This window comes from Megalobrama amblycephala, linkage group LG6 (assembly GCF_018812025.1).
Source record: "Megalobrama amblycephala isolate DHTTF-2021 linkage group LG6, ASM1881202v1, whole genome shotgun sequence".
Taxonomy (NCBI): domain Eukaryota; kingdom Metazoa; phylum Chordata; class Actinopteri; order Cypriniformes; family Xenocyprididae; genus Megalobrama; species Megalobrama amblycephala.
In genome coordinates this window covers 32,933,024-33,002,272 of record NC_063049.1, presented here as the reverse complement: position 1 = coordinate 33,002,272, position 69,249 = coordinate 32,933,024, and the positions used below count along the sequence as shown (strand labels likewise).

At 37.5% G+C, this 69,249-nt stretch overlaps 12 protein-coding genes across 13 annotated transcripts; 2 read left to right on the top strand and 10 right to left on the bottom strand.

Moving 5' to 3' along the window:
- Window positions 1-1,404: 1,404 nt before the first annotated feature.
- Window positions 1,405-2,436, bottom strand: LOC125270485 (gamma-crystallin M2-like). Its single transcript, XM_048194136.1, has 3 exons — window positions 2,355-2,436; window positions 2,012-2,254; window positions 1,405-1,713 (listed from the first exon to the last, which is right to left on the bottom strand). The coding sequence occupies exons 1-3, from the start codon at window positions 2,364-2,366 to the stop codon at window positions 1,441-1,443; spliced, it is 528 nt and encodes a 175-aa protein (XP_048050093.1). The 5' UTR covers window positions 2,367-2,436; the 3' UTR covers window positions 1,405-1,440.
- A 10,973-nt stretch (window positions 2,437-13,409) lies between these two features.
- Window positions 13,410-14,401, bottom strand: LOC125270494 (gamma-crystallin M2-like). The gene is made up of 3 exons (XM_048194147.1): window positions 14,250-14,401; window positions 13,901-14,143; window positions 13,410-13,718 (listed from the first exon to the last, which is right to left on the bottom strand). The coding sequence occupies exons 1-3, from the start codon at window positions 14,253-14,255 to the stop codon at window positions 13,446-13,448; spliced, it is 522 nt and encodes a 173-aa protein (XP_048050104.1). The 5' UTR covers window positions 14,256-14,401; the 3' UTR covers window positions 13,410-13,445.
- A 2,818-nt stretch (window positions 14,402-17,219) lies between these two features.
- LOC125270488 (gamma-crystallin M2-like) lies at window positions 17,220-18,042 on the bottom strand. The gene is made up of 3 exons (XM_048194140.1): window positions 17,963-18,042; window positions 17,626-17,868; window positions 17,220-17,530 (listed from the first exon to the last, which is right to left on the bottom strand). Exons 1-3 carry the CDS (start codon window positions 17,972-17,974, stop codon window positions 17,258-17,260), a joined length of 528 nt encoding a protein of 175 aa, XP_048050097.1. The 5' UTR covers window positions 17,975-18,042; the 3' UTR covers window positions 17,220-17,257.
- Window positions 18,043-21,976: 3,934 nt separating this feature from the next.
- On the bottom strand, window positions 21,977-22,913 carry LOC125270496 (gamma-crystallin M2-like). The gene is made up of 3 exons (XM_048194149.1): window positions 22,843-22,913; window positions 22,499-22,741; window positions 21,977-22,295 (listed from the first exon to the last, which is right to left on the bottom strand). The coding sequence occupies exons 1-3, from the start codon at window positions 22,846-22,848 to the stop codon at window positions 22,023-22,025; spliced, it is 522 nt and encodes a 173-aa protein (XP_048050106.1). The 5' UTR covers window positions 22,849-22,913; the 3' UTR covers window positions 21,977-22,022.
- A 4,189-nt stretch (window positions 22,914-27,102) lies between these two features.
- Window positions 27,103-27,947, bottom strand: LOC125270495 (gamma-crystallin M2). Its single transcript, XM_048194148.1, has 3 exons — window positions 27,860-27,947; window positions 27,515-27,757; window positions 27,103-27,417 (listed from the first exon to the last, which is right to left on the bottom strand). The coding sequence occupies exons 1-3, from the start codon at window positions 27,863-27,865 to the stop codon at window positions 27,145-27,147; spliced, it is 522 nt and encodes a 173-aa protein (XP_048050105.1). The 5' UTR covers window positions 27,866-27,947; the 3' UTR covers window positions 27,103-27,144.
- A 2,127-nt stretch (window positions 27,948-30,074) lies between these two features.
- On the bottom strand, window positions 30,075-31,025 carry LOC125270487 (gamma-crystallin M2-like). The gene is made up of 3 exons (XM_048194139.1): window positions 30,932-31,025; window positions 30,583-30,825; window positions 30,075-30,389 (listed from the first exon to the last, which is right to left on the bottom strand). Exons 1-3 carry the CDS (start codon window positions 30,941-30,943, stop codon window positions 30,117-30,119), a joined length of 528 nt encoding a protein of 175 aa, XP_048050096.1. The 5' UTR covers window positions 30,944-31,025; the 3' UTR covers window positions 30,075-30,116.
- Window positions 31,026-33,915: 2,890 nt separating this feature from the next.
- LOC125270483 (gamma-crystallin M2-like) lies at window positions 33,916-34,744 on the bottom strand. Of its 2 annotated transcripts, XM_048194134.1 has the most exons (3): window positions 34,668-34,744; window positions 34,322-34,564; window positions 33,916-34,224 (listed from the first exon to the last, which is right to left on the bottom strand). In XM_048194134.1, the coding sequence occupies exons 1-3, from the start codon at window positions 34,677-34,679 to the stop codon at window positions 33,952-33,954; spliced, it is 528 nt and encodes a 175-aa protein (XP_048050091.1). In that variant the 5' UTR covers window positions 34,680-34,744; the 3' UTR covers window positions 33,916-33,951. The 2 variants fall into 2 exon arrangements, with proteins under 2 accessions (XP_048050091.1, XP_048050090.1); XM_048194133.1 differs by lacking the exon at window positions 34,668-34,744 and having other exon boundaries at window positions 34,322-34,594.
- Window positions 34,745-41,318: 6,574 nt separating this feature from the next.
- On the bottom strand, window positions 41,319-42,311 carry LOC125270492 (gamma-crystallin M2-like). Its single transcript, XM_048194145.1, has 3 exons — window positions 42,288-42,311; window positions 41,778-42,020; window positions 41,319-41,626 (listed from the first exon to the last, which is right to left on the bottom strand). Exons 1-3 carry the CDS (start codon window positions 42,294-42,296, stop codon window positions 41,354-41,356), a joined length of 525 nt encoding a protein of 174 aa, XP_048050102.1. The 5' UTR covers window positions 42,297-42,311; the 3' UTR covers window positions 41,319-41,353.
- Window positions 42,312-47,515: 5,204 nt separating this feature from the next.
- On the bottom strand, window positions 47,516-48,518 carry crygm5 (crystallin, gamma M5). Its single transcript, XM_048192555.1, has 3 exons — window positions 48,510-48,518; window positions 48,034-48,309; window positions 47,516-47,937 (listed from the first exon to the last, which is right to left on the bottom strand). Exons 1-3 carry the CDS (start codon window positions 48,516-48,518, stop codon window positions 47,662-47,664), a joined length of 561 nt encoding a protein of 186 aa, XP_048048512.1. The 3' UTR covers window positions 47,516-47,661.
- A 1,584-nt stretch (window positions 48,519-50,102) lies between these two features.
- crygm3 (crystallin, gamma M3) lies at window positions 50,103-52,171 on the bottom strand. The gene is made up of 3 exons (XM_048194146.1): window positions 51,724-52,171; window positions 51,294-51,533; window positions 50,103-50,474 (listed from the first exon to the last, which is right to left on the bottom strand). Exons 1-3 carry the CDS (start codon window positions 51,730-51,732, stop codon window positions 50,199-50,201), a joined length of 525 nt encoding a protein of 174 aa, XP_048050103.1. The 5' UTR covers window positions 51,733-52,171; the 3' UTR covers window positions 50,103-50,198.
- A 2,116-nt stretch (window positions 52,172-54,287) lies between these two features.
- crygs4 (crystallin, gamma S4) lies at window positions 54,288-57,801 on the top strand. Its single transcript, XM_048194131.1, has 4 exons — window positions 54,288-54,704; window positions 56,963-57,032; window positions 57,124-57,366; window positions 57,468-57,801. The coding sequence occupies exons 1-4, from the start codon at window positions 54,619-54,621 to the stop codon at window positions 57,735-57,737; spliced, it is 669 nt and encodes a 222-aa protein (XP_048050088.1). The 5' UTR covers window positions 54,288-54,618; the 3' UTR covers window positions 57,738-57,801.
- Window positions 57,802-64,608: 6,807 nt separating this feature from the next.
- Window positions 64,609-66,280, top strand: crygs3 (crystallin, gamma S3). The gene is made up of 3 exons (XM_048194130.1): window positions 64,609-65,219; window positions 65,302-65,544; window positions 65,943-66,280. The coding sequence occupies exons 1-3, from the start codon at window positions 65,007-65,009 to the stop codon at window positions 66,213-66,215; spliced, it is 729 nt and encodes a 242-aa protein (XP_048050087.1). The 5' UTR covers window positions 64,609-65,006; the 3' UTR covers window positions 66,216-66,280.
- Window positions 66,281-69,249: the final 2,969 nt, after the last annotated feature.

Sequence of the window (69,249 nt, the reverse complement as noted above, 5' to 3'; positions counted from 1 at the left end):
ATATTTATATTAAGAGCTGTCTGGTTTGAATTGGCAGGAAATTTCGGACTTACATAATTAGTCCTTATATGCTTCTGTTCATTAAAAAAAGAAAAGGAGGTCTGGCTATGGCAGTAGATATGGTACTTGCTCAGATTATATTTTTTCAAATATGTGTTTTGTGGGCATTATTTTTTAATATAAGTTACTCTTGTTGTTTCTAGCTGCTAGACTGGGTAAACCCAGCCCGATCTGCCGGCGATTTGATTTCGCCTGGCAACTCAGTGTGGAAACCCGTACATTCATTTCTACTGCTTCTGTTACACTTTTGCGGGAACCAATCACAGACTGGCTTATCCACCTTGCTCACTATTGGTGGGTATAACACGATGACGATAGAGAAGCGACGACAAGCACGACTGTCAGTCCAATTCCTTTTAACCTCTCGACGATGCTGAATGACTTCTTTAGTTTAGCAAACAAATCACTCGAGTGGGTGTAAATACCACTCACTTTCATGATTTTTTTTTTTTTTGCACAACCTGCAAAAATAGCTCGATGCCATTGCTGCTTCTGCAAACCGCTGATCAATGTGTCAAAAGAGTTTTCGCGTCGCTTTACAAAGTACGTCACACCCAGATAGTTGATCTGATTGGTTGAAGGACTATCCAATTGCGTGAATAATGCTCGTTGATCACGCCTCTTGTGCAGTAGAAAATACATACAGACTCCCCAGACCAATGTTCAATTTTAAATTGAGCTTGGTCTGGTGATAGCCAGACGAGCTAGCTACATCATTGATATGGAAATCACAAGCAACCATTACCTCACAAGCAACTTTCAGCTACAGGTGTCGATAGAAACCCAGAATTCTGTAGTTTACCTTTAAATGTAAATACTGTACTTTTTTTTAATCTAGGTACTTGGACCTAAAGTAATACAACATTTGGATTCTAATGAATTTCATTGTATGGAAAACAAATACTGGGATTTTTTTTTCTAAATATAATCTTTTGTGTTCCACAAGAAAAACATAAATATTTCAAATAACATGAGGATGAGTAAATTATTTTTTGGTGAACTATCCCATTAATTCTGACATATGGACATTTAAGGACTGCATTTTGAGTATTATATTTCTGATAAATTGTAATAAAACATAAGCATTTGTATTTCACCGGCTATGAGGAACAAGCTATTTTAATGCAATATGTGTTTCACAGTTATGAACAGGGTTTCATGTTTGACTGGACCTTGTCATTTGAGAGCTTGCATCCCTCATATTTACAGTACATAAGTTAGATTGCTATCTTACTATATTATAACAGAATTCAGTCATTTCTTTACAGTTCTGTTTATGAGGTGTTGTTTGTGGGATACTAATGCAAACATTATTGACATCAATGATTTTCAAGACAGAATGTGTAGTGTTGTAGAGAAAATATTTTATTAATATAAACTCTAGTACCAGGAGTCCATGATACGCCTCATGCTCATGAATCTCATGCCACCCATATTGCTGAAGCTCCTGTACTCTCCAGGCCTGAAGTACCACATCCTGCCTCTGTAGTTGGGCTGCTCATACATGAGCCAGTGGCCGTCCATCACATGACAGGACTGGCAGTGAGACATGCGGTAACGGTCCATGATGTTGTCACAGTCATCCATCATCTCGTACATCTGACCCATGAAGTTCTCCCTCTCGTAGATCCTCATTCTGTAGGATCCCCTGTACTGTAGTGGAAGAGGAGTCCATTATTTTCAAGTTTAGCAGGTAGAAAAAACATCTAATGTAAACAACTAACAAGAACTGTGTAGTGTGTGCCTTATAAATCACTGTTCTGAAAGGATCATTTTTTGCTTTGAGTTGATGGATTTTAGCATCTTCCTCTATGTCCTACAAATTTAGATCAGGTTTCTGCTTTATGATTCTAGATAAATGTAAATTATATATTTAATTAAGAAATGTTCTAAATGAAAGGATGTGGCTTTGGGTGTATATATTACAAAACAATACATTCATAGAGCTCACCATGGGGATCATACGGCAGGACCTGATGCAGTTGCTCATTCCAAACATAGACATGTAATCAGCGTACTCGCCCCTCCTGAAGAAATACCCATTTCCCATGTAGTTGGGATGATCATACATCATCCAGCATCCACTGTGCACTCTGCAAGAGTGACAGCGGCTCATATAGGAGGAGAAGTCACCACAGTCACCCATACACTCATAAGAGCGACCCTGGAAGTTCCTGTCCTCGTAGAAGGTGACCTGAAAATTCAAAAGTTTCAGTTTCAGTGGTTTTATTTTCCCTCTACTGTAATTTTCAGTTGAATTCAACTTTGAAAATGTTAGCAGGAATGAAGTTTACCTTGCCCATCATGGTTGCGCTAGCTGATCCTCAGTAGTTCCACAAAGGAGAAGCTGAAGCTGATTCTGCTTGTTGACTGACTGCTGTCACCTGTGCTTTTATACAAGACCAAGACTAAAGACTACACAGCACCTATTGTTAGTCAATTCCTGACTGTGCAAGTTGGCATAGAGGCTGCTGGTAAGCGTAGTATCTAGAACTTAGTACTTTGTTATGATTTTCTTCTGAAGTTAATATTTCTTCAAATTGAAGACTAGAAGCTCACAATTGTGGATAAATTAAGAATTATTATTTTAATTAACCCTCAGGGGTCTGAGGATTTTTGGGGCCCTGGAGAAGTTTTGACATGCCCTGACATTTGTGCTTTTTTTCAGTTGTTCATAAACATATTAATGGAAAAAGTGTCATTACACTGTATTCAGCACAAACTAGGCTACATTAATATGTGAGGAATATATATGTATATGTTTGTGTTTTTGAAGGAATAACGTTTATGCGTGGTTATTGAAAAAACAAAAAACTGAAGTCACTGAAATAAAGCCAAAAAATATATAAATGAGGTAAAAATTATGCTGCCTGCTTGTTCATATAAAACAATAGAGAGATTTAAATTTTCTAAAACATCTTTGGTCAAGAAACACAGTATGCGTGGAGGCGTGAATCATCGTGAATAATGGGTCATTCTCACCTGAGAAGACAAAAGAATCGCATAAAGAGCTCTAATGACCTGCATAAATAATGAGCTCTTTCAGACAGGTAGGCTGTGAAAAAACCCTCTGTGATCATATCTCAAGCTCATCATGGTGTAAATCAAACATACAGAAAAAACAGCAATACTGTGAAATATTATTACTAGTGGTGGGCCGTTATCGGCGTTAATGTGCTGCGTTAACGTGAGACTCTTATCGGGCGATAAAAAAAATATCACCGTTAATTTATTCTCAAAGTTGGGTTGGGAGCTGGGTCTATACTACGCAAGCTATGATGACTTTCACCTTGATATTTTAGCGCGGAGGTATACCTAACCGAATTGATCCTTCGCAAAGACCCCCCCCTTAGTTACTGTTGCTTTGTCCGACAAGCCGTGGCGCTGTCACGCCACACAGAGGGAAAAATACATCGCGGAGCAAAGAGGACACTGACAACATGTCGACAGATAAGACAGAGCAGGTTACATTTGATATTAAACAAAGTCCCAGCTTTCAAACTGTGTAGTTTTTTAAGAAATTCAAACAATAAAAAACGTTTTGTTGCTCTTTAATGTGTCGTGACCATGGTCGTGACAGCTCAAGAGGCTCGTAAACCGATCATCTCTTCTTACCATTTATAGCATCAAATAAACATGAATGAACATGAGAATCAATGTTGTTTCAAACGCGGAAAGATGTCAGTATACACAATTTTTCAAGTTTAACTCCACCGAGGTTAATCTTCTAACTCCTGACTGCTTTGTCGAACAAAATGGCGGATTCGGTGTTCTGATTGGTTAGATCGCTTGTCAATCAAACTCCCGGCGAAGGATCAATTGCACTGTAGGGGGCGAGAACGAGTCTTCGAACCTGTGTGTATGCCTACTGTGAAATTACCACATCAAACGTGACGTGCTAACATGGATGCAGCTATGAAGCCGCCGGGTTTGCTTCAGGGAAAATTTATTTTTAAGAAGCTTCCCAATGGAAACCTCGACAAGACTAAGGTAAAGCTGTTACTCTACTGACTATAAACAGTTCATCACGACCTCTTGTGTAGGCCTACAGTTCAAAATTCATGTTTAACTGAATAAACAGTTAGTAAACACAAGTACATCTTATTGAACATAATTTATTTTTATCACCCATTATCATAGTAGAACAGCTTTCTCAAGCAGTTTGTGATGCATTTTGGAAACAGGAGATGAGCCCCTGGTCTAATGTGCCACCTGGCTTGAGAAACACGTTCTCAAAGACTTACTTTTAGTCACTATTTGGGTAGCACACATATTCTGAATGCCTTCGGCAGAATTCAAATTAGCCATTTTAATCTAGATTAATTCCAAGATTACAGTGAGATTAATCTAGATAAAAAAAATTAATCTATGCCCACCACTAATTATTATGATTTAAAATAATGGTATTCTATTATATACTTTAAAATATAATGTATATCTGTGATGCAAAGTGTCTGAACAATTATGTTACCTCTGTGGCATTTCATATAGGCTTTTAGCTTAAAAGCATGCACATTTGGAGAAATATTGATGGATTCTCATATGTTTATGCCAATTTTCACAGAGGAGTAATATTTATTCAATATTTATTGTCATCACTGTGAACGCTGGATACTGTTTTCAATTCATACTTGCAGCCGGAGGGCGCTCTGTACACATTTAGTCCACAAATTAATCTAAAGAAGAACAGGAACCAGGAACTAACGGCTAACGTCTTCTAGAGGTCGCTAACCATGGCTTTAACATCCAGATAAACACTTTTCAAGACAATAAATACACGATTGAGATGATGCATACAAGTATTGCCTCAGAATTTGCCTCTGAATAGCGCTGGCTCCGTGGGCGTGGCCGCATTAGCAGATAATGAGCTGAATCACGGACTTTTGACATGGCTCTCTTTTCATACAGATTACATAAACACAGAATTTTTGCTTTCGATTTGACTTACACAATTTAAAACCTGACATTTCAATGTTTTTTTTAGACATGCATCTCATTTTTTTGTGATTAGTATTCACTAAGTTACAGTTCATTTTCTGAGAACTATCAGATTGGAGTTCGTTCAGAGCACTAGATTTTGTTTTTACTCTGAGTGTACACAAATAAAAGAAGATATTCAACAGATTAAAATGGTGTATAGCTCTTAATTGTATGTGCAACATTGACAGAGTATTTTGAGTTTCCCACTGGTAAGAAAAAAACCACGGTGGTATCTCCGGCGAGACCGCTGACCCGAGGGAGTTAATTAATAGAATAGAGATAGTAAAAATAGAGAGAGTAAAAATCTATGAAACAAAAACGAAACATTAATAATAAAGAGTTTTCATCTTTCAGTGTATTCATTTTCCATATTCCCACCTTTCCTGCATAGATTTGGTTTATGTTTTTTGATGGGTATGCATTTTGGAATAGTGTATATGTTGTGTGCTTTCTGATTTCCCAAGTGAAGCACTGATACAAAAGACAGAACAATTTCTTGTGACGCAAAGAAAGGGAACAAGACGCCACATCAGTTGACACTTTGGGGACGCGTCCCACAGAACCTGGTGTCTGAGGCATGTGTACCAATACGGCATTCATGGCCGACGATGACGTTGTAAGGTGTGCCCCAGCTTATAAGAAGGGCACCCGAAAACATGGCATCAGCTTTAAATTTTCTGAAGGAAGACTTGCAGGAATGCCTGAAGAATGGCAATGTGACGCGGCATCTCGTTCCCTTCTCAGGGAACCATGGTTAGAGTCGTAACCTAGATGTTCCCTTTCAAACAAACTCACTGCCACATCAGCTGATGCTATGGGGGTGTCAATACCAATTACGTCATGCTGACCAGTGCCTGCTTGAAGTTAACACTCTGAGGTCTGAAAACGCGCCCGCGTGTTTTGCAGGGTTTTTTTCACATTGCAGCAAAACAGACTTAAAATACTCTGTCATTTTTTGTCATAGAGACATAAGTAATATATCAATTGAAACTATAGAATATCTTCTTTTATTTGTATACACTCAGAGTAAAAACAAAATGTTGTGCTTTTTGTAAAATAAAGAAAACTAACATGATGCGTGATTTCTCCTCTCCCTCTGAACGAAGTCCAATCTGATAGTTCTCAGAAAATGAACTGTAACTTAGTGAATACTAATCACAGAAAAATTAAACTTATGTCTAAAAAAAATGTTAAGATGTCAATTTTTAAATCATGTAAGTCAAATCAAAAACAAACCTTCTGTGTTTATGTAATCTGTATGAAAAGAGAGCCATGTCAGAAGTCTGTGATTCAGCTCATTATCTGCTAATGCGGCCATGCCCACGGAGCCAGCGCTATTCAGACGCAAATTCAGAGGCAACACATGCATTCATCGTCTCAATCGTGTATTTATTGTCTTGAAAAGTGTTTATCTGGATGTAAAAGTCATGGTTAGCGAGCTCTAGAAGACATGCAGTTAGTTCCTGTTTTCTTTTCTTCTATAGATGAATTTTAGATGAGTTTTTGTTTCTTTAGCGCCCTCTGGCTGCAGTATGAATTGGAAACTCCATTCATGGAATAGCCTCTTCTTCTTTTAGATGAATTTGTGGACTAAAAATGCACAGAGAGCGCCCTCCGACTTCAAGTATGAATTGAAAACACCAGCGCTCATAGTAATGACAATAAATATTAAATAAATATAACTCCTCTGTATAGAAAATTGACATAAGCATATGAGAATCCAATATTTCTCCAAATGTGCATGCTTTTAAACTAAAAGCCTATATTCAGACTCTTTGCATCACAGAAATACATTATATTTTAAAGTATAATATAAAATCATTACTTTATATTGTAATAATATTTTTCTGTATGTTTCATATATCATGATGAGCTTGAGGCATCACAGAAGGTTTTTTTCACAGCCTACCTGACTGAAATGCCTCATTAATATGCAAGTCATTTCAGCTCATTACTATGCAATTGTTTTGTCTTCTCAGGTGAGAATGGCCCATTATTCAGTGGTGATTCACGCCTCCACGCATACTGTGTTTCTTGGCAAAAAGTGTCTTACAAAAACTAAATCAATATATTGTTTTATATGAAGGAGTAGGCAGCATAATTTTTACATAATTTTGAAGCAAAAACTCCAGTTTACAACCTCCAATACCCTAAAGTATTGTAAACACAGATTTACTATACTTTTTTGGGCCTTATTTCAGTGACTTTTTTGTTTTTTCAATAACCACGCATAAATGTTATTCCTTCAAAAACACAAACATGTACATACATGTTCCTCACATATTATTGTAGCCTAGTTTGTGCTGAATACAGTGTAATGACACTTTTTACATTAACACTCTGAGGTCTGAGGGTATCGCCAGCGATACCACCGTGGTTTTTTTCTTATCAGTGTGAAAGAGACTCAAAATACTCCGTCAATGTGGCACATACAATTAAGAGTTATGCACCATTTTAATCTGTGGAATATCTTCTTCCATTTGTGTACACTCAGAGTAAAAACAAAATGTTGTGCTTTTTGTAAAATAAAGAAAACTAACATGATGCGTGATCTCTCGTCTCCCTCTGAACGAAGTCCAATCTGATAGTTCTTAGAAAATGAACTGTAACTTAATGAATACTAATGACAAAAAAATTACACTTATGTCTAAAAAAACGTTAAGATGTCAGGTTTTAAAACATATAAGTCAAATCGAAAACAAACCTTCTGTGTTTATGTAATCTGTATGAAAAGAGAGCCATGTCAGAAGTCTGTGATTCAGCTCATTATCCACTAATGCGGCCACGCCCACGGAGCCAGCGCTATTCAAACGCAAATTCAGTCAATACATGCATTCGTCATCTCAATCGTGTATTTATTGTCTTCAAAAGTGTTTTGAATAGCCATATTTAGCGATGTCTTGCCTCTGTTAGTTCCTTGATTGTCACATGATATGCCTCTTCTTTTACTGAGGCATTTGTGGACAAAAGGGGCAGAGCGCCCTCCGGCTCAAGTATGAATTAAAAACACAGCATCCAGCTCTCATAATGATGACAATAAATATAGAATAATAAATATTACTCCTCTGTATAGAAAATTGATATAAACATATGAGAATCCATCAATATTTCTCCAAATGTGTATGCTTTTAAGCATATTAAAAAATTATGGTCAATATAAGATTTTAAGAGTCAAAATGTGAAGCTTGAGTCTTAGATCTTTTTAATGATGTATAGTTTGTCAACTGCACATTAACAGGCTATATAATATAACAAATATAGTAGCCTATATGAAATGCCCTAGAGGTAGGAATGTTCAGACGCTTTGCATCACAGAAATACATTATATTTTAAAGTATATTAAAATAGAAAACCATTATTTGATTAGAGACTTGAGACTTCTTTTAAAAACATTATAATGGCAATGTGTTCAATCTTTTGACTGGTAGTGTAATTTAACATAGGCCTATACAAAATTTTCTTCATATCATGTGCAATAATACGTGCATGCATGAGATCACAAAAATCATGTTTTTTTTTTGTCCTGAGTGGACTTTAATCCTGTTATCAGCATGATCACAGAGGGTTTTTTCACAGCCTACTTGACTGAAAGGCCTCATTAATATGCAAGTCATTTCAGGTCATTATTATTCAATTCTTTTGTCTTCTCAGGTGAGAATCACCCATTATACATGAGGATTCACGCCTCCATGCATACTGTGTTTCTTGACCAAAAGTGTCTTAGAAAATTTAAATCTCTCTATTGTTTTATATGAAGGAGTAGGAAGGATAATTTTTACTTCATTCTGAAGCAAAAACTCTAGTCTACAACCTCCAATACCCAGAATCCTTGTGAACACAGTTTTAATATATTTTTTTTGGCCTTATTTCAGTGACTTAAGTTTTTTGTTTTTTCAATAACCATGCATAAACGTTATTCCTTCAAAAACACAAACATGTACATACATGTTCCTCACATATTATTGTAGCCTAGTTTGTGCTGAATACAGTGTAATGACACTTTTGTCATTAATATGTTTATGAACAACTGAAAAAAGCACAAATGTCAGGGCATGTCAAAACTTCTCCAGGGCCCCAAAAATCCTCAGACCCCTGAGGGTTAATATGTTTATGAACAACTGAAAAAAGCACAAATGTCAGGGCATGTCAAAACCTCTCCAGGCCCCAAATCAGCCTCAGACTCCAGAGGGTTAAAAGTAATCTAAAACCTTAGGCAACAAAACTCCAAGGCCTCAGCCCTGAGCCAATTGTGTGTCAGCTTTCGAGCAGTACATACATTGCACAAAATTGCTCCCAGTAATCTAAGTGATGTTAGGAAAGGCCCTGGAGCTTCTATACCCAATTTGGAGTCCCAACTAGTCTGAGCCACACTTCAGGAAAATCAAGACCCTTTAGAGAAGAGCTACCAGAAATTCGACATAACCCACATCTAACGATTCCACCATAATTTGGGCAATGGAAAAGAGCATAACCTTACTTAATACCCAGTTACCTGGAGAAGGTGACAGAGAAGAAAGTATAACTATCATAGTTTAGTCATCTCAGACATCTCTCCAGCTCTACTTCTGAATATATGTAATCAGCGAGCCAAACACCACAGTGTGGGCTCGACCTGATGCCAGTTATCCCTAGTTATTCTCCTCTAACAACAACCTTCTGTACCCCAGTGTCCTCCTTGGTGGTGGAGGGAGGAAATTTCCATTCTCCTTTAAACACAGAATTTTTGTACCTCCACACCCTCCTCAGAGTGGAAGGTAGGAGACTTTTTTTAATCTCTAAAAACAAGCTGTTTACTCTCCTCTAAAAACAACTTCCTGTACCCCAACACATTCCTTGGAGGGGGAGGGAGGACATTTTTATTTTTTGAAAGAGAATTTTTGTACTCCAACACACACCTCAGAGGGGGAGGGAATAGATTTTTATTCTCCTGTAAAAACAAGCTCTTGTAGCCCACACCCTCTTCAGAGGGGGAGGGAGGATGCGTTTAGTCTAGCAGAAAGGAATAATAAGAAGAAAGAATAAAATTAATGAAAATAGGGGGCGAAAGCTTAGGCAGCAGCCCCACTCAATCATTCTCTTATTTTGACGCACTCAAAGCCCTCGGATCATAGTTTGGCTACTACGCCGCCTCCGCTCACTCCTCCTCAGAGGGGGGCTCAGGCAGCTACACTCGTCTACTCTTCTCTCTAGGAACTTGTCCCTGGTGAGGGCCTGCACTCGGTGAGGGTTAAACTTCCCAAAGGTGGCTGACTGTGTTCTCACCTCTCTAAACCTGTCTACCTCCATCTCAACAGCAGTGCCAAACAGTCCAGAGGGCAAGTCAGGGACATCCACGAGGACAGCTTTGTCACACTCCTTAATGCCTGACAAATTAAGCCACGGATTCCTCTATGTCATCACCATAGAAGCCATAAACCGGCCAAGGGAGGGGGCTGCCTGCCTGGTGGCACAAAGAGCTAGATCTGTGGTTATACGCTGTTCAGAGACTACCTTTGGGGGATAAACCCTCCCCTTGATCCAGGTCTTTGAGCAGATCTGCCTGCTAAGCTTGCAGTATTGCCATGGTGTACAAAGCTCCGCCATCTGACCAGCCGCTGCATAAGCTTTGACCACCAACCTCGATTGCCCGCTAAACCATTGATGAAGATGTCCCTGGGGAAAGGTAATATACCAAATTCCTCTCCACCGAGGCGTCCTCTCATAACCCTCCTGCTCAGCCCCTCTACGTTAATTTAGTTGATTGAGCCACGTGAGTCGAGTGTGGATGTCTCCATGAACCTGACACCTCCATGTGCAGGTCTAGAAGAAATGGAAGGCTCACCGGAGCTGTGCACATATGACTACTCAGATAACACTCATCTAAGCCACTATCTGTGGTCTTGCGCTTCAAGCCGGACCATCCCAAACTCAGTTGGGTTGTGGCACGAGTCTTTAGTTCCACTAGCTCGTCGTATTCAGTGCCCTGCTGCATGGAGCAGGAAACAGGTTTTCTATCCATTTCATCTGACACCACGTCTAAATTATCAGAGTCACCAGCGAGCAGTAAGTCCTTGCTTTCTGTGGAAGAAGCGACTGAGTGGGCTTCGGCTTCTGGCCTAAGGACAATGGAGCTAGTTGGAGCTCCATCTAAGATCCCCACGGCTGCATCCTGCGCACTGCCTTGGCAAGCGCGGGGCTTGAGCCACAAGGCTCAGTGGCTTGACTCTCTTCACTCATGAAGAGCGCCAGCCGAGAGTGCAGATTTCTCAAACCATCACAATGAAAGCATCCAGCCCCCTTGAGGGCTGAACATGCATGCTCCACTCCCAGACAGATAACACAAAGCTCCTGACCATCGCCAGGGGTTATAAAACGAAGGCATGGAGGGAGATGCTCTTACCTTCTCTTCCTTTAATACACTCTTACCTTCTCTTCCTTTAATACACTCTTACCTTCTCTTCCTTTAATACATATGGCTATCTTCATGCAGTACACAGACAAGTGGCTTCCTGAAGACAATGAAGCTGATGACGTGTTTTCTGAAGCTGATGACTGATTAGGTGCTTTATTAAGAGTTAAAAGAATTCATTGTAAGTTTTAATATCATTTTGCATGAATGTTACAGCCATACTGAGAGCAGCAATGGATAATTCACTTCAGATCTTGAAAATAAATTGAAAGAAATAAGTAGAGCTCAACCGATTTATGGGTTTTGCTCATTCATTGGCACCGATTAACGTTTTCTGGAACTATCAGTTATAAGCGATAATCCATACCGATAGTTTCTCCCAATTATTTCTATTGTGAGAGTGGCTGAGAAGGCTCCGCTGCCATTACACAGTACAAGAGCAGTCTCTAGAGGCAAAAAAAAAACTATCACGTCTCGTGGTATTTAATATGCTTCTGTTAATTAGAAAAGGGGAAAAAAAGGAGTAGGAAGTCTGGCTATGGCAGTAGATATGGTAATTGCTCAGATTATATTTTTTCAAATATATGTCTTGTGAACTTTATTTTTTAATGTTAGTGACTCTTGTTGTAGCTAGCTGCACCGCTGATATGGATATCACAAGCAACCATTACATCTCAAGCTACAGGTGTCAATAGAAACCCAGAATTATGTAGTTTACCTTTTAAATATATAAATACTGTACTTTTTTTTAAATCTAGATACTTGGACCAACAGTAATACAACATTGGACTCTACTGAATTTCATTGTATGAAAAACAAATACTGGGTTTTTTAAAATTAATTAATTTATTTATTTTGTTAATGGGTCAAAGACGTACAAGGTTTTCAAAGTAGCAAAAAATAAAACAGCAATTACAATTCCATGAAAGGCTTTTTTATGTTCATTAGAGTGACACGTATGCCCTTATATTAGATATATTCAAGAATAAAGCCAATCATTAATTTTTATTGTGATTGAAATGAATGTACCCTAAAATGTCATTCAGTATAACACTATGGAAAATGGGCATAAAATGATTATTTTTTAACATACACTTAATCGCAAGGTTATATGTCGACGCTTAGGCTTGTAGAAATATAGCTACCCGGAAAAAAATGACATTATTTTATTTTGAATACATATTTGATGCGTCACAGGTACAAAATTAATTTTTTTCTTCCTGTCTTACACTGAAAAAATGCTAAAATCTATTAAAAGTATCTTTCACTTCATCCTTTGAGATTTATTTCATCTCTCAGTCAATAAAACAAAATGATTGTATTTTAATATGAAATACTGCTGTTGTACTGTATGACAATATTTTGTTACCCTGAATGACACGTATCTATGGCCTAAAATATTGATTAAATGTGAATATTTCTGAGTCAAAAGAAGAGTAAGAGTTAAGTGATTTAATATTATATTTACATCTATTTATCTTTTTATGTTAAATTGATGGCCTTCGGATAACAAATTTAGACGTCTCATCTTTGACCCAAATATAGATTTTTTTTTTTTTCTTTTTTTCTTTTGTGTTCCACAGAAGAAAATCATAAACGTTTTGAATAACATGAGGATGAGTAAATGATTTTGGGTAACATTTAAGGACTGCATTTTGAATAATTTATTTCTGATAAATTGTAATAAAACATAAGCATTTTAATAATGCATTAACATAATGTATAATGCATTATGTTAATGCATTATTATTTTAATGCAATTGTGTCTATTTTTACAGTTATAGGGTTTCATGTTTGACTGGACCTTGTCCTTTGAGAGCTTGCATCCTTCATATTTACAGTATATAGGTTAGATTGCTATCTTACTATACTATAATAGAATTCAGTCATTTCTTTACAGTTCTGTTTAATTTATGAAGTGTTGTTTGTGGGATACTAATGCAAATATTATTGACATCAATGATTTTCAAGACAGAATGTGTAGTGTTGTAGAGAAAATATTTTATTAATATAAACCCTAGTACCAGGAGTCCATGATACGCCTCATGCTCATGAATCTCATGCCACCCATATTGCTGAAGCTCCTGTACTCTCCAGGCCTGAAGTACCACATCCTGCCTCTGTAGTGGGGCTGCTCATACATGAGCCAGTGGCCGTCCATCACATGACAGGACTGGCAGTGAGACATGTGGTAACGGTCCATGATGCTGTCACAGTCATCCATCATCTCGTACATCTGACCCATGAAGTTCTCCCTCTCGTAGATCCTCATTCTGTAGGATCCCCTGTGCTGTAGTGGAAGAGAAGTCCATTATTTTCAAGTTTAGCAGGTAGAAAAAAACTATTTAGATCAGGTTTCTGCTTCATGATTCTAGATAAATATAAATTAAATATTTCATTAAGAAATATTCTAAGTTAAAGGATGTTGCTTTGGATGTATATATTACAAAACAATACATTCATAGAGCTCACCATGGGGATCATACGGCAGGACCTGATGCAGTTGCTCATTCCAAACATAGACATGTAATCAGCGTACTCGCCCCTCCTGAAGAAATACCCATTTCCCATGTAGTTGGGATGATCATACATCATCCAGCATCCGCTGTGCACTCTGCAAGAGTGACAGCGGCTCATGTAGGAGGAGAAGTCACCACAGTCACCCGAACACTCATAAGAGCGACCCTGGAAATTCCTGTCCTCATAGAAGGTGACCTGAAAATTCAAAGTTGATATTTTAAGTGGTTTAAAGTGAAAATTAACAAATCAAATACATTTTGGAGTTAAAGTTAGTGTAAATGTTAGCTGGAATGAGGTTTACCTTCATGGTTGCACTGGCTGGTCCTCAGTAGTTCCACAAATGAGAAGCTGAAGCTGATTCTGCTTGTTGACTGACTGCTGTCACCTGTGCTTTTATACTAGACCAAGACTAAAGACTACACAGCACCTATTGTTAGTCAATTCCTGACTGTGCAAGTTGGAATAGAGGCCTTTCTAGCTAAAGCTTGGTATGTAGATCTTAGTGTTCACATTGTTAGGCCTGTATCATTTCTGAAGTTTATGTTGCTTAAGTAAAAGAGTTTTCATTCTTACAAATTGTCTGTTTTTCCAGATTCTTGCATTCTGATTTGTGGATTTGGTTTGTTTTTGGCTTTTAGAATATAAAAACTCTAACCATTAAACAGCGAAATACTTTCATTCTTACAGATTGATTGTCCTTTCAGACTCCCACATTCTGTTCATTTGGATTTGGTTTGTTTTTGTTTTTTATTGGTGTTCAATTAAAAAATAATGCTTTATAGGTCCTGTTTTGATTACACCCTCTACATGAAATATTGGGGATCAAGGACACAATGAAAGCACTTATATCCTTGTGAAGCTGGCTGTATCATACAGTATATTGAAATTGTGCAGACTGATTGTGAGGACTAATTGTGGGATAACTAGTCTTACTGTATGTATATTATATATAAAACCAGAAAGCACTTTCTTGATCTGGCAAGCTCTCTTCTAATTGGCTGGTTTTACACAATGTCTGTGAGATAAAGGACAGAAATTTAATTAGCCTCAAAATCAAGGGATTAAATGGAACCAGACTGATACAATAAGTGTTTTTGAAGATTGTTTAACCCTTATAAAGCCTACTGTATCATATTTGATACTTGACTTTCTAAGGCCTCTAAATTACATGAGCAAATCAAAATCTCATTGATTTACATTACAAGCTATCAGAATTTATCTTACTTTTAGACCATATAAATAACAACATCTGCAGCAAATTGTATATTTTGGCTCATTTTATGCCTCTAAATAAAACTGAGGTGTTTGAGCTCCATATTCTCACTATATTATAATAAATGGGCCATAAAAGCCTGATGATTGAATCAAAAAGGTTTAAAAAACAAAACGCATAAGCAAATCGTTTTTGTCTAATTTTTGTCCAGATTTCTTTGTTCAATAACCTGTTCAATAAAAACATTCTGACAAATGTGTCAGGCTTTAAAGGGTTAAATAATTCTTTATTTACACCAATCTGATATTATGGTACAGTAAGTACGGGATGGTCTAATATAGTATGCATTCCTTATATTATGAAAAGATGAATTGTTATCTTACCATAGTACAAAAAACACAATAATTAATTACCTTGTACTTTGACAAAAAATGATTTGAAAATCTGTATTTGTGCCATTTTTTCAAACTGCTGGTGACCCAGAGAAAACAACTACTTCTTTCAGCCACATAGTATTTTTATATCACAGAAGTACTAGGATAAAAATTGTAGTTTGTATAAATCATAGTAAATACTGATGTGTAAAAATAATCTACATTACCTATTTGGAAATAATTTGACGTTTCTCACAAAGATTGTATTTCATAACTAGATAGTCCACTCCTCCTAAAGACCTTCTACAAGTTTGTCAGCAATAGGGGTGGGAGAAAAAAATTGATTCTCCAATGCTTCACAATTCTTTAACAATTCTGAACATCGTTTTTTTTCTGAATATGTGATGGAACTTGTGTGCACAATAAACAACCATATTCTTCATGCTGTTAGTTACGCACACACACACACACACAAAACCATTGGAACAAGTATATAAATTTGCATAAGGTTTTATGGTTGAAGTGAAAGAGAAGGGCAGCTGCTTCACTGCACAGGACACGCACTGTGAGAAATGCGCACTTTGCTTGACAATGTGCAGTTTCTCTGGTATTGCATTTTTTTTCTCTTTTAAATAGTCTACAAAGGCAAAATGCAGTTTGGAATGCAGTATAAATTTGATGCACAAAACTCACTTAATGACAGATGTCTGCTTTCAAATTTTCATGTGCTCTTTGAATGTTCGTTTTGAAGGGTGTTTGTGGCATACAGCTGTCTGTGACTCGTGTAAGCGGTTAAATGCACTTGCATATCCAAATGCTTTCATGATGCACATTTAAGATAAACAGTTATGTCTTAAAGATAGGACTAAACATCTGATATGTTAAAATAGGTCTGTGCTTTAGTGTGAATTAAGCATATTAAGACCTGTTGCTGTCTATGTCATCAGTAATAAACCGCAATAATGCAGAAGAAAAGAGAACTTAATAAATAATAATAATAGTAAGTCATTTAATAAAATTCAACATGTAAATTTGATATTCTATGTCAGTAAACTCTTTGTTTAATTGTTTTTAGAATTGGATTGCGATTTTCCATAATCCGGTTCGGTTTCTAGAAATACCCACCCCTAGGCAGTAACTAATTTTCTTCCCTTCCAGGACATAAAGTGCTTCAAAGCCACAGAAAAAGCCTTTCAAACACTGCATTGCAAAGCAAATAAACAGCTATGATAATTTGATAATTATAAAAGCATTAATGTCATACCTTTATTAAAATATATTTAAGGACCTGGATATTAGATATTTCTTAGAGAATCTAGAGAAAAAAGATTGAGTCCAAGTTATTCATATCAAGTTATTTTTAACAATTTAATTTTGATGTTTATACTTTTATTTGCCACCAGTGATCCCTAAGTAGATTTGGGAAGTTGTGAATTAAAAATAAAAGTAAACATGTAGGTCAACTAAACTGCAAACTTACATGCTGTCACCCAGCACATCAACTGTGAAGTGTCATGTGATATTCTTTAATAATGTGTGACACACACACTGAAAAGAATCAGTCAGAGGATTTTAAAGTTAAATGTGAAACTCTTAATTAGTTTTTTTTATTGACAACATTGTGGAGGGTTTTTGTAGAGTACTTGAGCAAATATTAATGGCATTAATGATGTTCAAGACAATGTTTAATGTTGTAGAGAAATTATTTTATTAATAGAAACACTAGTACCAAGAGTCCATGATACGCCTCATGCTCATGAATCTCATGCCACCCATATTGCTGAAGCTCCTGTACTCTCCAGGCCTGAAGTACCACATCCTGCCTCTGTAGTGGGGCTGCTCATACATGAGCCAGTGGCCGTCCATCACATGACAGGACTGGCAGTGAGACATGCGGTAACGGTCCATGATGCTGTCACAGTCATCCATCATCTCGTACATCTGACCCATGAAGTTCTCTCTCTCGTAGATCCTCATTCTATAGGATCCCCTGTACTGTAGTGGAAAGAGAAGTCAGTTTAATTTCAGTTTATCATCCAGAAAAAAAGTTAAAATAAAAACATAGATATACAAGCTTTAATTGAGCTCACCATGGGGATCATACGGCAGGACCTGATGCAGTTGCTCATTCCAAACATAGACATGTAATCAGCGTACTCGCCCCTCCTGAAGAAATACTGATTTCCCATATAGTTGGGATGATCATACATCATCCAGCATCCGCTCTCCACTCTGCAAGAGTGACAACGGCTCATGTAGGAGGAGAAGTCACCACAGTCACCCATACACTCATAAGAGCGACCCTGGAAGTTCCTGTCCTCGTAGAAGATGACCTGAAAATTCAAAAGTTTAAATGATTTTATTTTTTTCCCTACTTTATTTTCAGTTGAATTCAACTTTGAAAATGTTAGCTGGAATGAAGTTTACCTTGCCCATCATGGTTGCGCTGGCTGATCCTTAGTAGTTCCACAAAGGAGAAGCTGAAGCTGACTCTGGTTGTTGACTGACTGCTGTCACCTGTGCTTTTATACAAGACCAAGGCTAAAGACTGCACAGCCTCTATTGTTAGTCAATTCCTGACTGTGCAAGTTGGCACAGAGGCTGCTGGTAAGCGTAGTATCTAGATCTTAGTACTTAGTCATGATTTTCTTCTGAAGTTAATATTTGTTCAAATTAAAGACTACAGACTCACAATTGTGAATATATTGAGAATTATTTTTTTAATTAAATAATTTCTTTCCTAGAATAGTGTCTGAGGATTTTTGGCTTTTTGATATAGTCATAAGTTCCATTTGAGCTGACATTTGTGTTTTTTTTCAGTTGCTTATGAACATATTAATGGTAAAAGTGTCATTACACTGAATTCAGCATGAACTAGGCTACCATAATATGTGAGCAACATGTATGTATATGTTTGTGTTTTTGAGAGAATAACGTTTAGATATGGTTATTGAAAAAACAAACAAAAAAATAAGTCACTGAAATAAGGCCACAAAACAAATACTAAATATGTGTCCACAAGACTTCTGGGTACTGAATGTAGAAGCCTAGAATTTTTGCTTCAAATGATGTGAAAATCATCCTGCCTACTTATTCACATTAAACAATATTGATTTAAATTTTGTAAGACACTTTTTGTTTAGAACAAACAGTATGCGTGGAGGTGTGGATAATCCTGAATAATGCTGTGATTCACACCTGAGGAGACAAAGACCCTCATAATGAGCCACATAATGAGCCTTTCAGTCAGGTAGGCTATGTGAGAGAGAACTAAAGAATCTGAGGACAAAGTCATTTATTTTGTAGTTTATTTAGAATATAGTTAATGATATAAATGAGAGTCAAGGGCACATTTTGAATACACAGTTTTACCTGGAAATAAATCCTGTTCAAAGATATAAGTGAACATTATTTACCTGGTATTCCATGGTGTTTGGTGTTTGTATGCACTGGAGAAAAAAAAAAAAAAACATTTCCTGCTTCCAGTCAGTGATCTCACTATCATGTTCATACATTCCAATGTGGGCCAATATCTGGTCACTATGATTCTCAAATCTGTGAGATAAAAGAAAAAAACAACAACTGTGAGCATTCCGATAACAGGATTATATCAATTATTGTATTAACGTTAATATAATGTCCACTCTTAACAGAGAACATGATTGAGAACATGATTAACAGAGAACATGATATCATGCTTGCACGTATTATTTTGTATGGGCCTATTATCTTTTAAATTATATACAGTACTGGTCAAAAGATTAAATTAATGAAGTAAACACTGTCTAAAACAGGCCAAAAAAACTTTGTGTTAGCACTCATATTACCTCTATGAAATTTTATGTATTTATATTTGTTATATTATAGAGCCTATAAATGTTAATGTGCAGTTTAACGTTGCTAACACATTTTATTTCAGTATTTATTACGTATTTCAGTTGATTTCACTCATCTCAGGATAGCAATATAGTTTGGAAAAAGCCAATAAGTCATGTTTACTTATGTAAATTATGTGTAGTGAAGGAAACCGCGCATCTGCCCCATTCATTCACACAGAGACACACAGAACAGAGGTAATTCCTCACCGCATCTCAAAACGATGAAAAGCACATGAATCTGAGTTTCTCTAAGTTACAGTTCATTTTCTGAGGAGTATCAGAATGGACTTCATTCAGAGAGAGACAACAGATCGCACGTCATGTTAGTTTTCTTTATTGTGCAAAAAGCACAACATTTTTTTTTTACTGTGAGTGTACACAGTATAACTCTTATTTGTATGTCCAAAATTGAATATTTTGGGTCTCTTTCGCACTAGTAAGAAAAAAACTGAGGTGGTATCGCCTGTGTTACCGGAGACCCCTGAGTGTTAAAAGTCTATAAAACAAACAAACAAAAAAAAATTAAACATTATTAATGGAGTTTTCATCTTTAAACTTTTTATTTTTCCATATTCCCACCTTTACCGAATAGATTTGGTTTGTTTATTTTTTGATGGGTATGCATTTTGGAAAGGTGTATATGTTGTGTGCTTTCTGATTTTCCTAGTGAAGCACTGATACAAAAGAACAATTTCTTGTGAGGAAAAGTCTATTTCTATGTTTAGAAAACGTCTAGGTTACAGCTGTAAACATGGTTCCCTAAGAAAGGGAATAAGACGCCACGTTCCACAGAACCTGGTGTCTGAGGCTCGTCTACCAACACGGCATTCACGGTGTGCCCCAGCATATAAGAAGGGCACCTAAAAACATGCCATCAGCTTCAAATTTTCTAAAGGAAGACTTACAGGCATGCCCGAAGAATGGCAATGTGCCACAGCATCTTGTTCCCTTCTCAGGGAACCATGGTTACAGTGGTGACCTAGATATTCCCTTTCAAGCGAACTCATCGCCGCATCAGCTGATGATATGGGGGCATCAATATCAAGTACGTCATGCTGACCAGTGTCTGCTTGAAGTTAAAAGTAATCTAAAACCCTAGGCACCCACACTCCAAGTCCTCAGCCCCAAGCCTGTTGTGTGTCAGCTGGCAAGCAGTACACACCTTGCACAACATTGCTCCCAGTAATGTAAGTGATGTTAGGAAAGGCCCTGAAGCTTCTATGCCAAATTTGGAGTCCCAACTACTCTGAACCACACTCCAGGAAAATCAAGACCCCTTAAAAAAGAGAAACCAGAAATTCAACATAACCCATATATAACGATTCCACCATAATTTGGGCAATGGGAAGGAGCATAACCTTACTTAATACACAGTTACCTGGAGAAGGTGACAGAGAAGAAAGTATAAACCCTCCCCTTGATCCAGGTCTTTGAGCAGATCTGCCTGATAAGCTTGCAGTATTGCCATAGTGTGCAAAGCTCTGACCAGCCACTGCATACACTTTGACTTTCAACCTCAATGTCATCTGACATGGTTTAGAAGGGAAAATGGGGGCCTTCATTGATGAAGCATCCTCTCATAACCCTGTTCGCTCAGCCCCTCTACGTTCGAATAATTAGAAGCTGAATGAGCCACACGAGTCAAGTATGGATGTCTCCATGAACCTGACACCTCCGTGTGCAGGTCTGGAAGAAACAATAGGCTCACCAGAGCTGTGAACTTATCACTACACAGATAACGCTCAGCCACTGTCATAAGTTCAACTAGCTCGTCGTATTCAGTGACCTGCTGCATGGTTTTCTGTCCATTTCATCTGACACTATGTCTAAATTATCAGTCACCGACGAGGAGTGAGTCCTCACTTTTTGCGGAAGAAACCACTGAGAGGGCTCCTGCTTCTGGCCTAAGGACAATGGAGCTAGCCGAAGAAGTGAGGGGACATTTGGCAGACATTTTGGGGGGCAGGAGCTTAAATGGAAAAAAGGGCGCTTCTCATAATTATTTATTTAAAAAAAATAATAAACAAAATGTCAAATATATTAACACAACTATGACTTCCTTACCAATTTATTTTAATTCCCCTCACACTCACGCAGTTGTTTCATACTCCACAGATTTCTACAAAATAATCAGTTCACACAGAGACCATTGTCTTCTTTAGTATTCACTAGGTTTATCACAAGAGCAGGCAACAGCAAAGAAAACTGTGCCACAATGTGCGTTTTCTACAATACTATTTTCAAGTAGCTATATATATGTAGAATAAATGACTGCACCAAGGAGAGGGACATAGTTTCACTAATAATTTGTTTGTTTTGCACAAATCAATAAATTGTTTTTATTATTTTGGTGTTATTGGAATACTTCTTTCATGTAGTGGACAATTTTAAGATTTTGGTCTATTTTTGCTTCCATGTCATCTTTTACTCTAATGGAAAGAAAACTTCCAAAATACACTTTTAGATGGAGTTTTCGCATTTCTGTTTATTTCATTAGAAATTTATTTGTTTGTGCATTACTCAAGCAAATATTTGTGGCATTAATGATTTTCAAGACACAATATTTAGTGTTCTCATGAAATTGTTTTATTATTAGATACACTAGGACACTAGTACCAAGAGTCCATGATACGCCTCATGCTCATGAATCTCATGCCACCCATATTGCTGAAGCTCCTGTACTCTCCAGGCCTGAAGTACCACATCCTGCCTCTGTAGTTGGGCTGCTCATACATGAGCCAGTGGCCATCCATCACATGACAGGACTGGCAGTGAGACATGCGGTAACGGTCCATGATGTTGTCACAGTCATCCATCATCTCGTACATCTGACCCATGAAGTTCTCCCTCTCGTAGATCCTCATTCTGTAGGATCCCCTGTGCTGTAGTGGAAGAGAAGTCCATTATTTTCAAGTTTGTCAGTCAGAATTAACATAAAATGTATATATCTATACTTTTGTCTAATGTACTTTTCAAAAAAATTCTCGAACCCCAGAAAAACCAGACTGAGTTCTCTGCTTCATGTTTTGAAATAAATATAAATTAAATATTTCAGTTCATACAAATACTTCAATGTGGAGCTCACCATGGGGATCATACGGCAGGACCTGATGCAGTTGCTCATTCCAAACATAGACATGTAATCAGCGTACTCGCCCCTCCTGAAGAAATACCCATTTCCCATGTAGTTGGGATGATCATACATCATCCAGCATCCGCTCTCCACTCTGCAAGAGTGACAGCGGCTCATGTAGGAGTGCATATCAGCACAGTCGCCCATACAGTCGTAGGAGCGACCCTGGAAATTCCTGTCCTCAAAAAAGGTGACCTGAAAATTCAAAGGTAATATTTTAGTGATTTCAGTGAAATGAACAAATCAAATAATTTTGGAGTTTAGCTGTATAGAATGGGAGCTGGAATGAGGTTTACCTTCATGGTTGCGCTGGCTGGTCCTCAGTAGTTCCACAAAGGAGAAGCTGAAGCTGATTCTGCTTGTTGACTGACTGCTGTCACCTGTGCTTTTATACTAGACCAAGACTAAAGACTACACAGCACCTATTGTTAGTCAGTTCCTGACTGTGCAAGTTGGAATAGAGGCCTTTCTAGGTAAAGCTTGGTATGTAGATCTTAGTGTTCACATTTATTTTAGGACAAATGATTATATTTTTCTAAGATTTACAATAGTTAAAAAGAATGTGAATCTAGAAACACTTATAATAATGTTCAGTTTGTTATGATTAAGTTATGCTTTAGGTATCATGAACTAACAGTGAATAATTTTTATGGTATTTAATCTAATTAAATTTAATGTTAATTTCTGCATATATTAATACTTAAATTTTAACTAAGTTGAATAAATCAAGTTAAATATGAATGTTATCAATAATTATCATCAACAAACATTAATAGTTTATTGAACGAACTACTGTATATTCATAAATTAGCACTGATATGGATTAGTGGATGCTGAAAGTTTGTCAGTTTGTGATATCTCACATATTTTTCTTATCAAATTTAATCTAATTATAATGTTGTCATCATTCTTAATGCATCAACTAAAAATAAAAATGTAAAGTGTTACTGAAATACTAATAATCATGAGATTCAATGATTGTGTCACGTCCTGTCTTCTGAGATACTAGTGAGTTGGTCTTCGGTTTGTGTATAAATGTATGTTTATGACCACATTTTTCAGCTTTTGATTTAAATTCTAGCAAGAAATGAGTATTGGAGAAATTAGATATTCAGTTATGTCCAAAACTCTTTCTGTTGTAGATTATTAGACCATTATGCTGCCTCAGAAGCATGTGTGAAATCAGTTTTAGCTGTGTATGCAAACACAGCCTGCGAAATCATTACCTGATAGGGCAGCTAGGCAATAGGGGTGAGAATCAGAGGCCCCATGATACAATATTATCATGACTCTTAAGCCACAATAATATAGTATTGTGATTTTTAAATGTTTTGCGATATTACAATATAATTTATTGTGGTATACTTACTTAACTGCTTAACTGCAAACATCCCCAAAGGAAAACTTTGTCCACATATGTTTTTAACTAATAAGATATAGTTCTCAGTTTTCATTTCACATCTTCATATCCATCTCCTTCATCTCTTCCTTGTTCACTACTTCCTGGTATTTTACATATTTTTTTTTTTAATAGAAATGTTACATGTATATGTTATGTACTTATATAGTAATTGCAGTAACTGGGTAATAAGTAGGTACTAACCCTGAACCTACCCGTAAACCTAACTTTAAACCAATTAGTTGCCTTATATTACCCAGTACTTTCTTAGGTAAGTACACTTTAAATTCATGTACTGTAAAATAAAGTGCAACCCCACTTTATATTGTTTCTTTAACCACTATGTACTAACATTTAAATTAATAATTTAATAGAATGCACCCACCGCAGTTATTTTCATATATAAGTACAATCTAAAAACATGTATGTAACTACAACTGTAAATAATTTATGCAATTACATCTATAATTAACTGTTGACTCTTGTGTTACACCTTAACACACCCTTAAACCTAACCATACCACGAAATCTGTCCCTAACCTTTCCTCTCTCACACAACAATAGCAGCAAAAGTGTTTTGCAGTACATGAACACAATAAGTACATTGTAACTAAATTTTTTTTGATGAAAGTACATAGTACAGTAGTTAAAGACACTTAATATAAAGTGTGACCCAGTTGTCAAATAAAAATGTTTGCACATTTCAATGTTTGACACTCAGTTCAATGTAGTTCCTTTTTACAATAAATATTGTTTTAAGAGGTTTTGCAAAGAACAACCTTACTAGCACCCTAATGAACAAGTTAAAGGTTACACTATTCTTTATGCTCCTTTTCAGTTATGAAGTATGTGATAAATCATATTTAAATATGTTGTTTTAGGAAGATACATAAATTTGCCATTAACAGATACTTAAAAGCATACAACTTAGACTATATTTTAGTTCTAATATAACCTTCACAATAATGCAAGACAGTTTGATTTCAAAATAGTATATCTAGTAACCAACATTATGTAACAATAATGGATCATGTAATGATGATGCAAGATGTTTTAATTATCCTTCCTCAGCCTCTCATATCGAACCGTTCGGTTCTCCACCCATGGTTCGTAATGCGCTTTCACCACGGTTCATGCCAAAACCTAATGACGCATCTATAATATGGTTTATTGATAACAACAACGTGTAAAACAGACAGACGGATTCAGCTAATGTATGTTTCAGTCGATGGATATGCATTCTGGTTTAACAATATGTTACAACAGCAATGATCAAAAGAACATGGACAAAACAGTCACTGTAAACAAATGTTCAATGACGTGCTGAATGCTCTATGACCAGTCATTTACTTAGCTCTCATGTATTTATTTGTGCTGTTTCTTTATTCGTTTTATTTTCATTTGACAATTGTCCTATTATACGAAACATAGCTCATACCAAACCGTGCCGAAACCGCGACTCTAAAACCGTGATACAAACCGTTGCACCCCTAATTTTTACCATAAGTTTGGAGCTTATTGTAAAATTATGCGCAATACTCACAATAACGAGCCAGAATTCAGGCCCTAAAAAGTTTGGTGGCTGTGTATCGATACAATGTCCCCATGCAAAATATCGCAATACTTTTCTGTATCGATTTCCCCCTCCCAACTGCATATAGTGGCATAGTTGACATAGTTGATGCCAATTTTTTTGTGGTTAGTGGTGAATACAGCAGTTCTTTAATATACAGAAGCTGTTCCACATTTTACTCCATATGAATTAAAATGTTATCCATGACAGCAGAAGAGTATGCCTAATACACCTATAGGAAATTATGTAAATGAAGAAATCTGGGCAGTTAAATTTAAAAAAAAAAAAAAAAAAAATCTGTTCTGTTGTGCTGCATTCAAAAAGTTATCAGGGATGCTCAGGAGTTCTGTGCCACTCATTGCTACAATATTTCTCATAAGTTTTTGATTTTTTGTTACGCTAAACCATTTTATAGGCCATATAGGCAGTCCCCTAGGCTCCAGAAAGTACTTTAATTCCAACAAAGTGTCACATTGTCCCTAATTTTTGAGGGAGGCAGTCCTTATCAAACTAATAAAAGACTGCAACAGGGTTGATTTATATGTTTTTGCTTATAATTAGGTCCCATACATAGATGATATCTTGACCCCTGATATCTTAAAATAGTCTACATAATTATTACTTGTTATAATCTCTCCAACACAGCCCTTGTCAATAAGTAAATCAATGGGACAAATCACCCAGCGCCACATACAGACTTATAAGAATGTTTACATGAATGGAAAGCCTCATATAACAACTAACCTATGTTTGGACAAAGGCAAATTTATATTTGGCTATTACATGTCACTTGTTTTTGTTTAGTGTAGCCAATAGCAGGTTTGATGACGCTGAAATCTAAATGGCTGGAATGGTTATCTTTGAAAATGATTGGATATATGTGGTTTAGTACTGTGGTTCATAACTAATTCCTGATTTCTCCATCCCATGTTTTCCTCTGATCTTTCTAAAACCCTGCAGACAGTATAATTGCTCTGCAACAACTCTCGACACATGTTCACAGCAGGCTTGTTCTGTACATCATAAATTTGAAGGATTATTTGTAAGTTATTGATGATGGAGATAGACTGGCAATATGTTCTAATAAAAAGTAAGAAGAATATAATAGCATTAATCCTACATTTAGGTTTGTATTAGCTCAAGACATCTGTTGGACTATTTTCCCAATGTGTGATGTATTTACAATTCATATTCTTATCCAGGTACAAGTCTAAGGTTCTAAATAACTTTGTTCAAACACATATTTCTTTAGTAACTGATGACTTTGTTCATTGTGAAGAAGTCAGCGTGAACAAAAGATTTTAGTCTGTTTGCAAAGATGAGAAGTTTAAAGACTTGCTGTATGCTTCGTGCAGTATGAACTGTCATTTATAAGAGAGAAAGGGTTGAAACTTCTGGACCCCCATTTTTTCTAGTTTTTTTTTTTTTTGAGGGGGCAAACATGGCAGACTTGACTCTAATTTCTCATTCATTTTACACTTATGTGCTACAAAATGAAAAATCATTCACATTTCTCTTAAACTTGTAGTGTTTTTTGTGGACTACTCATGTAATAGTGGCATTAATTATTTTCAGAACACTAGGTTTAGTGTTGTATAGAAATTATTTTATTGAAACATTAATACACTAGTACCAAGAGTCCATGATACGCCTCATGCTCATGAATCTCATGCCACCCATATTGCTGAAGCTCCTGTACTCTCCAGGCCTGAAGTACCACATCCTGCCTCTGTAGTGGGGCTGCTCATACATGAGCCAGTGGCCGTCCATCACATGACAGGACTGGCAGTGAGACATGCGGTAACGGTCCATGATGCTGTCACAGTCATCCATCATCTCGTACATCTGACCCATGAAGTTCTCCCTCTCGTAGATCCTCATTCTGTAGGATCCCCTGTGCTGTAGTGGAAAGAGAAGTCAGTTTAATTTAAGTTTATCAGCCAGAAAAAAAAAGTTAAAATAAAAACATAGATATACACGCTTTAATTGAGCTCACCATGGGGATCATACGGCAGGACCTGATGCAGTTGCTCATTCCAAACATAGACATGTAATCAGCGTACTCGCCCCTCCTGAAGAAATACTGATTTCCCATGTAGTTGGGATGATCATACATCATCCAGCATCCGCTCTCCACTCTGCAAGAGTGACAGCGGCTCATGTAGGAGTGCATATCAGCACAGTCGCCCATACAGTCGTAGGAGCGACCCTGGAAGTTCCTGTCCTCAAAAAAGGTGACCTGAAAATTCAAAGGTAATATTATAGTGATTTCAGTGAAATGAACCAAATCAAAAAAAAATTTAGTTTAGCTCTATGGAATGTTAGCTGGAATGAGGTTTACCTTCATGGTTGCGCTGGCTGGTCCTCAGTAGTTCCACAAAGGAGAAGCTGAAGCTGATTCTGCTTGTTGACTGACTGCTGTCACCTGTGCTTTTATACTAGACCAAGACTAAAGACTACACAGCACCTATTGTTAGTCAATTCCTGACTGTGCAAGTTGGAATAGAGGCCTTTCTAGTTAAAGCTTGGTATGTTGTTCTTAGTACTCAGATTTATTAGGACCTTAACACTTCTGAAGTTTGTTTAAACATTTCTAGTACTCTATGTTGGTGAAATAATTACAGGTGTAAATAAGGTATTATTTCGTAGCTAGATATTTCCCACTGTGTTGTACTCGGGGGCAATAATTTAGCTAGGCTAGGCCTTTATTACACAACTTAAATGTCAGCTAGCCAAATATAGTGACCTATTCTGTAGTTTTATAAGATACAATACTTCTAGTGCAATCAGTACATATTAAAAAATCCATTCTTACTGACTCTTCCATTTTGGGGATCTTGACTTTATAGTGTGCATTTATTGTCTTGTTGAATAATATAGACTTTAAACTTAAAATATGTTTTTTTGTTGTTGTTGTTTTTGCTTTTAGCATTTACTTCTAATGTAAGTCTAAAGAGAATCTGTGTTTTGATCATTTTCATGACATTGTCTGTAAAAAATATCCTAAAACACAATAAAATGTTGTTGAGTCATTCCTATCAGTTTTTTTCCTTTACATTTTTTTTAAGTACATTTTAAGAAGAATGTGCTGCTAAACATGCTGAGCAATGTTAATAATTCCAGCCCACATAAAAATATTTGAGGACCTACACAGAATCATGAAACTCATATGCATGTGGAAAGTCTTTATAATGGTAGGCATACCAATGTGTGTGTGTTCTTGTATACATGGTTTATGCAGGAAACAAATGTGTATAATGACATAGGTTCCTGTGTCCTCGTAAACCAAATGGCTTGAAAGAACATTCTAAACTTTTTTTTTTTTTTTTTTTTTTATTGTAAAAATGGCAAAAGTTTTTTGTGTTGTTTAGGGTTTGGGGATAGGAAATTTGATTAGCTCAGTATAAAAATCATTACACCAATGGAGAGTCCTCAGAAGTCACATATGCAAGTCTGTGTGTGTGTGCGAGTGTGTGTTTCAGGTATTCCCCCACAAAGATGGCAATATCTGATATCCTTGACCTTGTGGGGACATGTTTTGGTCTCCATGAGGACAACAGCTTATAAATCATACTAAGTGATGTGTTGTTGTTGTTTTTTGTTTTGTTTTTTTGAAAATGTAACAATGCAGAAAGTTTTCTGTGATAGGTAGGTGAGGGTTAGAATGTAATATACAATTTGTACAGTATTAAAATCATTATGTCTATGGAATGTACCCATAAAACATGAAAACTAATTGAATTGGAGAGGAGAGAGAACTATGAAAATTGGCTGCTGCGAGTTTTTGACATACTGCTTTTAGTCATGGTCAAATTTGTTTTCAAACACAAGTTACTAAATATTTCAATTTTAAAAAGGACTTTCATTTAACTGTATTAGCTGTATATTAGAGTTGTCATTCTTTTCTGCACCCTTTCTCTCACACACATGTACACGCTGTTTTAACTCTATTTTGCCTATTTATTTTTTTTGCTTATTAATAAATGTTCACTATGTGTGATTTTAATTTTCAACATATTTTGGGTTCATTTTAAGCCAGCAATATGGTAATTTTAATCAATAGTTGTTTAATAAAAACAACCCAAAAAATTGAACCCAACCAGCTGGGTTGCCAAATAATCCAAATTGAGTTGTTTTTAACCCAGCATTTTTTAGAGTGTAGGATCAGCAAAAGTTAGTAGTTAATCAAGCAATATTAATCAGCGATGAAGACTTTGTAGTAAATTAAGCAAACAAGGAAAGTGTTTAAATTCAAATAATTTTATTTGTTTTCGATTTATTAAAATAATCAGATGTATACAGCTCTTTTAAGGGTAGGATCCTTGATAGCCTCCTTCTTATAATTCTCATGTCAGACATTTTCATATACTTGAAACTCATGTACTCTCTAGACCTGAAGTATACTGCCCTTGTGAGGGCTTTAGTTGTTTAATAATAATTATGAAAAAGTATCCATGAAAAGTGTATTCAGCATTCATTCAATCAGCATGTAAATAGAAAAAGTGTTTTGTCTTCTTTTTGTGTGTGTGTGTAATACTCATTTCCATGACACAATGTTTACTTTTGTAAAGAAATTATTTTATTGAAACATTAGATCTCTAGTACCAAGAGTCCATGATACGCCTCATGCTCATGAATCTCATGCCACCCATATTGCTGAAGCTCCTGTACTCTCCAGGCCTGAAGTACCACATCCTGCCTCTGTAGTGGGGCTGCTCATACATGAGCCAGTGGCCGTCCATCACATGACAGGACTGGCAGTGAGACATGCGGTAACGGTCCATGATGCTGTCACAGTCATCCGTCATCTCGTACATCTGACCCATGAAGTTCTCCCTCTCGTAGATCCTCATTCTGTAGGATCCCCTGTACTGTAGTGGAAAGAGAAGTCCATTAACTTTATTTTTTGTTGGTCCCAACTTGAGATCAAATGTAACCAAATCCATGACAATATTAGAAATAAATCAAAACAAACATCATGTTTCTAAATGATCTAATCATTATCTCTAAATTGTCCAGAGTGAATTAATTTAATCCAAACATCAAAATTTTCATGGTGCTCACCATGGGGATCATACGGCAGGACCTGATGCAGTTGTTCATTCCAAACATAGACATGTAATCAGCGTACTCGCCCCTCCTGAAGAAATACCCATTTCCCATGTAGTTGGGATGATCATACATCATCCAGCATCCGCTGTGCACTCTGCAAGAGTGACAGCGGCTCAGGTAAGAGGAAAAGTCAGCACAGTCGCTCATGCACTCATAGGAGCGACCCTGGAAGTTCCTGTCCTCGTAGAAGGTGACCTGAAATTTCAAGTTATTCTTTTAGTGGTTTATAGTTGAATCTATGGAATTAAAGTAATGTGAATTACACTGAATGTAAATTGTAGCTGGGATTAAGTTAAATTACCTTGCCCATCATGGTTGCACTGGTTGGTCCTCAGTATTTCCACAAAGGAGAAGCTGAAGCTGATTCTGCTTGTTGACTGACTGCTGTCACCTGTGCTTTTATACTAGACCAAGGCTAAAGAGAACACCCTGTCCATTGTCTGTCAGTTCCTGACTGTGCAAGTTCAAATAGACGCTATTATATCTAAAGCTTATTATGTAGATCTTAAAATTCACATTTGTCAGGATTCTAGCATTTCTCATTTTTTATTATAAAATGAAAGAATTAAAAAGTAGTGTTAAATATTAGTAAAACAAATAACCCAAAATAACATTTCACTTAGCCAATTTTTTTTTTTTTTAACCAAATATTAGATTTTTATTCTTCTGCATGGTTTTGCATTCAGGTAAGTCAAGCTCTTCCTTTTTGTTTAAATTTTATTGTGAGCACATTCAAAGCCCTTGAGTGGTCTTTCAAAATGTATGAATATTTTGTACTACATTTAAAATCATTTTTCGTTACTGTAACTCACTTCAGTTCACAAGGTGAACTGTTTTGATATTTACAGTACTTTGTTTTATATAGCAGAGAATTCTGTCTTGTGTAGCCTTTTTTTTTGTATTGCCAATTTGAAATTGTTTTGGTTGATTAGTTGATAGCTTTGTCTCAATGAGAGAAACCACAAACTTTAATGAAGAAACTTAAGCAATATTTTTTTAAATAGTATTTTCGGTTCCCATTAATTTTCTTGGTATGGAAAACAGCAGCCAGGAGACTTCTCAATTTTAGCCATTAATTAGCCATTCACCATTACAGTATAATTGAAAGCTATCATTTTTAACATTTAATAGGCTTTAAAAGATACAACAACTTAACTTACAACAATTTAAGGGAACAATCTTCACATAAACCCACTGTAATAAATGTCACATTTAGCTGTGCCTAGGGATGGGTGTAAGGGATGGGTCAACAGTGTAATTATACAGAAATTAATTACAGATGTAATTACATGCAAGTATTTTTTTAAAATATAAGTACAATGTAAAAACATGTATGTACACAATAAGTGCATTGTATCAAATGATTCATTTAAATTTTAGTACATAGTAGTTAAAGACACCTAATATAAAGTGGGGTCGTGGTATTCTGCTTGTGCATTTCGGTTGTTTTGTTCCCAGAGAGCCACCTCACAGACACAGCATTTTTTATGTGTTTTATTGCGCTTAAATGCTTTAATAGCACTTGAATGAATGATAGCTTTATCAAATACTGTGGTGCTGCCAAAGGACCACAGAAAAAAGGATGCTACTTGATTTGCATTGAATATTTAATAAACACATTAAATTGAGAAAAAAAAACATCGCATACATTAAATTGTTAATTTTGACAGCCCTAATTTTGTAACAATTTATTTATGAAAAATACTATAATAGCATTACAGAATCAAGAAGTTGCCATCTAAAGTATAATTTTTATATTGTATCAAGTTCAAATTATTCATTTTAAAATGTTTCATTATCATTTTTTTTTTTATAATTTATTAAATATGATGTAAAATAAATATATTTTATATATGTTGTGATGTAATATATATATCAGCTTTATGTCGACCATCGGTCACCCTGATCTCTAAGATATCGGCATCAACCATCAAAAAAAATCAATAGGTTGACCACAATGACTATCATGTCACTGTAAAAAAAGAAAATGAGTGTAATTTTAACTGTGAAATATTGTAAAAATGCTATGGGAAAAAAAAAAAAAATACAAAAAAAAAAAAAAAAAAAAAAAAAAATATATATATATATATATATATATTCCCATACTGTATACAGAGAAAAATTGTAAAAGATCTAACCAGATCTAACCAGACATTTCCTGTAATTTTACAGTAAAATGCTGTTAATTGTAGGCTTTTAGAAGTAAAAAAACAACAATGCATAATTTACAGTCAAAAACTGTAAATTGACATTCCCAGAATTCCTTACATGACACTTCACATTTAAGGTATTTTGTCTAAATGATCGTGTTTCTTAATAGTTTTTGTTATCAGTAATGTACATGTGGGCTTTATGCCACATCTTTTTTTGTTTAATGAATGTTTATTGCATTATTCAAGTGTCATGCGTGTTACCATGATGATGTTTTGTGTTAGTTTGAATGACTCTGCACCTTCTATATACTAGTATCAGACTGTCCTCCAAAAAAAAAAGAACCATATTGGTTGTTTTTCAAGCACCTTATTATGACCTATATTTACGTTTTACAGTCATGTGCCCTCCTGGCGTAAAAATAATGAGTGTCGTGTTACGTCTGTCGTCATGAAATGATGTATGACTGTCGTTACCAATCAAAATGCATGTTCATTTAAATGCAATGTGTGACCATTTGTCCTATTTCCATAAAAACTCAGCAAACCAGCAAAACTCTTTTTTTTTAATTATTAACGACTACACCTTCCCTACCCCTAAACCTACCCTTAGTGACTTACAGTGCATACACACTTTATGAGCACATGCGTTCCCTGGGATCGAACCCACGATCATATGATCATATGATTGCATGTTGTTGTATATTGCAATGCTCTGCCAAGTGAGCTACGCGGAACCTGAAATATGACGCAGATAAAAGGGAACAATGAATTAAAATGAAAGTGTCCTGTTGTCGATAGGGGCGCAACTTTAGCTAACTCTCCTATGGGTCATATTTCAGGGAAGTGACAAACGACCTATATAGACGTATTGGTTGGAGAACATGTTGGCTAGTATATACTTCTGCCTGTAGAAAACCTACTTTTGATGAGCTTGTACATGGTTCTTCATGTGGCTTTCTCTTTTACCACCTGCATTATTATAGTGGTTGTCAGTATATGATAAAGGTAGAGGTCTTTAATAATCATTTATATGTCATACTTTTACTGTGCATGTGTCAGTGTGATTAGCTCAGGTGTATTTTTGTGTACTATTCAAGTAAATATAAGTGGAATTAATTTTTGAAGCACAATGTTTTGTGACAAATTATTTTATTGAAACATTAATACACTAGTACCAAGAGTCCATGATACGCCTCATGCTCATGAATCTCATGCCACCCATATTGCTGAAGCTCCTGTACTCTCCAGGCCTGAAGTACCACATCCTGCCTCTGTAGTGGGGCTGCTCATACATGAGCCAGTGGCCGTCCATCACATGACAGGACTGGCAGTGAGACATGCGGTAACGATCCATGATGCTGTCACAGTCATCCGTCATCTCGTACATCTGACCCATGAAGTTCTCCCTCTCGTAGATCCTCATTCTGTAGGATCCCCTGTACTGTAGTGGAAAGAGAAGTCAGTTTAATTTAAGGTTATCAGCCTGAAAAATTTTTTTTAAATAAAAACACAAATTTATAAGCTTTAATTGAACTCACCATGGGGATCATACGGCAGGACCTGATGCAGTTGCTCATTCCAAACATAGACATGTAATCAGCATACTCGCCCCTCCTGAAGAAATACTGATTTCCCATATAGTTGGGATGATCATACATCATCCAGCATCCGCTCTCCACTCTGCAAGAGTGACAGCGGCTCATGTAGGAGGAGAAGTCACCACAGTCACCCATACACTCATAAGAGCGACCCTGGAAGTTCCTGTCCTCGTAGAAGATGACCTGGAAATTCAGCATTAATAATTTTAGTGGTTTAAAGTGAAATATACCAAATCAAATAATTTGATTTAAACGTTGTAGCAAAGTTAGCAGGAATGAAGTTTACCTTGCCCATCATGGTTGAGCTGGTTGATCCTCAGTAGTTCCACAGAGAAGCTGAAGCTGACTCTGGTTGTTGGCTGACTGCTGTCACCCGTACCTTTATACCAGACCAAGACTAAAGACTACACAGCCTCTATTGTTAGTCAATTCCTGACTGTGCAGGTTGGCATAGAGGCCATCATAGGACCAATATACATGCTTTTGTAGTTTGACTGTCGATTGTTCTTCAGAATACCTTTGACTCTACCTCTGTGGGAATAATTTACTAGAATTTTTCTGTTTATGTCAAGATGGCAAAAAATTGTAACATCTTTTTTGCAGTAAAAATTGAATCTGATTAGCACATACAGTATGTGTGTATTCAGAGATTACTGGGGAAATAAAACCCTTGAGGCAAAATCACATAACTATTATCTTCTTCCACTCTGCACTCCTCTTGTACTCTGATTTGGAACACAGAACAGACAAGCGGAGTGATGGAAATGCATAAACCTCCAGACTGAAACTGACTGTATAAAAATAAGTCTAGGTGGTGCAAGTTTGAGTTAAATATGTGACGTGTGGCCAAGTATGGTGTACCATACTTGGAATTTGTACTCTGCATTTCACCCATCCTAGTGAACACACACACACCATTAACACACACCCGGAGTAGTGGGCAGCCATTTTTGCTTCGGTGCCCAGGGAGGGATTGGGTTAGGTGCCATGCTCAAGGGCACATCAGTTGTGGGTGATGAGAGTGGAAGAGCGCGCCATTCATTTACTCCCCCAACCTACATTTCCTGCTGGTACTGAGACTCGAACTGTCCAACTCTCTAACCATTAGGCCTCAACTGCCCCCAGAAAAAAATGGATGTGTTATTATTACAACAGAGGTTGTATTAACTGATTTTTTTTCAACTCTCATTCCCTTGTGCTATTCTGTACTAATAGCCAAATATATAGTGAGAGAAAGCCAAATATGGCCTGTACCTATTCCTTATTTCATCATCAGGTCCTGTGCTGGTCATATTTGGCGACAAGCGTCCTCCAACGTGTTTGATCCATGGCCACATTCTCTACATTTTCCCATGGAACTCTGACATTCTTCAGATGTTCTTGGAAAGTCTGTCTCTATGTCTTCCTTCGTCTTCTCTTTCTCCTGCAATCTACAGTATGATATTTTATAGCAATTCCCTATGAATGGAGTCAAATATTTTAATGAAATCAATGAAGTTAATTACTATTCAGCACTCTGCTCAATGTTCCATAATGTGAAAATCTGTTCACTGCAGGAGCACCCTTGTTGGAATCCCACCTGCTCTTCAAGTAGCTGCTGGTCCATTTTGTTCTACAACCGCCAAAGTATTATGATACACGGAACCTTAACAGTAGACTTTGAAGAGGGTGATGCCTCTCCAGTTGTTGCAGTCGAACACATTCACTTTGCCAGCACTCGTTCAGAAAACTGGTCAGCTTCTGTGTTTTTGTGGCTCCTCGCTGTTTCAGGAGGTCAGCTGGGATCTGATCCATTCCTGGTGCCTTGTTTTTTTTCAGTGATTCTCAACTTCGGCTGTTGTAATTGGTCCTAGATCAGGGATGGGCAACTTCAGTCCTGATGGGCCACCGTCCTGCAGAATTTAGCTCCAACCCTAATCAAATACACCTGAACAAGCTAATCAATGTCTTTAGGATTACTAGACAGTTTTTATCAGAGTTGGAGCTAAACTCTGCAGGACAGTGGCCCTCCAGGACCAAAGTTGCCCATCTCTGGCCTAGATTCACAGCCAGGTCTGCAGGTGGTGGGGTGTTGAAGTCATGTAAAGATGTTGGAGTGGGCTGATTTAATGTTTCTTTGAAGTGCCCTGCCAGATATGCAGTGCAGAGAGGCTCTTTTGTACTGTAATACATGACATAACTAGTTGTTTAGTCCAGTTCCGTTCACCCAGCATGGCATCCCCAAAAAATGCGGCTGCGAGTTTGGTTTTAGAATGCGGTTATCGCTCTGTAAATAACTGAACTATGTGTGTACTTAACTTAATCCACCTTACTTTGTAGTGTAAGAGTGTTTATGACAATGTATAACTTGATTGTGGAAGGATTCCATTTATTTTAGCTGTACAAAAACAGTCCATTATGCTGCTTAATGTTGCAAACGGCTATCTGTAATCATAAACACACTGGTTTGTAGAACAAATAGTTTTACTGTTTACTGTACTTTGTTATTACATATAGTGGCTAATTTCCCTCATTCACAGGAAATAGCTTTCTTCACGCATTAAGAAATAAGGTGAATCAAGGAGTAAAATACAGGACTGACAACTGTATTCTGCTGCTGTGTTTTGTGAAATTAAATTGGACTTGAATTATTTAGATGTGTACAACATATCAAGCTCTATGATCATCCAGGGATTAAATATGGCCAACTGACTAACCAGGTCTCCCCCCCCCCCCCCCACCAGTAAATCCAATTCCAAGTACTACATACTTACTACATACATAATTTAGTCAGTTTTTTTAAAGTGACAAAAATATTTTTGTATAAATAATGTATACTTGTACATGTATATGTATATCTATCATGACAACTCTCAGAAGATTTTTAACATGGTAATGGATATGACAGTGTTAATGTTTTTGGTCTTGGCTAAATAGATCTGCTACTCTGCTGCTGATTGCTGTTGTTGTAGATTAATGCTGCTGTTGCTTCTGAGCAAGTACAGGAACTTGCTACTGCCAATACATACATCAGTACGCTGTTGTGAGCATGTAAGACATACTGCTGCTGCACAAATAGCATGTATAAAGTTATTCATAGTACATCTATACAGGTGGAGCTGGGGAAACTCTGAAAACATGCTGCAAACTGCTATAGTGAATGCTAACCAGTTATTTAAATGTTGAGCAGCAAGCTCATTTCGCTGCAGATATGATATGAACCAATCAGCTTGTGCCATGTACTTAATGATGTAAATATCATCAGTTGCATTAAGGACCCATCAGCCTGCGAAAAGTGTTTCATGACAGAACTTGGTATATACAGTGCTTATTGAAAATCATCATACCACTTTGAAATAGTTACTTTGTTTGTTATACATCCTGAAATCATAACCCATTCAGCTTTATTTACAAATTTTGCCTTACAACATCAAAGTAATGAAAGAAAAAGGCAACAGGGTTGGAAAAGTCATTAATCTCCTGATTTAATACTTTGTAGAGCCACCTTTTTTTAATTACAGCCATTAATCTTTTTGGATATGTCTGTACTAGCTTTGGACACCTAGATTGGGGAATATTTGCCCATCCTTTCTTGCAGAATTGCTCAAGTTCAGTCAAATTTTGTGGCAAGATACCACCAAAAGAACAACACAATGGCTTAAGGATAGGAAGGTAAATGTCCTTGAGTGGCCAAGTCAGAGGCCTGGCTTAAATCCAATAGAAAATCTGTGGATGGACCTGAAGAGACCAGTCCATTGCCGCTCACCACGCAAACTATGTCTTGAAACTATTTCTTGAAACTATGTCTTGTATTCTCAAAACAGTAAACACAAATCCATAACGTCTCACTCAATTCCCCAAACATCCTATTTTCAGGTCAAAATGGCGCTCTACACTCTAAACCATTCACTCTTGCTGAAAAAACAAACTTTGCCCTCAGACATCACACTCAAGCCCTCAAAAACACACACTACAACATAGTCTAACACTGGTGTAATAAATTCAAAACAACATTTCCAAAACTGTTATGTTATGTTGCTTGTGGTTCCCCCCCTCAAAAACCTTTTCACATGATGAACACAAAAGACACAACCAATGTATACATTGCACATTTTTATTCATTCATAACACAGTAAATAAATATATATATATATATATATATATATATATATATATATATATATATATATATATATATATATATATATATATATATATATATATATATATATATATATATATACCTCAGCAGCTCTTTGGTCTGGGTCAGGCCAGAGAATCTCATCCACATCACAATTGGCCCTAGCCAGGCAGGAGGGGTAAAATCATCTTCATGACTGCCTGATCCACCCCTGGCATGCATATGTCTAGGCAGGCTTCTTCCATGGCCTGGAGGAGGTGAACACGGATATAAGGTTCTCGGTCATACACTTTCCACCGCCATGCCGAAAAAAACTCCTCAATCGGGTTTAGAACTAAAACTCTGTCTGTATGCGAGGCAATTTGATGCATTTCTTGTACAGTAGCATAGTGCAACAATGTATGTGTTGTCACAGCACAGAGTACAGTACTCAAATGTTACAGTACAGAGCAGTCTTGCTCATGGCCCTTCCCCTTCCTTGTTCTTGTCCTCCTTCTCCTCCTCCTCCTCCTCTTTCTCCTCAATATATACCTTCATTTCTCTGTGGATCCATTGTTCCAAAACTCAATGAACTGGCCTTTTTATCTATCTATTGAAGGATCTGATTGATGTGTGTTCAAATTTGACTCTTAGTGTTTTCACCTGGGGTAAGCTGTGCCGACTTAAAGGTGCCATTGAACGTTTTTTTACAAGATGTAATATAAGTCTAAGGTGTCCCCTGAATGTGTCTGTGAAGATGCAGATCAAAATACCCCATAGATTTTTTTAAATTAATTTTTTTAACTGCCTATTTTGAGGCATAATTAGAAATGCACCGATTCATGCTGCGGCCCCTTTAAATTGCGCGCTCTCCGCCCCCTCCCGAGCTCTCGACTCTATCACTGCGTAAACAAAGTTCACACAGCTAATTTAACCCTCAAAATGGATCTTTACAAAGTGTTCGTCATGCAGCATGTCTAATCGCGTAAGTACAGTGTTTATTTGGATGTTTACATTTGATTCTGAATTAGTTTGATAGAGCTCTGTGGCTAACGGCTAATGCTACACTGTTGGAGAGATTTATAAAGAATGAAGTTGTGTTTATGCATTATACAGACTGCAAGTGTTTAAAAATGAAAACAGCGACGGCTCTTGTCTCCGTGAATACAGTAAGAAATGATGGTAACTTTAAACACATTTAACAGTACATTAGCAACATGCTAACGAAACATTTAGAAAGACAATTCACAAATATCACTAAAAATATCATGTAATCATGGATCATGTCAGTTATTATCGCTCCATCTGCCATTTTTCGCTATTGTCCTTGCTTGCTTACCTAGTCTGATGATTCAGCTGTGCACATCCAGACGTTAATACTGGCTGCCCTTGTGTAATGCCTCGATCATGGGCTGGCATATGCAAATATTGGGGGCGTACACCCCGACTGTTACGTAACAGTCGGTGTTATGTTGAGATTCGCCTGTTCTTCGGAGGTCTTTTAAACAAATGAGATTTATATAAGAAGGAGGAAACAATGGAGTTTGAGACTCACTGTATGTCATTTCCATGTACTGAACTCTTGTTATTTAACTATGCCGAGGTAAGTTCAATTTTCAATTCGATGGCACCTTTAAGTGAACAGTATTGAATGTTAGTGCTTTCAAAATGACCACATGGTGTACGCAATAAGAAATTAAGGGATTTGTGTGTAGAGTTCTGCAGTGACAGCTCAACAAATCTGACTCATGTGTCAAAACAGGGGAGTAGTGTTTAGAGTTTATGGAATTGGGTGTGCTTTTTGATAAATGGCGTTATGGTTTTGAAATTTTAGTTCAAAAGCCTAGTTAAAGTGTTTTAGCAATCGAGAAAAACTAACTAAGTAATTTTCAGAACTTGCCTTTTTCTTTCATTACTTTGATATTGTTTTTAAAGCTGGAAAAGGTTTTTTTGGAATCGGTTTTGATTTCAGGCTGTACAACAAATAAGGTAACTATTTCAGAGGGGGGACTGTATTACATATATAATTACATATATATTTTATGTTTTTGAGAAAAAGTCTCTTATGCTCACCAAGTCTGCATTTATTGGATCACAAATACAATAAAAACATTAATATTGTGAAATGATTACTATTTGTATATATTTTTAAAAATTTAATTTATTCCTGTGATGGCAAAGCTGAATTTTCAGCATCATTACTCCAGTTTTCAGTGTCACCTTTTTTTTTTTTTTTTTTTAATTAATATTTAATATTTTTATTCAGCAAGGGTGCATTAAATTGATCAAAGAGTAAATGTTTCAGTTTCAAATAAATGCTGTATACTGCATATTATTGTTTGATTTAAAATATCCTTACATAATTTTATCAAAGAAAATATTTTATTGAAAAATGTATATTTGTTGTATTTGCATTTTTCTAAAAATAATTTATTTGTGGTAAGTGGTGAAACAAATTAAATTGATAATGAGCATTAAAATGAATTAATAGAGATTATTAATAATTCCCATGTTCTTTAAGAAAATGTTTTTAAAGTGTTTAAAACTGCATGTTATTTTGAGTCTTCCACATTCAACTTGAAGTTTCAGTGTTAAATAATAGTTGTTCAATCAGCTATAAAAATCCTGTTTTATCCTTTTTTTTTTTGTTCCTAAAAAGTATGTTATTTATAATATTTTATATTAACTAATTTAGTAATTCATTTTTGTTGTCAGGTCAGGGAGGTTGGATTATACTTCCTGTCATCCTTGAATTATCCTCTGCCCCATATGGGCTACCTCAGTAAAAAAAAAAAAAAAAAATTGTTGAATAGTTAAGATATTCAGTCAGGACAAGAATTAATTTAGGCAAATTTTATTGAAACATTTGAACACTAGTAACAGGAATCCATGATACGCCTCATGCTCATGAATCTCATGCCACCCATATTGCTGAAGCTCCTGTACTCTCCAGGCCTGAAGTACCACATCCTGCCTCTGTAGTGGGGCTGCTCATACATGAGCCAGTGGCCGTCCATCACGTGACAGGACTGGCAGTGAGACATGTGGTAACGGTCCATGATGCTGTCACAGTCATCCATCATCTCGTACATCTGACCCATGAAGTTCTCCCTCTCGTAGATCCTCATTCTGTAGGATCCCCTGTGCTGTAGTGGAAGAGAAGTCAATTATATTTAAGTTTTACAGGCAGAACTTCTGAAATCAAATGTAAATAGGCTTGAACGTGTTGTCTCTCTCATATACTATTAAAGTTATGAAAACATCTATCAAATATATCCAGATGTTCATGGAGCTCACCATGGGGATCATACGGCAGGACCTGATGCATTCATTCATTCCAAACATAGACATGTAATCAGCGTACTCGCCCCTCCTGAAGAAATACTGATTTCCCATGTAGTTGGGACGATCATACATCATGAAGCACCCGCTCTCCACTCTGCAAGAGTGACAGCGGCTCATGAAGGGGGACATGTCAGCACAGTCTCCAGTACACTCATAAGAGCGACCCTGGAAGTTCCTGTCCTCGTAGAAGATGACCTGAAAAAACAGTTTGTCTTTCAGTATTTTAAACTTATTTAAATATCTATATATATATATATATATATATATATATATATATAAATTGCTGCATTTATGCCTCTTATGTAATTTGATTAGATAACTTTATGCATTACATAATGTATCTCATATTACATTACATAAGTATCTCACAGTTACAGTTTTTTGTGTATAGTTTTTTTTTTTTTTTTTTTTTTTTTTTTTTTCAGTCTGTGAGTCGTTTTAACTTTAGTTTGCATAACTTACTCTGCCCATGGTTCCAGTTGTGCTAGTTGCTCCTCAGGACTGAGTTGTTGTGCCACCTACACTGACAGTCTGTTTGAAGTGCTCACTTTTATACCAAAGAATATGTGCCTGGCATTGTGGGTAAGCTCCTGACCCAGCAAAAATACATAGAGGCTCACCATGCAAAGTGAGATCCACCGAGATATTTGTCAGCATGAGTACAGCTGTGAGTTTGCAACGCGGTTTGCATTTTACATTGTGCAACGAATAGAAAAAAATTACTGTACATGTGAATTACTTCATAGTAAAAATAGCATTTTTACAAAATATTTTTCAATGGTAAATCAAGATATATGTTATGAATATGAGCTTGATACATACATATATATATATATATATATATATATATATATATATATATATATATATATATATATATATATATATATGTGTGTGTGTGTGTGTGTGTTTATCTCACTGGATTTTTCCATTTTGAGTTTGCACTCTATGAACTTAGACTGCATACATTTCTGCTAAAACAGTGGTTCTCAATCAGGGGGCCCTCAACAAACTTCAAAGGGGCCTCAAGATGACTTAATTTTGAAACAACCATGAAACAAACAAAAAGATCAAGATATGTCTTATTATTTGGTTATTTTTATAACAAATATACATCCCACTAGTTACGCAAAGCTGAGGAGGAGGTGAGGAGGGCCGTCAAATATTGTTGTGATTGTGGGAGGAGGCCTTGAAGTCTAAGGTTGAGATCCACTGCACTAAAATCTCTGTGCTATGTGAGGTTCTGGTATAACATTCTCCCAAACTAGTAGTTATATTAGTTGTATAACTTTCTGTTATTTTCTAATGACCAATTCTCACATTATAATATATTATATATAGTAATAATTATAGTAAACATAACATTTAGTATAACATTAAAATGTGCTAGAACTTCCAGAAGCTTCAAAGTCATCATGAAATAAAAATTGACACCATTTCCTTTGTTAGTGCGCATTATTAGTCTTGTGGTGAACAATTAGCCCGTGAAAGTTAATACACAGAAAAAAATAAATTGTTTGCTATGGTAATCTTTAATCAAAATTTTAAAATACACTTCCGCTCTGGAATGGCATTCCCTATCTGATGACATCAGTTTGACGGCTTGGGTAGAATGTCATTAATCACTCCCCTCCAACAGTATACTGCTGCAAAATTATTTCAGACTTTTTTTTACCCCTATGTGAAGAACAAAAAAATAACTTTACCATGAGTATATCGGGGCCTATAATAAGTAAACAAAAATATTTATTTTCACCTATTTTGTAGTGTTTAAAGCTCAGGACTGTTGGACTATTGGATTTGCTGGTTTGATCCTCCTAATTGACCGTTCGCATAGACCCGCCCCCTTTAGTTACTGTTGCTACATCCGACAAGCCACACATCATGTTCTCACGCAGTGAAAAATACATCGTGGAGCAAAGAGGACACTGACAACGCGTCGACAGACAAGACAGAGCAGGTTACTTTTGGTATGAATCAAAGTCTCAAATTTGAATTTTTGTCATTTTTAAATGAATTTAAACTACCCTTTTGTGGCTCTTTAATGTGTCGTGACAGATCGCTGTGGTGCCTCAGTTCAAGCGGCTCGTGAACCGATCATCTCTTCCTACTAGTTCATTTATAGCATCAAATAAACATGAATGAACATCATAAGGAATGTTGTTTCAATCGCAGAAAGATGTCAGTACACACCATTTTTCAAGTTCAGGTCCACCTACGTTAATCTGCTAACTCCCCTGACTATTTTGTCGGACAAAATAGCGGATTCGGTGTTATGATTGGTTAGATTGCCTGTCAATCAAACTCCTGGTGAAGAGTCAATTAGTGAGGATTTTTTCTATCACCATTGTGTGCTTGAGCAAAGCACCTTATCCCAGTGTGCTCCAGCGGGTCCCTCTAAGTACTGCCTCTGCAACAAGGTCTATATATACGTGATGATGCTGATAACTGTGGTATCACCTGCAGTCTGAATAGTTTGAGAAAGTATTCCCTATAATACATTGCTATTACTGATATACAGGGAGTAAAAAGGAAAGCTTCCAAATTCCTCAGTACTCATCTTGCTGGATCTGTCTGCTGCTTTTGACACAGTTAACCCCCAGATCCTCCTGTCAACCCTCATGCCGAAGGGCACCTGAGGAACCGCACTCCAATGGTTCAAGTCTTACCTCTCAGGTAGGTCCTTTAGGGTGTCGTGGAGGAATGAGGTGTCTAAGTCACAACATCTAGCTATGGGGGTGCCTCTGGGCTCAGTGCTTGGACCACTTCTCTTCTTGATATCTACATGCCATTACTAGGGTCTGTCATTCAGAAACATGGTTTTTCCTATCACTACTACGCTGATAACTCAGAAACTTTCATCTCAGCCTGCCTGACGGACCACCACCTTCAACTCAACCTTGTGTAGACAGAACTCGTGGTCTCAGGTTCATCAACCATATCTCCATCCAGGACAGCCAGGAACCTTGGAGTTGTGGACTACTGTAATGCTCTCTTGACAGACCTTTCAGCATGCACTGTCAAACCTCTGCAACAGATCCAGAATTCTGCAGCATGAGTGGTCTTTAACGAGCTGATCAATATCCACTCCAGGGTTTCCATTTCTTGCTTGCACCCCAATCGCACTCATCTGGCAGCTAATGAACCTGCGTTACGAGTTTTCCTTCATTCCATTGTGTTGACATTGATTTTACATTCCAGTCTATGGTCGATCTGCAGAAATGTGTTGGTAGTGTTTTGTTCCTTTTCTGCTGATTTTTGAGCCTGTTGTGTCTGTAACAACAGAGTGAACAAGCAAACTAAGGAAGAGACCAGCGCTGCACATTTATCATACATTATTAAATTCAAATAACTTTTATTTGTATAGCACTTTTCACAGTACATATTATTTCAAAGCAGCTTTCCAGAAAATGCATGTTTCTACATTTCAGTGTAGAGTGAAATTTTAAATGTTATCAGAGGTGTTTGTGTCAAAATAATGTCCATATGATAGAAATGTACAGTTCTAAGATAATACAAATCATGCAGTTAGCTAACAACATGTATACATTTTAGGTAGAAACAATGAACGCATTAAAGCGATTATTACAAGTTGTGATCATAATGATTGCGTCTTAGACCAAGCACTGTGCATTGTGTATGTTGATTCAGAGTTGGCGTCATCTTAAGTCCTTTCAGGGGTTGGCGTCATATCTTCACTGGTGTTGGGTTATCTGAAATCTTAATAAGAGGCAGGATCCAAACTGGAGCTAGCGTAATCTCTAATTATTTTCTATTAGTTATTAGTTGTTGTGAGATGTTAATGTATTTTTTTGCTGAGTGTATTAGTTAGGATAAGTTAGTCATTAAATTACATCAATTTCTTCTTTGACTCCCTCAAGCAGGTGTGTGTGTCAGTATCATTGTATGTCATGATGTATTGTGATTTTTTTCAACTTAGGAACCATATATTTGGAATTTGTTAGGGTGGTGGGGCTCTGTGTGCACAATTCTTGTCACTGCCCATCAAAATCACTGCACTGTAAAGTTTCAGGAATGACAACTGCATTTAAATATGGGAGTGAATCCCAAAATGTATTGTTCTGTGTGTGTACTGAACACAACTCCTGAAACTGCGATGATTGACACACTGGTAACCATAGAAATGTTCTGCCATCTTGCATGTTTAACATTTGGAACAAAGTAATATTACAGCGACAACAGATTTGTTATGTTCTGCAGTTTTAACTAAACCACTGTCTATGAGGCATTGTGGTTTTTTTTTATGTTTGTAAGGCTGCTTCAAAGGCTACTGTAAAGGCAGGAACACACTAAGCCATATTTCTAAATGTGTAAGCCGTTGGATTTAAAAGCCTTAATAGAGTTGCTTTGTGCATTCTTGTGATCGTAAATAAATGGAAGCAGGTACAACTGAGTAGGTATGTGTTCTCTTTTTATGACAGTATAAATATCAGTTAGATTCAGCATGATTGATGTGAACTCCTGACAGAATTTACTGTTACTGTAACATTTTTTTATTGTAAAACATTGTTCAAATATTGATCCTGGAATCTTAAGTCTTTAAGTAAAGGCCAAACGTTCTCCCGTTTAGATCGCTAAATCTTGAATGACTGTCAACAGTTGAATGAATGAGTGTCACGTCCAGCTTGTTTACTTCGAACCGGAAGACACTCCCACTTTTGACGCAAGGCCTCATGGGTCATAGGAAACTTGTGGATAAAGAACAGGATTAGGCCTTTACAGTCTATGGATTAGGCACTAAAAGGTGAATTGACAGCTGACTTTAGCTGCAGTGTGTACATTGCCATACACTGTACATATCAGATTCATTATTGAAAATAGAGAATGTGTTTTTATTTATGCTTATTTTAAGACTTTTTACATTAGACCGATTTAAAGTCTCTTTATCATCTTTAAGAAAAAAAAAATCTTTTGATTTATTTATATATATATATATTTATATATATATTTATTTTACTATGTCCTGGCAGAGAAGTCTGTAGGTAGTGCTCATTCAGTATCTGATAGTCATTGCTGTTTGGTGAGTCTTGGTACAGTGTGTAAATGTAGGAAAATGTACATTCTGCAAAAGCAATGAACCTTTCCATCACATATTAGATAATTAACAAAATGAGATGTTACTTTAATGATTTAGATGCATGTAAATCAACATTTGAAAGTGCAACTTCCACCAACAAATGCTGGTTTTATCATACATTCTGTGCAAAAACATAACATGAAGTAAGTGAGTTTTGACATTATAAGGCAAGGCAAGGCAATTTTATTTGTATAGCACATTTCATACACAATGGTAATTCAAAGTGCTTAACATAAAGAAGAAGAATAAAAATAGAACATAAGGAATAGAAATAACAGTAAAAACAGAATTTTGCTATCTGGATGGATGAGCTAGGAAGTCTTAGGGAGTTTTTTTTTGTTTTGTTTTGTTTTTTTTGTTATTGTTGTTGTTGTCCGTCAGAGTGGATCTAAATGGATCTATCCATCAGAGCAGATCTAAATGGATCTTCCTCACACGACAGGACTGCTACCTGTTAAGGCACTTCAAACTGATAAACAAAGTTTCAATCTCCCCTTTTGCCAAGACACCTCAAACTGCGCCACACAGCCCTAATCCCCTTCCGGAGATATCTTATCTATGCAACGCAGTTTAAATTTCCCCTTTGGAAATTTCCCCCTTTGGAAAGTGTCCTGACTGTAATCCAGAGATATCTTAACTTATAAATCCTAGGCACATTAGTGTCACAGCATTTCATGTTGGGAAACTATATGGAAATCATTTGTTGTCTTTCATCACCTGAAGCAAGTGTTATTTCCTTTAACAGGACTCCATGATGCGTCTGATGGAACCAATTTTCACTGTGCCTAGACCCATATTATTAAAGCTGCTGTACTCCCCTGGCCTGATGTATATCATTCTGCCTTCAAAATCAGGCCGTTCATACAGCAGCCAGTGGCCATGTGTGACATTGCAGGACTGGCAGTCAGACATGTGAAAGCGTTCCTGGATTGACTCGCAGTCATCCATCAGCTCATACTTTTGTCCGACAAAGTTCTCCCTTTCAAAGATTCTCATTCTAAACGTTCCTTTATGCTGGAATGACAAAATTATTATTATGTTTTATTATTTAGTTATTCAATTATTAACATCAATTTACTTAAAAAAAAAAAAATCACTGTCTAGAATTACCATAGGGATCATTCTGCAAGATCTGATGCAGTCGCTCATGCTCATACCCATGAGCCGCTGGTTATCAGGATAATCTCCTCTTCTCACCAAAATTTGGTGACCCATAAAGTCGGAGTGTTCATAGACCATGAAGCAGCCGCTTTCCACTCTACAGGAGCTGCAGCTGCTCAGGTATGAGGTCACGTCAGGGCAGTCACCACTGCTCTCATGGTTACGGCCACGGAAGTTTCTGTCCTCATAGAATATGATCTGGAAAGCATAGCAACAAAAAGCATGCTTACAATAGAAAGTTATTCTTTGTTCTTTACTGTGCTTGTAAATCCATTTGAAAATACAATGTCCTTGTATTCACCCATTAACAGCTGACATTGTAAAATCAATGTAGATCTTATTTTGGATCTGACCTTTGGTCATAGCATTAATCCAATTCAAAACAATCAATAACATTTGTCTTCTTAAACATAGAAAGCTCTTACCTTTCCCATGATTTTGCATTTGTTTCAATGGTGCCAGTGTTTTACTGTGTTGCTTTTATACTCAACTTGATTGCTAAAAAACTATAGACCATTGTTTGAACTTCTTACTCAGCAATCCTTTTTTTTCTAAACCAGTCTACAAGTAGTTACCAGAACTGTTTGCTCTTGTACCTGTGTCATCTGTGGCTTTTCTTGGTTGTACAGTACGTGGACAGATCTCGGTCAAAGATAAATTGCCAAAGAGTGGTTTAATGTTACCCTTCCCACTTCTTTTTTATTTTTTTTTTATTTTACTTGTTTGATTTTGTCAAACTGACATTGTAAGGCCATGTGAGTTCTACCTTTTGTAGACACTGAAAACTCAAAAATTACTAGTGCCATAATGGATTATTTTGTGTTTGTTCAAACCCTTTATTTAAGACTGGAAACTAAAGACAGAACTCAATTATGAATCAGGGACCACATAGATCCTTAAGTTCAAGCATAATTTAATCTTAATAATTTTGTTTTATTGATTGTTACAAAGGCAGAGGATGAGATTGAACCCAGTTGCGGCAGTTTTTTTGCATGAGGTGACTATAACAAGGTGAGTATACAGGTAAGAGAGCTTGGGTAAATGGTTAAATATCAAATGAATTCACAGCAAAACAGAGTCATGTATCTTCCTTGGAAATGAAGACAGGAAAAAAATCACAGGATCAATTAAGCGTTTTAACACAAGAAAACATAGGAAGAAATGGATAAGTCCTTCACAAGCAAACATAACAAAATCAACATTAAGACCAGACACTGGGTGCATCTCAACCAGCTCCCTAGCTTCCTACTGCATGTCATGAATCAGTATATCATGTACACAAATTCAGGCACTGGTAAGGACAGTAAGGATCACTACAAATTGGTAAACTGATGACTCTATTTCCAGCGACATGACAGCGTCCTTATTGTTCAACAACACTACTGGTATTTATGAACAACAGCAGAACTGATATCATTCTGACATTATTTTTTAAATGTTAAAATACATTATGATAAATACTTTGCTTGTTACATATGCGTGCAAAATTTGCAGTAAATAAATGATAAATGTTAGCAAGATTAAGTTCATTACCTGTCTAGTGATGCTTCTTACCTTTATTGGACTGGGCAGTAGGATGAGTGGAGAGAGAGGAACTGAATCAGGAAAAAAAAACTCACTCCAAAACTCAAACTCGTGCCGCCTGAGGCACAACTCTGTGATATGTCGGAGTGCTGTCCACAAGGCTATGGCTCTGACACCCATGATCATTTTGGTAATGGAACACAATCAGAATGGCTAATGTTACAGTGGTAGTTATGAAATAACTTTAAGCTGTCATCATGGCATCTATCTAGAATTATTGTGTTTAATGTATAAATCTTTATAATTATGTTTTCATGTATAATGATTGATTCACAACAGAAAATTGTTTGCTAAAAAACTTTTTGTTTAAATGTTTATGATATTGATGATATGTCTTCATTTGAACATTGATATTATAAACTTAGTTGATGCTTTGAAATTCATTTGATGTTTATTTTCCATACTGGTTGGATAATGACACTACTGGTAATTTAAATGGTGAAAATAGGCAAAAACAACAGACAACAACATAAATGCTTGGTGAGAATTTTATTGTTTATACTTATGATTTATGTTTGTAGACTGTGAATTTAACACAAGTCCATGATTCTTCTAACAGAGCTGAATCTGGCGTTGCTGTATCCCATATCCCGGAAGCTCCTGTACTCTCCGGGCCTAAAGTATATCATCCTGCCTCTGAAGTGGGGCTGCTCATACATAAGCCAGTGGCCGTCCATCACGTGACAGGACTGGCAGTCGGACATGCGGTAACGGTCCATGAAGGAATCGCAGTCATCTGTCAGCTCGTACATCTGACCTCCGAAGTTCTCCCTCTCATAGATCCTCATTCTGTAGGGTCCCCTGTACTGTAAGTTGAAAAGAAATGTATTAATTCAATCTGATTCAGCATAATCTGATTCAAATGCTCTGAATCATATAACTTAATCAATGCTAAAATAATCCAGCATTGCTGGTCACCAGAATAAAGTATGTTTGCATTTTGGTACCAGCTGGAATGCTGGTTAAGGCAAGCTCAAACTACATGACTTTTCGCTGGATTTTGCTTTCGCAGACAGATTTCCAAGGTCTGTGACAAAACCTCCAGATCTTGGCCAAATCATTGTCCTGTTTTGCTCGCCGATACTCGTTAAGTATGAGCAGGTTAGTGAGATGATCTGAGCCTTTCTTGAGCAGTCACAGACGCTGCGATATTTTCCAACCTGTTTGATATTATCGGCATGTGATATTGTAGTGTGTGCGATGTAACAAAAAGTTGGAACTAATCCAGCCAATCACAGTGCAGACGGAAAAAACGGAAAAATCTCAATCACTTGAGTGAATTAATTAAATTAAATTATGCGAGAAAACGTTTTTTCCGCTGTTGGTCGGGACGACCTCTTGACCAAATGTCTTGTAGTTTGTGTGCCTCGTCACCATTGACAGATGACAAGAAACCTTGTTGTGTAGTGTGAGCACCACAGCAATTTAGCTAGCCTTACAGTCCTGTAGTGTGAGCTTGCCCTTACTGGTTTGCTGGATGCTGGGAAGCGGAAGTGCTGATTGACCAGCTACACCAGCACAGTTTCGCTTGAGAATTAACTGAATTAACTTAGAATTCATGCTGGATTTTTCAGCAAGGATGAATATTATCATTATTGTTTTATTTTATTTATTTTTTTTGTTACCTGAGGAACCATACGACAGGACCTGATGCCATCACTCATTCCCATGCGCATGTAATCAGCATACTCGCCCCTTCTCATAAAGAACTGGTTTCCCATGAAGTTAGGACGGTCATAGACCACAAAGCAGCCGCTCTCCACTCTGCATGAGTTGCAGCGGCTGAGGTAGGTAGACATGTCAGAGCAGTCACTGCTGCATTCATAGGAGCGGCCCTGGAAGTTCCTGTCCTCGTAGAAGATAATCTACCAAGAAAAGTGTGAATATTTAAATAAAAGTTGATGGACTCTCTGTAAACTTTAACAGTTGAAGTAACTGTTTTGTTTTCATAAACATATTTATGAATTTGACAAATTTCCACATAAAAAACAATCTTTGAATTTAATTATATTATAGAGGTTTTTGCTGTTTTTGACAGCTATACCCAATACATACCTTGCCCATGTTTGCTGTTCTTCGTGGGATTCTGTCCAGTTGCTGTCTGTCTGACTGCTGCCTTTTATACTTTATAGGCTGATAATGGTTTTTGTCATTCAAATACCCTGGAACCTGATGATCAAGCAGGTCTGTGATTTTTGTTAATTTAAATTGTGCAATCACAGCCTACATGAAACAAATGGAATGAAAGACAAACAGAAAGAGAGAGCGAGACAGAGACAGCAAACTAGCGTGAAAGAGCAAGAGAAATCGGGTCAGGCAAGAGTTTCCAAGTCTGATGAATTTCTTAAAGTACCAAACATTTTCCGAGTGCTTAAAAATACTAATGTTCGTTAATAATTTTCGGATTTGCATTTCATTACATTAGTAATATGCTTAAACATAATTGATTTTGTTACCATATGTGGTTAAAAACACAAGACTCTAGATGCTCTCCCATTAATACATTGATCTTAAAACAAAAAAAAAAACAACAACAAATGACCAAGATTTAATCTAGAAATGTGTTTGCTATAAAATCTTATAATGCAGTTGTTTAAAGGTGTTGCCAGTCATAATGCAAATGACTTATTTATTACCCTTGTCCATTATCTATAGCCTTTCTTTAACAATTGTTTTTAAGAGTTATATATCATGCTGATCCTTAGATTTGTGTATATATACACAAAATATTTTTAATAAAGAAATGACCTCTAATTCTTTGTCAAATGAGCAAATTTATACATTATGTAATTTTGCATCAAGAGGGGTGCAGTTACATTGATGTTATTGCAGTTACATTAGTTACATTACTTTAGGCTAACTATAGCAATTTTAACAATTCTACCATGAGAGGTCACCAAAATAAACTTTATGTAAATGTGCATGAAAGTGAAATCTGAATTTTTATTCAATATCTTCTTCAATAAAGTCTCTAATATATCAGTTTTGATACAAATGCACCTTGTATTTGTTTTTTGTTTTTTTAAGTCTCCATTTCCCAATCCTGCAGGATGTGGTTTAAAAATAACATAATTTGAAACTTCCCATTTATTTCATGGTAGATTTGACATTATGCAAAGGCAAATGTGGAGAAAACTTTTCAGGGGTGTTTGAAGCTTAGCTTTGACTGCTTCTGCAAATCAAATGGGTTATTAGTAAACTTCAAGAGAGTACCTGCAATGGGTGGGTTTAAATGACAACATTATGTGCACTCAAAGTGGTTTAAAGGATAATTACTTTTAGTACAATTTCTTTTGACTATTAGGTGGTGTTGTTACCAAATTGATAGAATATTGTGATGGCATTGTGGTATTAAATAAAAAATGTGTGTCAGTAGGCCAAAACATTGTAAATGTGATAAATGTAGAACAGGTTTTAATAATATGTTATTGACTAAATTCAAAATGGCCGACATGCAATGTGGCTAACATTGGAATTATGTGTATTATTGCATTCTTAATAACTTAAGGAATCTAAAGCATCATGAATTTAAGCCAGTGACACTTTCTGGCCCTCTACCAAATTAAACCCTAAGCCCTTGCGATCTTCCTCTGAGTCCACACTTTCATGATGAAATGGCGCTTTGACTGTTGGGTAGAAGTCTGCTGCAGAGCTTGATTCAGTGCAGGCTCAGCAAAAGTACGCATTGAGGACGCATACCGGCCGCAAAGGGGGCGCTAATAAGTGTCATGGTTAGGCTCTGTTTTGATTTAGTTTCATGTTTGCCTGTGTACCCGTTCATTTGACCTAGTTTCAGTATGTCTGAATGTTGTGTTCCTGTCACCTTTTCAGTTAATTACCTTGTTAATTATCTCATTGGCTTCTTTGTTTGCTCTTGCATTTAAGCCCTGTGTTTCTCTCAGTTCTCAGTCTGTCCTCGTCATTACTATGTTGGTTGTTATGTTCTTGTTCCAGAGATTCTCCAGTGTTTTGATTTTATTTAATAAAATGAAGCTGCTGCATCTAGATCCTGACATCTTTCCCTTGTGCTGCAACCAGCAACCCTGGCAGAAGAACAGACCAAAAACTTGTATCTAGCAGCACGAGGGTTACGTGATGGCTCCAGCCCCTGACCAGAGTCCAGTGATGGCTCCAGCCCCTGACCAGAGTCATATGCCCGCTCTCGTCCCCGAACTTAGCCTAGTACCTGCTCTCATTCCTGAGCTCAGCCCAGTGCCCGCTCTCTCCACTCCAGAGTCCTCTCCAGCCCATAAGCCCATTCCAGAGTCCGCTCCAGTCCGCAACCCCATAGCTCCTCCCAAGAAAATTTTTATTTTTTATTATATGTCCCTGGCCATAGTGGCCATGCAAAGCCTCTGGGTCAAGGCCATGGAGGCCGATCCACCATGGCCCCCATGAGCTACCTGCACCGCCATGGTCCCCTGAGCTACTTGCACTGCCATGGTCCCCTGAGCTACTTGTACCGCCATGGTCCCCTGAGCTACTTGTACCGCCATGGTCCCCTAAGGTACCTGCACCGCCATGGTCCCCTGAGCTACTTGTACCGCCATGGTCCCCTAAGCTACCTGCACCACCATGGTCCCCTGAGCTACTTGTACCACCATGGTCCCCTAAGCTGCTTGCACCGCCATAGTCCCCTAAGCTACTTGCACTGCCATGGTCCCCTGAGCTACTTGTACCACCATGGTCCCCTAAGCTGCTTGCACCGCCATAGTCCCCTAAGCTACTTGCACTGCCATGGTCCCCTGAGCTACTTGTACCACCATGGTCCCCTAAGCTGCTTGCACCGCCATAGTCCCCTAAGCTACTTGCACTGCCATGGTCCCCTGAGCTACTTGTACCGCCATGGTCCCCTGAGCTACCTGCACCGCGATGGTCCCCTAAACTGCCAGCACCACCCTGGCTCCCTTAACTGCCGGCATCACCCTGCAGGCGTCCTGGTCACCTACAATGACTCCAGGACACCCACCCTCCCTCCCCTGTTGGACTATTTTTGGAATGAGGTTGCACCTTCCGGGAGGGGGAGTTATGTCATGGTTAGTCTCTGTTTTGATTTAGTTTTTATTGTTCAGTTTCATGTTTGCCTGTGTACCCATTCATTTGACCCATGCTGACGATTTTCCTTTGTGCTGCAACTTGACCGTTTCACCCTTCTTAAACCTAAATGACAAATGGGACACCCTAGGATCTCATGCACGCAGTGACCATTGTAAGTCCACAAGTCCATTTGGGACATGGCCTCTAAGCTTTATCTTGATACTCCAAAGAGTTCAAAATGGCCAACAAATTTGACCAAATTTTTAAAAGATATAACTATGTTTGAGATTTACTGATCAGTAGGTAGATGTAACCAGGATATAAGCTTCACATTTCTTTATTATTCTTGCTTCCTGTCTAATTCATCTATACATTACATGAAAACTGATTTTTGTGTCCCAAATATTTTAACAACTTTTTTCCACAATTGTCTTAAGATGATCTCTTTTTAATGCAACATTAAAGAGAGCGAGACATCCTTTAACTGCATTTTTAATTACGTATGCGTAATACATATGATTACACAAGAATAATAATTTCAAGAGTTTATTGAAATTATTAGCAATAGCATACGACAACAATCTAATCTATTATGGATGGACAAAATCAAGTCCTGCCATTTTACTCTGATACTGTATACATCACAACAGGGAAGAAAAGGATGTTCTTCTTCTGTTCTTCTTCAACTTCTGTTTAATGCTGACTTGATTCTGACTCCAATTTCAAATGATACTTAGGTTATTAATTTAGTTATGTTTAAATTAGGATTATTGATTATTCAAGTATTCCCTTACTTAAAGGTGCTAAAGAGGATGTTTTGTTTTATACATTTTTGCAATATTACTTGAAACTGTCTTTACTAACTGATAAAAGACTATTTATTAGGTGCACTGAAAGTAATAATATTAATATACATCATCTGTGCACGAGGTAGGGCCTTAAAAACATCAGCCAATCCTTGATCGATGATCGCTTAAACGATTGGCCCTCTGGCTTGTCGATCACTGCCATGACGTTCCTTGTGAAAGACGTGCGCGGATTGGCCCTCTGGCTTGTCAATCACTGCCGTGACGTTCCTTTTGAGAGACGAGCGCGGCTGCGCTCTCCAGTAACTTTCCACACTCTACAGGTGCCGCATGCAATGTTTTTGTCAGGAGACAGGAGTAACAACTGCAGATTATGAGTTACCTGCAGTGAGTCCGACATAATGAATCCAAAAAACACGACACAGCGAATGCCGGTGGTAAACACTCGTGTTCCAATACGAGTGTTTACGAGTTTTGGGAGGCGTTCCTTTGAAATGTGTTGTGAAGGAGGGGGGTTGTTCTTACGCATGCGCTCATTTAAAAAACTCAGTAACAGTCTTTGGATTCTCAGTCGACGAAAAAATCCTCTCTATCACCTTTAATAATTCCCTTTAAATTATTCATTCATTAGGGACCAGATGTTGTGAGTCTCACTCTGGCTGGTTGTGGATCTCATGGACACAAAATTGCCAGTCTGATCATAGTCAGAGGATGCAGTGTTAACTAAAACCTTTAAGTTTGGCTGCCAACTTTCACCGGTCATAATGATTTCAGAAGAATACAGGAATAACAAAGAATTCCAAATAAAACTGAATAGCTTATGTGGGGGGAGATAGTTACTGTTACCACAGAGACCCTGAGGGGACACTACCCAAGAACTGTGAAAAATTGTATAACTTTATTATACAGATCCTAGAAGAAGAGGGTCATCCATACAGAACCTGTTTTTGCATTCCACTGCACTGCTTTTCCATTTATTTATTTTTAAATATGGAAATGTGTACTAGTTGGAAGTGTTTGACTTTTGCGCTTGAGTCTTACATATGACACAACATTTTAAAAGCAGTGCTCAAGAACATGAGACACAGTAGACGCCTCCACACACCTTCAGTGCTTGGCCCTTGTGTCTTCTCTGGTGGACATCATGGTTGCCAGTCATAAACAGTGATTTTGCTGTAATTGAAAATGTGAGGTTGCTGTTGGCAAATATTCGAATGCAGAAGATGTTTCTGTAATAACATAAATAATCAGTCTGAGCTGACCATGTAGACTAACAGTGTGCATGTTGTTCAAGCCTGAGGATGATTCGTTGGCTGAGGTTGGGATGCTTGGTACTCACAATTTTATTGTTAAACAAATCTATGATTCAGTGCTTTAGAACAATACATTGAGCTTGGATAAATTTTTTTGAATTGCTGATTAAATTTTTTACAACCTGTGCCTTTGTTCAGGACTTGTATAAAGAGACTACAGCACGGTTTGCTATCCAACATTTCACATCTGACAATGACAGCTGAGAGCGTAAGTTTCTCTATCTCCCTGATTGTCTATACCCCACAGTCTGTCATGATGTTGTAGCACAATGTAAACTGTGCTGTGTTTTGTCTGACAGATTGTGTTGTACGAAGACAGGAACTTCCAGGGAAGATCCTATGAGTGTAAGGGGGACACAAGTGACCTTCATACATTTTTTAGCCGCTGTAATTCTGCAAGGGTGAATGGGGGCTGTTGGGTTCTGTATGAGAGGCCAAACTACATGGGCTATCAGTATATACTGGCCCCAGGGGAATATCCAGATTATCACCATTGGATTGGCTTCAATGACTGTGTCCGATCTTGTCGTTTAGTCAGGCATGTAAGTCCAATGGCACCACATGTGATCACTTTGAATTGCTCTCAGTATGTTAACTGTGTGGTTGGGTGTGTACATAACAACATGATTTGTATTCCCTGCAGGTCTCTGGACATCTCAAGCTGAAAATCTTTGAAAGGCCCAATTTTGATGGCCAAATGTGGGAAGTTACAGAAAGCACCCCGTCCATTCAGGAACGCTTCCTCTGCAAAGAGGTCCATTCCTGCAAGGTCCTCGAAGGTCCCTGTGTGTTCTTTGAGCATGCAAACTACCTTGGCCGTCAGTACCTCCTTGAGAAGGGAGAGTACAGCCGCCACACTGAATGGGGGGCCATGACTCCCAACGTGGGCTCTGTTCGCCAGATCCCCCTATAGACTGTTGAAATAAAAACCTGTTATCACTACTACTGAAAAAGTATTGAAAAATAAAATTTTTGAAGAGGCATTCATTTTTGTGAGTTGTGTTTCTTTTTGATTGGTTGCCAGTTAACAGACTGGCATAAAATTATGTTGAGCTGAAATGCGCCAAACATATGTGATCTGAAAATTATATTAAAAAGCATTAATATAAGCCAGTGTGTGTGTAGCTTTTGAGCAGAAATGGTTACCAGAAGATGTTTTCCTTATTTTATTTTAATAAAAATGTGTATTGTAATTTTTTCCACCAAATCATATGAACAAGAAACAAAAGAAATTATTATATATTTTCTTTTAAGATAACATAAGTGTCTATTTACACTGAGTGAAAAGGGATATTTTCAGTAATTCCATCCACCATTGCGCAGATATCTTACCTTATAATAACATATTACTTACATCAGTTTACACAGTATTTGCCTCTGCTGTGTTTAAGAATAAAAATATTGTATTTGTTGCTATTTGTACTTGATGCAATAGTATCCTTTTGCAAATGCATTTTTTTTTTTTTTTTTACAGTAAATAGCTGCTACCTTTTTTAAATATTCTGTTTACACATGCATGTTTGGTGTTTTAAAGAAGGTGGAACCAATTATGATTCATGAAAAGTTTGAAGCCCTGCTCAGCAGATTATGTAGGCTGTTAGGAAAACACTTTTTTATTCTTCTCCTGAAAGCAGCAAAACACTGTTGTTTAATCTGTTGCCATTTTGGTGGTAACACCTGGCTTCATGGCAGCTTGTCCTATGTTTTTACATCTTCTCCCATACAGATTGTCTTTTTTGAGGACAGGAACTTTCAGGGATGTTCCTTTGAATGCAGCATGGACTGCTCAGAGCTGTCGTCCCACTTCAGCCGCTGTAACTCCATCAGAGTCGAGAGTGGGGCCTGGGTTTTGTATGAGCGTCCAAACTTCATGGGCTGCCAGTACATCCTAACCAGGGGAGAGTTTCCTGATTACCAATGCTGGATGGGGTACAATGACTCTATAAGGTCTTGCTGCATTGTGAGAAATGTAAGTCATCCCTGTTTGGAGAACCGGACTTAGGCTATTTTGCCCAATGCAGGTTTTTTTTCCTCTTTTCCAGCTGAAGCAGTCACCTATTATACTGGATATATGTGCGACACTAATCATTCAGGAACAGTATTATTGGCCTTAAACTCTGCCAGATGCTCAATAACACTCTATTGTTTCCCACTGAATGTTTGTTTTGTTCTTGAAGGAGATTTAAACAAAACCCCCAGTATATGGATCTGAATTTATTTTATGTGATTCTGGGAAACAAAAAACACCTGGCTTCATGACAGCTTGATTGCCTCAGGTGTTGTGTTGTGCTGAATAAAAGACTCACAACACCTTCATGTGACAGTTTTATTAATACAAATAATACATGGCAATGCATACACACATTTTATATTTTTATATATAGTGCCTTGTGTATATATATATATATATATATATATATATATATATATATATATATATATATATCATACATATATAGTGCCTGTGTCAGCATCACACACATATTTCGTGCTGCTCATGTGTACAGCGTTGGCCAATACTGAGGCGCGTTCTGACATAGAACCCAGAAGCGCTGCACAGTCTATACAATGTAAACAATGTAGGAGACTAACAGGGAAGAGAAGAAATTGTTGAATTAAGTCATTATTTTTGGTTTTGCACATAAAAATTATTCTCGCCACTTTATAACATTAAAGGGTTAGTTCACCCAAAAATGAAAATTATGTCATTAATGACTCACCCTCATGTCGTTCCAAACCCGTAAGACCTCCGTTCATCTTCGGAACACAGTTTAAGATATTTTAGATTTAGTCCGAGAGCTTTCTGTCCCTCCATTGAAAGAGTTTGTACGGTAGACTGTTCATGTCCAGAAAGGTAATAAAAACAACATCATGTATTTTTTATTTTTTTTAAATGGTACATAAGTGTGCATGTAGCGGAAGTCCTAATCGCCAAAAACAATGACGTAAAAGTGCATTACCAACGCCGACAGATGAAAGGATTCAATGGAATCAATTCAATGGAAAAGATTCCGGAAGAGTAGACAATGCTGAATAAAGTCGTAGTTTTTGTTATTTTTGGACCAAAATGTATTTTCGATGCTTCAAAAACTTCTAACTAACCCACTGCTGTCACATGGACTACTTTGATGATGTTTTTATTACCTTTCTGGACATGGACAGTCTATCGTACATACACTTTCAATGGAGGGACAGAAAGCTCTCGGGCTAAATCTAAAATATCTTAAACTGTGTTCTGAAGATGAACGGAGGTCTTACAGGTTTGGAAGCACATGAGGGTGAGTCATTAATGACATAATTTTCAGTTTTGGGTGAACTAACCCTTTAAGGTTTCTCTTAGGGATCAGAAACCTCTCGGACCTTAAAAATATCTTAATTTGTGTTCCGAAGATGAACAAAGGTCTTACAGGTGTGGAACAACATTAGGGTGAGTAATTAATGACAGAAATTTCTTTTTTGGATGACTAACCCTTAAACTTAGTACTTAGTTGAAGCACTTTTACAGCCTCAAGACTTTTGGGTATGATGTGACAAGCTTTCACATCTGCATTTGGCAATTTCCTGCAATTCTTCTCCTCAGATCCTCTCAAGCGCTGTCAGGTTGTCATTTTCAGGTTTCTCCAGAGATGTTCGATTGGGTTTAATTTCAGGCTCTGCCTGGGCCACTCAAAGACATTCACAAAGTTGTCCATAAGCCACTCTTGCATCTTAGCTGTGTGCTTAGGGTCATTGTCCTGTTGTAAGGTGAACCTTCTGCTCTGTCTGAGGTCCTGACTGTGGCGGCTTGTGGGTTTTAAAATAGAGAAGGCACACTAAATTCTAGTGGTCTGGGGACCCCCTGCTGATTATTATTATTATTAGCCTATTGTAACGCGGTTCGTAGATGTGTGAAGAAGGAGGCGGGAACCGGCGAACATTCAACAAAACTTTAATTCAAAATAAACAAAGAACAAAATGAAAGTAATGCCGGCAGACCCTCGCGGACGTCTGCTGGCCACACAAACATAATAAAACATAAAATAAAGTCCAGGCCTGGTCCTCTCTCGTCCTTCACGGTCGTCGCTCCTCCTTTTATGCTCCCGGAGCTCCTCTGTGAGAGACTCAAGGCCTCGCGCCGTTCCCTCACGGCTCTCGCCCCGCCCTGGTCGCCACATACCCCCATCACCCCTCGCAGGCCGGGGGGTACTCCCGAGACTGCGCTCTACTCCCCCCGGGGCCTGTCTCGGCGGCCGCAGCACCTGGGGGTAAGGACAGACAAGACGAGAGAAAGGAGACGGAAGCAAGGGGAGTGACAGGACGAGAGAGGGGAGAGAGGAAAAAGAGAAAAAAAAAATTCTGGGTCCGGTTCCCAGACACACTGCCACTCGGTCCTCAGCCAGCCGGGAGGCTCTTCCTCGCGGTGCCATGCGGTGGCACTGGACGCTCAGTGGACGGCCCGATCCTCGACCGCCTCCTGGCGGCCGGCGATGGCTCCTCCGGTTGATGGCAGCCGGCAGCGAGTTCCCCGTCCCCTGCTCCTCCCCTTCATGGCGGACGGCAGCAGGCTCCGGCCCACGGCGGACGGCGGCGACTCCTCCGCTCCCTCCTGGACGGCAGCCACCCCACCTCGTCCCAGGAGCACGGCATCCGGGTCTCCGTCCCACCTTTCACAAGGCTCCAGTACCAACTCCACAGCACCACGATCCCCCTCAGCAGCGAGGACTCTCCGACAGCATGTCCCTCCTTCCTCCCGAGTTTCGGCACCAATGTAATGCGGATTTAAATTGGCTTTTTGCACAGAAAATTTAAAGAAAATGACATATACAGCAAGATAATACAGATACAAATATTATTTCACTCACCTATCACTTGAAGCAAACATCCAATCCCTCCCAATATGTCTGTGTTAAAAGAGCACGTTAGGCCATTTAGTAAAGCTGGCTGCTGTAGCCTATATTTGCAAATCATGTGTGGAGTCTTCCTTCATTTTTAATTTGTAGAATGTCTGAATGACAGCTTGGTAAATTTGTTGACGATCAAATATTCAATATCGCTACTCTCCATAATTAAGATACTAAGTACATTATCAGCGCAGCAGTAGCTGTTCTAAACTAATATCATGTTATTCACGTAATTTACGTCTCTACGATGATTGGTTGATATACCAAGGGAGGCTAGCCTCCCCTGCGATGTACCTTTTCTCAACTCTCCCAAGCACTGAATGTAAAAAAACTTGATGGTGATTGGCTAATTTTTTTACAAACTGAGGCACAAGATGAGCTCGGCTCATGTGCCTCCCCCTCCCCTTTCCCTTCTCCATCCCCTGTGGTTGTAATGACATCGGCAGATTCGGCACGTTCGTGAAGGAACAGAGGTGCTTTCAATTGCAGTAACATGTTATGGTGTTACAGCAGTGAAATTACTAACAAAAAATACACATTCCTAGACATGAAATGAAACGAATAACTGGGAATTTTATTAACATTAAATCATCCTTTCTCCCATTTTCTCCTCAAAATTTTGAGGTAGGCTGTGCCTCCCTTGCCTCCCTTGACGAGCCACCACTGGGTCCTGAGTGATGCAGACTAGGTTTTTATTAAAGCTGTCTCTATATTTTGCTGTGTTGAGCTTTCATTCTACCCTGATGAGTCCCCCAGTCCCTGCTGCTGAAAAACACCCCCACAGCATGATGCTGCCACCACCACACTTTACTATGGGATGGTATTGTGCAAGTGATGAGCAGTGCCTAGTTTAATCCATACATGATGCTTGGAACTGAGGTTCATCAGACCAGTTGTTTTTCACAGTTTGAGAGAGTCCTTTGGGTACTTTTTTTGTAAATTCCAAGGTGGTTTTTATGTCTTCACTGAGGAGGTGCTTGAGTCTTGCCACTAAAAATAACCATAAAGCCCAGATAAGCGGAGTGTTGCAGTAATGTTTGTCCTTCTGTAAGTTTCTCCCATCTCCATATATGATGATGAAGCTCAACTAGAGTGGCCATCAGCTTTTTGGTCATGACTCTGATTGTTTCATTTCAGCTACTTCCATTAAGGATTATGGAGGATGCATGCTTTTGTGAACCTTCAATGCAGCAGATTTTTTTGTACTCTGTTAATGTGCCTTGACACAATCCTGTCTCTGAGCTCTACAGGCAGTTTCTCTGACCTCATGGATTGGTTTTACTCTGATATGCATTTTTAGCTGTTAGACCTTTTATTGAGAGGTGTGTGCCTTTCCAAGTCATACCCATTCAATTGAATTTGCCACAGGTTAACTCCACTCATAATGTAGTAACATCTACAAGCAAAATTGGAATGCTCCTGAACTACAAACCCGATTCCAAAAAAGTTGGGACACTGTACAAACTGTGAATTAAAAAGTAATGCAATAATTTAGAATATAGATAACATATCAAATGTTGAAAGTGAGACATTTTGAAATGTCATGCCAAATATTGGCTCATTTTGGATTTCATGAGAGCTACATATTCCAAAAAAGTTGGGACAGGTAGCAATAAGAGGCTGGAAAAGTTAAATGTACATATAAGGAACAGCTGGAGGACCAATTTGCAACTTATTAGGTCACTTGGCAACATGATTGGGTATGAAAAGAGCCTCTCAGAGTGGCAGTGTCTCTCAGAAGTCAAGATGGGCAGAGGATCACCAATTCCCCCAATGCTGCAGCGAAAAATAGTGGAGCAATATCAGAAAGGAGTTTCTCAGAGAAAAATTGCAAAGAGTTTGAAGTTATCATCATCTAAAATGCATAATATCATAAAAATACAGATAATCTGGAATAATCTCTGTGCATAAGGGTCAAGGCCGGAAAACCATACTGGATGCCCGTGATCTTCGGGCACTTAGACGGCACTGCATCACATCCAGGAATGCTACTGTAATGGAAATCACAACATGGGCTCAGGAATACTTCCAGAAAACATTATCGGTGAACACAATCCACCGTGCCATTTGCCGTTGCCGGCTAAAACTCTATAGGTCGAAAAAGAAGCCAAGGCTCATTTAAAGTGGACTGTGGCAAAGTGGAAAACTGTTCTGTGGTCAGACGAATCAAAATTTGAAGTTCATTTTGGAAAACTGGGACGCCATGTCATCCGGACTAAAGAAGACAAGGACAACCCAATTTGTTATCAGCGCTCAGTTCAGAAGCCTGCATCTCTGATGGTATGGGGTTGCATGAGTGTGTGTGGCATGGGCAAGTTACACATCTGGAAAGGCACCATCAATGCTGAAAGGTATATCCAAGTTCTAGAACAACATATGCTCCCATCCAGACGTCGTCTCTTTCAGGGAAGACCTTGCATTTTCCAACATGACAATGCCAGACCAAATACTGCATCAATTACAACATCATGGCTGCGTAGAAGAAGGATCCGGGTACTGAAATGGCCAGCCTGCAGTCCAGATCTTTCACCAATAGAAAACATTTGCCGCATCATAAAGAGGAAGATGCGACAAAGAAGACCTAAGTCAGTTGAGCAACTAGAAGCCTGTATGCCACACAGTGGTAAACATGGCCTTGTCCCAATTTTTTTGAGATGTTGATGCCATGAAATTTAAAATAAACTTATTTTTCCCTTAAAATGATAGATTTTCTCAGTTTAAACATTTGATATGTTGTCTATGTTGTATTCTGAATAAAATATTGAAATTTGAAACTTCCACATCATTGCATTCTGTTTTTATTCACAATTTGTACAGTGTCCCAACTTTTTTGGAATCGGGTTGGTAAATTTCAAGTGTCCCAGAGAATTATGCAATGTAATTATTTAAGTTTTTTATTTTAAATAAATTTGCAAAGTTGTCACAAATTTGTTTTTTGCTTTGTCATTGTGGTGTATGGAGTGTACACTGTGAAAAAAAGTAATTTGAAGTAGTTTAACGTAAGGCAGCAACATAAAACAAAAAGAAGGGGTACAAATACTTTCGCAAGGCACTGTATGTATAGCCTATTCACAGTTCCTGTGTTACCGTGCAACTAAACGAACCTGCTGTCCAACAGTAGAACACAAATGCATCAGTTCATTCTAAAGACCGTGTTATGCCTCATACAGTATGAGCATGTGGCTAGATGCCAGTGCTGCTTGAACTCTGCCAGTACCAGCAGCTGGAAAACAATTTAATTGGCCCAATAAATATTTTCTGGACTCAGCCATTGCAGAATCAAAAGGTCAGGGTTTCATACAATGGCCACTGCATTAATCTGCAGGAACTATCTAGAAACAATCGCAGTATCAGCTGTTGATGATGCAAATGCTGCAGCCATTCATATAACAATGATTTGCCTGGCAGAGCAACTCAATGTGAAACATATAAATCTCGCTCATTGCCCTTTTAATACACAGCATACAGCAAAAGGAGGAATCAAATTAGCCCCAAACATGGACAGAATGGGAAAAGTAAGAAATATTTTGCTTGCATAAACTGGCTCTACAGTCTTGTCCTTGGCTTAACTATGTTTCTACATCTTCTCCCATACAGATTATCTTTTATGAGGACAAAAACTTTCAGGGACGTTCCTTTGAGTGCAGCATGGACTGCCCAGAGCTGTCGTCCCACTTCAGCCGCTGTAACTCCATCCGAGTGGAGAGTGGGGCCTGGGTTTTGTATGAACGTCCAAACTTCATGGGCTGCCAGTACATCCTAACTAGGGGAGAGTATCCTGATTACCAGCGCTGGATGGGGTACAATGACTCTATAAGGTCTTGCCGCATGGTGCGAAATGTAAGTCATCCCTGTTTGGAGAACCGTACTTAGGCTATTTTGCCTAATGCAGGTCTGTTTTCCTCTTTTCCAGCAAAAGCAGTCACCTATTATACTGGATATATGTGCGACACTAATCATTCGGGAACAATATTATTGGCCCTAAACTCAGCCAGATGCTGAATAACACTGTATTGTTTCCCACTGAACATTTGTTTTGTTCTTGAAGGAGATTTAAACAAAACCCCCAGTATGGATGGGAACAGACCTTTTTACCTTTTAAACCACACACCATAGACTAGTTTAGCATTAGTATTATGCTGATTTGGATGGTGCCGCTTTGTTTGCTCTTCATAAATGGCCTACATGAAATAAATGAATTTGTAATTGCATTTGGGAAACTGCTCTCTCTGTTTTAGCATGCTGGCATTTTCCGTATCCGTCTGTATGAGCGGCCTGACTTCCAGGGTCAGGTTATGGAGTGCGGCGAGGACTGGCCCTCTCTCTATGACCACTTCCGTCACCGTGAGGTCCAGTCCTGTAACGTTTTGGATGGAGCCTGGGTCTTCTTTGAGCATCCTAACTACAGGGGACGTCAGTACTTGTTGGAGAGAGGCGAATACCGCCGCTTCACTGACTGGAATGCCATACATCCTACTGTCGGCTCCATCCGCCGTGTTCAGGAGTTTTAGGTCTTTCAATGTGTAGTTGATTGTTCCTTAACTATTTAATAAAAAATGACACTGAGCCCACCTAAAGATCCTGTCTCCTGTTTTATTTTGTTATTTCGAAAAAGTCTCTTATGCTTACCAAGGCTGCATTTGATCAAAAATACTGTACAATACAGTAAAAACATAAATATTGCAAAATATTATTACAATATAAAATAATTGTTTTAATAAACTTTAAAATGTAATTTATTCCTGTGATGATAAAGCTGAATTTTTAACACATTACTTAAGTCTTCAGTGTCACATGATCCTTCAGAAATAATTCTAATGCTGATTTGCTGTTCAAGAAAAAAAAGTTGAAAACAGTTGTGTTGTGTATTCCACAAAATATTTTTGTGGAAACCATGATACATTTTTTTCAGGATTATTTGATGAATAAAAAGATGTTTTTTGTAACAATGTAAAAGTCTTTACTTTTTATCACATTTAATGCCTCCTTGCTGAATAAAATTATTAATTTCTTTCCAAAAAAAAAATCTTTTGACTGGTAGTTTATGTATATATGTGTCAAATGTTAACCAGAAAAATTGTGGTTTATTAATTCTCTTCACATAGCTTTTAAAAGTTTCTGCAGTGATATAACTCAATACTCCCCTCTGTTGGTTTATTGTTTCTAAATGGTGTTTCTGAACTTAAATTTTAAAATATAAAAATTTAGGCCTCTTATACTTTGTAGAAAACAAGATTGAATTTACATGATTGTTTTTGAGTACTGCCATGAAAAACTGTACATTTTACAATAATTAATTAACTAATCGGATAAATGCAGTTGCACCAAACACTTTATTTAAACTTTATGTATAATCTGCATGACAGGTAAAGAATTAGGGCTAAAATAATTGGCTTAAAAACTGCCTCTTAAGGCCTTTTACTATACAGACATTCTGGAATTTTGTTTTTTGCTAGTAGAACCTGTTCACATGAATATAAATACCACACATGTTTTTAACCATTTGTATGTTAAAAAGAATGAATGCTTGTGTGTTTGCATTGTCAGAGAGCATGAACTGTCAGTTGTGTAGGCAGTTGCTGGTCAATAGCCCCTGGTAAATCTCCCCATACAATAGTTCAGGCCATGTTGATGATTCAGCAGCTTTGCCAGTGAGAGTCCAGCATGTACCTAAAGTTCACAATGCTGATGCGGACCAGAGGGGGACACGAGTATGCTGAAACAAAAGGGTTTTTTTCTGCACAAAGGCCACCAGCAAGCACTTTTTCACTGATGGGCCCACAGTGTGGTATGTCTCTGTTAGTCCAGATTCCTCCATAGGCATCCAGCACTCAATGGAAGGATAGTTCACAAAGTTCAATTGCTAGTAGTTGAGCTAGTGCTTTTTGTGCTAGCCTGAGAGCACCCTCTTGTGGCAGTCATGTTTAAAGTACGCATATTATTTGTGATCATAAATCAGCATATCGGTCTACAGAAGTCTAGTTAAGTATTTCAGATAATTGTGAAGTAATTAAAAATGTAGTATGTACTGTAATATATTTTTTATTTATTTATAGGTTCTAACCCTCAGACATCCAGTGTATTCTCACTAAATTTGTTTTAAAACAGCATAGAATGGAAGCAGAATAGTATTTACAATTTTAATCTTCTAGCATGCCAAAGTCACACAACATGACTGAAACCATTTGCTATAGCAATTTTTTAAGTATCTGACTTTTTTTTTTTTTTTTTTTTTAACAATTCTCAACAAGTTTAGTGACTAAAAAATGCCAATATTGAATGTTTAAATTAAAGAAATATAACAGTGGATTTCAGTGGGCAGTAATGTTTACTATCATTCAGTAAATCATTTATAAACTAAATGATTTTTGACTGTACTGAGATAAACATAATAAAGCTTCAACCTAGTTTACTGAGAAGACATTTATAGAGTTTGATGCAACTAGTGTGTAGGCCTCTAAATATGCATTGTCAAATAGCCTACTTTACAAGGGCTTGGTTAAGTGTAGAAATAGTCCAGGATCATTAAACTTAACAGCAGTGTTGGGGTAACATAATCAAATTTCTTTTTTTCCAAGTCAGCTCACTTCCCTCCATCTCAATCACTCAGATGTACATACATCATTGCTTACATTGCATGAGTGCCCACTACTGGCGGCACTCTTGCAATGTGTTTAAATGAAACACCCTAACACCTTGTCTACACCAGACGCGATTGGCAAGATGTGACTAAAAACCATAAAACATAAGACCTGTGTATACTTCGTTTTTTTACACGAACGCTAGTGTACGTGCACAGTCAAATGCACAGCCTTGGAAAGTACACTTCATTTGACTCGTACGCATACACAGGCATTCAACGTATACACAATTTTGAGCAATCTCTTGCCACGAGTTACAACCCATGTAAACATCTTTGTATTCTTTAATGCTAGAGTTGTACAAATGAGGGTACTTTCTAACCTCTTCACACAATCGCCTCCATTGTTGCTGTAGCTTGCATGGGTTCCAGTCTGTTCTGTTTATGCAGTTTTTCTTTGACTACCTTGCGAATCATATCAAGAAGGTCAAAGGTCAAATATGCTTGTATACTTAAATTTAATTTGAAATGTTTTTTTTTTTATATTGCAACACCTTTCTAAAATTCACACAAAAAATATGCATATAAATCCTGATTTTTACAACCACTGACTTGCTAAAGGCAATTTTAGGGAAGAAAAAATTATACATCATCAGTATCTGCTTGGGTCTTATGTTCTTAATTCATTACATGCTTGAGTTATTTTAGTTTTCTTTTAATCAGGATACCTCTTCTGTGAGATTTATCAGATGCTACCATGTGGTACAGCTATGAATTAACAAGTTGGCAAAGTATGTGCAGGTGTTAATTACCTGGCAGTTGTGATTGGGAACTGCAAGGTCATTGTGGAGACACCCCTGCTGCAATGTTATAGCACTGTTAAAAGATGGAGACATCTTTAAAATGGCAGGGATTAATTATAAAATAAAGACTTCTAAAGCAGTAATGTCATTTAAAACCAGTTA

Excerpts from the sequence above, each read along its gene's own strand:
- LOC125270485 (XM_048194136.1), bottom strand. Across the intron at positions 1,714-2,011 it reads CCTGCCGTATGATCCCCATG|TACAGGGGATCCTACAGAAT; the intron begins GTGAGCTCTATG and ends CTTCCACTACAG.
- LOC125270494 (XM_048194147.1), bottom strand. Across the intron at positions 13,719-13,900 it reads CCTGCCGTATGATCCCCATG|CACAGGGGATCCTACAGAAT; the intron begins GTGAGCTCTATG and ends CTTCCACTACAG.
- LOC125270488 (XM_048194140.1), bottom strand. Across the intron at positions 17,531-17,625 it reads CCTGCCGTATGATCCCCATG|TACAGGGGATCCTATAGAAT; the intron begins GTGAGCTCAATT and ends TTTCCACTACAG.
- LOC125270496 (XM_048194149.1), bottom strand. Across the intron at positions 22,296-22,498 it reads CCTGCCGTATGATCCCCATG|CACAGGGGATCCTACAGAAT; the intron begins GTGAGCTCCACA and ends CTTCCACTACAG.
- LOC125270495 (XM_048194148.1), bottom strand. Across the intron at positions 27,418-27,514 it reads CCTGCCGTATGATCCCCATG|CACAGGGGATCCTACAGAAT; the intron begins GTGAGCTCAATT and ends TTTCCACTACAG.
- LOC125270487 (XM_048194139.1), bottom strand. Across the intron at positions 30,390-30,582 it reads CCTGCCGTATGATCCCCATG|TACAGGGGATCCTACAGAAT; the intron begins GTGAGCACCATG and ends TTTCCACTACAG.
- LOC125270483 (XM_048194133.1), bottom strand. The coding sequence starts at position 34,579 with ATGCTGAATTTCCAGGTCATCTTCTACGAGGACAGGAACTTCCAGGGT. Across the intron at positions 34,225-34,321 it reads CCTGCCGTATGATCCCCATG|TACAGGGGATCCTACAGAAT; the intron begins GTGAGTTCAATT and ends TTTCCACTACAG.
- LOC125270492 (XM_048194145.1), bottom strand. Across the intron at positions 41,627-41,777 it reads CCTGCCGTATGATCCCCATG|CACAGGGGATCCTACAGAAT; the intron begins GTGAGCTCCATG and ends CTTCCACTACAG.
- crygm5 (XM_048192555.1), bottom strand. Across the intron at positions 47,938-48,033 it reads CTTGCAGAATGATCCCTATG|CATAAAGGAACGTTTAGAAT; the intron begins GTAATTCTAGAC and ends TTGTCATTCCAG.
- crygm3 (XM_048194146.1), bottom strand. Across the intron at positions 50,475-51,293 it reads CCTGTCGTATGGTTCCTCAG|TACAGGGGACCCTACAGAAT; the intron begins GTAACAAAAAAA and ends TTCAACTTACAG.
- crygs4 (XM_048194131.1), top strand. The coding sequence starts at position 54,619 with ATGACTCCAGGACACCCACCCTCCCTCCCCTGTTGGACTATTTTTGGA. Across the intron at positions 57,033-57,123 it reads TGACAATGACAGCTGAGAGC|ATTGTGTTGTACGAAGACAG; the intron begins GTAAGTTTCTCT and ends TTTGTCTGACAG. Across the intron at positions 57,367-57,467 it reads CTTGTCGTTTAGTCAGGCAT|GTCTCTGGACATCTCAAGCT; the intron begins GTAAGTCCAATG and ends TATTCCCTGCAG.
- crygs3 (XM_048194130.1), top strand. The coding sequence starts at position 65,007 with ATGGCCACTGCATTAATCTGCAGGAACTATCTAGAAACAATCGCAGTA. Across the intron at positions 65,220-65,301 it reads ACATGGACAGAATGGGAAAA|ATTATCTTTTATGAGGACAA; the intron begins GTAAGAAATATT and ends TCTCCCATACAG. Across the intron at positions 65,545-65,942 it reads CTTGCCGCATGGTGCGAAAT|CATGCTGGCATTTTCCGTAT; the intron begins GTAAGTCATCCC and ends TCTCTGTTTTAG.